Genomic DNA, 68,219 nt, shown 5'->3' on the forward strand with positions numbered 1-68,219 from the left:
TAAAGCAGGTAGGGAGGGGGGGTTTCCCGTGACACCCAACGGGAACTCGCTTCCAATCCTCCTCATCTTTTAGGTCACTTACCTCTGCGCGACAGCGACAGGGCAGGGGCTGTCTTGGGTCTTCCGCCTCTGCCCGACAGATAGGGGGTCCGTCACCTTTTGGGGGGTATCCCCCTGGGGCCTTTCTGAGTGGCACACCAGGGAGTTACTCCACCAGTTTATCTCCTTTCACACTCCCTGATGGTCCTTAGTGTCTCGACCTCCTCCTTGAGTTTTGCAACCTTGCTGAGCAGATCTTGCACCTGCTCACACCCCACACAGGCCAAATTCTGGCCTCCCTCCCCCACAGCAGCAGGCTCTGGCACTCCCCACAGCCGGTGACCTGAACAGCCACGGTTCAGGGTAAGGTCTCTGTTCCAGTCGCCACAGTCTTTTTCAGGCAAGCTCCTCGGCCCGCGCGCTTCTGCAGCGTGGCCCCGCCCATCCCGCGCAGGAGCCAATCCCGTCCGCGCCCGCCACCGGGCCCCGCCCCCCCTCCCGGCCCGGAGCCGCCGGCGGCCGCAGAGCGGCGCTGTCCGCCCGCAGCGCGGCCCCGGCCCCGGCGGGTCAGATATACCACCGACCACAGCTTTCTGAGCTTTCAGGTTAAATTCCTGTAGATAGCCGTGTTTCAATCAAACAGACACCACCAGCAGAGCTGCTGCCTCTGCCGTCTTTGCTCAGAAAGCAGTGACAACACCAGAAAACACATTGGCAGCCGGTGCTTTGAGCGGTGAAGTTGGGATCTACAAAAGTCTGATTAAACCAAGCAGCCTGAGGTCTTTATCAAGCTGCAGATCTGCCAGGAATGCTGAAATGCAAGAGTTTACTCCTGCACTACTCCACAATGGAACAGCCGCTTCATATCAAAAATCATCTCGAAGTTCCAAACCAGTACATTAAAAAGCTGTCACTAGGTATTAGAAGACCACTGCAAGATCTTATTGCTTTTGAGTTAAATAACAATTTTTCAATAAACCAAAGCCCAATCAGTTTCTTCAGTCTGTTGCTCATCCTCCTGTTCATTCATTAGCACTGCAGCAATCAGTTTTTATACAATGTCTCAACAGAGGCAATTGAAAAACCCCAAACAAAACTTATTGAAGCCCACGGACCCCCCGCCCTCCCTGCCCCCCCCACCCTGAGCCCCACGATCAGCACCTGGTGCGGGAGAGGAGCACAACTCGACAGTGTTCAAAGACTTCTTTCTTTTGAATGGAATATGCTCATCTTTTCCTTTCATTCTATCTTCACAAATTATTTAGCAGGGAAAAAAACAGGTTAAAAGTTGCTGCTATCTAAACGATGTTGTCATAACTATACAGACTGAACCTGAGCATGCAGTGATTATTTTACAGGTGGACATATATCAGTTCAGCAATATTCGTTGAGTTTGATTGAATCACACGTCTCTTGTGATAAAGATCAAGGCTACATGATCCAGCTTCAGGTGCACTGACTCACACTCTGCTGGTGTGTTTTGTTGAGTTTGCCTGGACCACTATGAAGCAACAGGAAAAAATATCCACACACAACAAGTATAACATCAGCGATGCCTTTAATTGTTTTTAATGTATACATTATGTACACTCAAATACTTCCAACTAGTCACAGAGGTGGAGACAAACTCACATTCTTTGAAAAAGGTATTGGCTGCCTTCTACCCATTTAATCTGAGAAATTCACTTTTCTTGGCAAAATACTTGAGAAAAACATCACTGTCATAATAAAGATTATTTCCACTACGTGTCACCTGACAAATCATTTCAATTCAAACATATTGAGTCACATTGCATATTTTACAGATTAGAAAAAAGCGGTTTAAAATAAATTTAATACGATGCATTAAAAATAAACTACTACCTAGTTGAACACACTCAGAAACCAAAGAGTAAATGTCCAATGAGGTTTCCAGGTAAGAGTATCCTACAGATTTGAGGCGTGCTTTGGGACACTCAGCGCCTCCCTGTTCACCGTACGTTATATGAACTGCAGCAGTCGAGACCCTGGGATGTGTAACATGTAAAAGCCATGAACATTAAAATAATGTTTATAAATCACAAGCATGTTATTTGGCTCCTTTATTGACTGAAAGTGACAGGAGTGAAGCATCCAAACGTGATTTGTCCCACATTCATTCTTCACCACTCTGCAGCTGTTCTAGCAGGAGCTTCACAGATGTTTTCCCCATTTAAGAGTTTAGATGCCAAAAGATCCCAATAAGAACCATAATGCTTGTTTACGTCTAGAATTGTCTTAAATATACGTCCTTCTATGCATGTTTCAGAGACCGCAACGCTGCTTTGTGTGTTAGCACGTAACATACGCCACTAAAGCTGTTTCAATTAACCGACTAGACGAAGTTTTCCTCTGGAATTCAATACACGTGCATTAAAACCTTAAACCTTAAAACCATTAAAACACACTGAACCTATGGAATTATACGGAGAAAGCACAGTCCTGACATGCACAAGTGTTCAGATGCTTCTATGGCAAGGGTGTTTTTCGCAGGTTGTATTCACCTCATGTGAACAAGTGACAATGACTCACCAGCTTTGCTTTGGAGATACATCTCAGTGCACATCAGTTCCAGATGAGAACAGGTCTGTCCAGTAAAAAAGATTCTTACAAACGCCAGTTCTGCCTCAAACCGTTCAGATAAAAGCCACGGGCCTATGTGGGCTGTACGTGTGTGTGCACGAGGAGTCAAAGGGAAACAAGACACCCCAGGAGCCACCCTGCAGCACTGGCCTTGGCAACCGCGAGTCTCTGGTCGCTTCCCATGTGCTCTTCACCCTTTCCATTGCACAGAGAAGCTGTCAGGTACTCAGCGAGGAAACACGGACATCACTGGCAGTGAGTCACTGTGACGAGAGCCTCTGTTTGCAGCAGTGTTTAAAAAAGCAGGAAGGACACAGGACTGGAGTCTTCACAAGCAGAAAGTGCAACTGAGCATCAGCTGCTGCATCCTCCTGAACTTCTCAATGTGCCACCAAACTGGCAATTACACAGACAGTTCAATTACGACAGTGCCAGAAATTATCAAAACAATGCCAATAGTGTGATCAGAAAGGTCCAGGCAACTGGTTCCAACCTTTTCCCTGTAATTGCCCAGCAAAATGTCAAAACAATCTGGATCTGTCCTTCAGCTTCCTCAACAGGACCCGATTGCTGGAGCGGAGAGGTCTGTGGTGCTGTGCTGGTTCCACAGGAGACCCTGTCTTGATCTGTGTTTGTAGACAAGGACGCCACAGAAATGGGTTGGAACAAACTGGTGTCGGGCTGGAGGAGACAGTCGGGCTCTGTGTAGTGCCCGTAAGTGTGAGATCCTGTGTGTGGATAAGTGACTTGAGGATGCTGACAAGAAAGCAGAGCCACTTTTTGAAATGCAATTCACCTTGTTCTTGTCAGGAGCAGAAGAGGGCTGCAATTCCATGCCATGGCTCTGGCCTAGAAATGGGCATGGACTTTCTTCACTGCCTTCATTCGAGATGGTAAGAAATGAGGCTGGAGATACTGACTGGAAGCGGCTGCTCTTGTTACTACTCGTATCTGCTCCGCCAGGCGTTCGGGTACCGATGCTGTGGGTACCGATGCTGTGGGTATGGCTGCTACGCTGAGCCAGTGGAGCTGCTCGGTGCCCAGCCGGAATATCTTGACACTGTTAAAAATAAAAGGTTATCAGATGGCTGCTCTTGTCTAGTTTGCAATTTCTTTAAATGCAGTAATGCTGAGGGGGTTTAGGGTTTCACAAAACTATTTAAAGAAGACAATTTTACTCATTACACAACTGCCTGCTCTCCTCACCTTGCATTTGGTCCAGGTAGCTGATGCAGAGCCATGCCCTGTGGCGGGACGAGTCCAGGCAGTCACTGGTCAGAGAGACCAGCAGTGCCACCAGGGAGCCCAGCTGCCGGCAAGGGCGTCCTCTCTGCAGGGAGAGCAGCAGGACAAGGGTCACAGCTGCCCCAGCACCCGCTCGCCTTGGTCGCCCGTCCCGCTCCCTGAGCAGCAGCCGGGCAGAGGGGCCGGCAGGAGCTGCCCAGGAACCCAGACCCAGCACCCAGCCGGGCAGGGCTGCCTTGCGGGGCCAGGAACGGTGCGGGGGGACACCAGGGTGTGCGGGGGTCCCTACTCACCGTGAGCTCAGCTCGCTCCTTGCAAGCCCTCAGCACACGGGCACAAACCCGCAGGGCTCTCTCCCGCTCCCAGTCTCTGTCGGAGCCCAGCCAGTGCTGCAGGACCTGGGGCAGGGTGCATTTCTCTCACAACAGGGATCTTCCTCTCCTGGAGATTCCTCTCCGTCCTTCTCTGGCTCCTTCCGGGCACGGCCCCCAGCCCCACAGCGCCCTGGCCCTGCAGCCTCCGCTGCCTCACTCTCTCCAGCCAACCCTGCCCTGGGCCAGGTGCTGCTTCCCTGCCAGCGTGTCCCCGCTCCAGCCTTCCCCGGGCTGCTGTCACCCAGCCCATGGCCGGCTCTCGGCTTCCCCTCGGCCTGCGACCACTTCTCTGCCCGGCCTGAGGCCACAGTGGCCGGCGCTGCTGTGCCCCAGCTCAGCCCCTGACTGGACACACGGCCTCAGGGCTAGGGGCCACAGCCCTACGTTCCCGTAGGAAAGGGGTGTCCACCTACTGCCACCCGCTAAATCCGTGATTCCCTGCCCCTGCAACACTTTCCCCATGGCTACTCACAAGGAACACATCATCAAAGCCAGCCGAGGGCTCCTCTGCCGCCAGGAGAGTCTCGATGAGGTGGCCCAGATCTTCAACACTTCTCCTGTGCAGAAGCTGGAAGCAGGAGAGGAGAGCTGAGGTTCTGCGTCACGGGGGCTGCCAGGGCACACCGAGGGGATCCTGACCCGGGGTGGCAGGCACTGCCCCGTGGTACCTGCATGTTCAGAGCTGCCCGCACCGTCCTGCCCCTCTTCATCCCCTCCTGGGAAGGAGAGGACAGGACAGCCTGGCAGCACACTGCCAGCAGGCTGCGGTTCTCCTCCCTGCTCAGCGCTGGCCTCAGCTTGCTGGCCAGGGGAAAAAGGAAGAGAAAAGAGAAAGGGGATTTACCAGCCCTCTCCAGAGTGGCTCAAACCATGCCTGGGTTCCTCCTAATCGAGGGCCCTGAACCCACCAGCCCCAGCCCCTGCCAGCAAGCGCTGCCCTCAGCTCCAGCAGCTCCTGCCTCCCCCCGGGCAGCAGCAAACCCCCAGCCCAGGGTAAGGAACCCCGGGGGCTCAGGAGACACCCAAAGTGGGGAGCACCCTCCCACTCCACAGCCCCAGCAGCTCAACACCACTGGGGCTGCCCTGGCCAGCTGGGATGGGGCACACGGGGAGTCCCCAGAGTCGGGAACAGCCCTCACCTCAACTCCTCCGGGGCCTGGAACACTCCGTACACCAGGGAGTCCGCAGGCTCCTCCTTGATCCAGTCCTGCAAGTCACAGAGACACAGGCGCAGAGTTGTCAGGAGACATGGACACGGGACGGCCCTCCTGCCTCCCCCGGGACCGGCTCTGCTGCCAGGCCTGGGCAGACACTGCCCCGTCACCCCACGGGTCCCCAAAGGCACCGAGGGAGGGACCTTGCTCCACAGCCACCCTGCACCCCAGGGCCCCCCAGCTCAGGACACAGCTCCAGGAGCTCGCGAGAAGCCCAGAGACCATCGCCCATCTGGGGAAAGTGCAGCCCAAAGCTCCCCCGTGTGACTGTCCCTGCTGCAGGCACTCACCAGCAGGGTCTGTGTCACCTCCTGCTTCGAGGACAGCTCAAAGCTGCCAGCATCACCCACAGTCTGGATGGCAGAGCTGACCTCAGTGACACTCTGCACCAGGGCGAGCTTGAGCTGCATCTCCTGAGGGCAAAGAGAGCAAAGCACCCCTTGAACTCTCTGCAGGGCTGAGAGTATCAGCAGGGTGACACACAGGGGTTTGCATCTGGATGTTGAGGACAAACCCTTCCTTGAGGGATCTTTAGAAAGAGTTTGTCCATCTTGGTACACCCCGGCCCCAAGGGGCTGGAATGAGGGCACCCAGGTGTCCCTGTCCCTGCACGGCTCGTGCTCCTACCCTCTGTGTGACTCTGGAGAGCTGCAGGATGGTGCCCATGATCTCCCTATCCACACGGGCGAGCAGCTGCTCCCTGGGGGCACGCAGAGCGATGCCGCTGTACACGCACATCAGAGCAGCACGAGTGGCCTGAGGTCTCTCTGTGCCCTGCGGCAGCTGTGCCTGTGACAACAGAGATGCCCCCAGACGTCAGCCCCGGTCCTGCCCCGCACCCTCACCAGCTCCTTCCTTCCCTGGGCACCTCCCGGCAGCTCCTCGAGCTGCGAGCTCCGGGGCCGGGAGCTCTTCCCGTCCTGCAGCCGGGGCTCTGGCACGGGATGGGGAGCAGGGAGCAGCCAGCATCGCACACACTGCTGGCGGACTTACCGCTGTCCTTCCCAACACAGCTCAGGGGCCCCAATGCCGGGACATCCCCTCTGAAACACAGGTCTTGGGCAGCTCTTACAAGAGGGCTGATATAAACACAGCTGCCACAGTTTGGCTACAGAAGGTGTAGAAGTGGAAACAAGGTCAAAAAAAGGAAAGCCAAAGAGTGAAACCCTGGATCCTTTACCTTCCAGCCCGTGGAAGTCTCATAAAACCTGTCTCTGGTAAAAGCGGTCACTGTGTCCAAGACCAGGTTGAAGTGGGTCTCAGCAGCATGGGACACCACAGAAATCATCCCCTGCAACCACAGGGAAATGGGGAGTGGGCTCCAGCCCGAGCACTCAGCCATGGCCAGTGACAACGGCCAGGCAGGACGCTGCAATAAGGGGGAAACAGCAGCGATGGGCACATCAGGGAGGTCTGGAGCAGGGCCAGGAGCAGCTCTCCCTCTGCCCCAGCAACAGGCAGAGGATGCTCAGGACATGAGCATCACCTCACCTGGGTCTCAGAGAGCTCCGCAGAGTCTGTGTCCTGGAGGAACCTCAGCACCTGCCCTTGGACGTGGCTGAGGTCCCGACAACCTGCCAGCGCTGTCCCGAGAGCCTTGTAGAGGAAAAGCTGAACGAGAAGAGGCTGAGCCCGAGATGCGGTCACAGCCTGACCTGTCAGGAGAGGGCTGGCCCCAGACTGACCCGACTCCCCCAGGAGCAGGCGGGACTGCCCGCAGTGCCAGGCCGGGGCAGCACGGGGGGAAGCGCAGTTTGGGGGTGAAGCAGTGAAAACTGCCTGCGTGGGCAGAGTCCCGGTGTGGGGCAGGAGACAAACCTTCTGCCAGGAGCCGGGGGCAGAGCTGCCCAGCTGCCGGCTCAGCTGCTGGCTCAGGCCCACGCTCCAGGTCTCATCCTCAATGAGCTTCAGGGATGCTCGCAAGAACTGGGGGGAAGAGGAGAGGAAGCGGGTGTCCCCCTGCCCTTGGCCAGGGCCCTTCCCACACCCCTGTGTCCTGGGATGCTGCTGGGGAGAGCTGCTGGAATGGCAGTGTCTCCCCTGCCAAGCCCAGCCCTCTTTTCACCAGCTCTCCACAACTCTGTCTGCTCCCTCTTCTCCCCGTCCGTTTGTGACACCCCGAGGATGCTGTACCTTAAGCACATGCTGCTCCCACTCTGCAGAGTCCAGGGAGCTCTCGGCTCTTCCTAGAAAGCAAGAGGAAGCAAAAGCTCTGCTGCTGCTCAAGCTCACACCAAAGAAGAGCCCGGTGGTCTCCTCTGCGGTCAGACCTCCCAGAAATCCCAGGCCATCAGGCTGGAAAGGGCCCACAAGCGCCTGTGCCAAAGCCCTTGCAAGGCCACAGACACAGGAGGGAGCCCAGGGGTGTTTGTCAGAGCCACTGCATTCATGATGGGGAAGGTCGCACTGACCGTGGCTGATCCCCACTGTGTGACTGCTGGGAAGCTGCCCCTCCCTCCTCTCCAGCCTCTCCTCCCACCCACACTTTACCTGCCAGGTGCTGCAGCAGGAGGGGGATCTCGGTGGCCCACGCTGTCCCCAAGGCCCCGCAGATCCAGCCCTGCAGGGCCTGCAGCAGCTGCAAGGCAGCGACTGCGCGGCCGCTGGTGGTGTGAGGAGCCGCCGCCAGCACCTGGGCGAGGGCAGCAGAGACGGGTCACCCCTGCCACCAGAGCCACCCCCGCCAGCCCCGAGACAGGACTGGGATCCCCGCGGGGCTCGGGCAGGCTCGGGAGTGCTGCCAGAAAAGCTCTTTCTTTCCCCAGGGCCCCGCTACTCACCAGCGTTCGAGCCAGCAGCGCCTGCGGAGCCGGCAGCCGGGCTGCGGGGAGGGGGAAAGGCTGGTGAGATGAAGAGGCCCCGCCGTGGCCTGACCCTCGTACCTCCTGTGGCCCACACAGGGCTGAGAGCAGCTGCACGGCCACAGTGCTGGCCCGGGGGCTCCCCAGGCTGCCCCGCATGGGGTGAAGGCAGATCCAGCACGGCCAGGAAGGAGCCCCCGGCTCCCCAGGAGCCAGAGCCTGACTCTGCCCTTTGCTTTTCCTGGGCTCCTGCTCAGGGTTCATGGGGCCCAGGGAGACACAGACTGGCCTGAGCCCCTTCCAAACCCAGCAGCACTCCCTGGGGCTCCTACCTTGCTCCTGCAAGTCCACAGCATCGGGCTCCTCCTCTTCCTCACATCCCGCTCTCTCCCGTCTCTCCAGCAGGGCTCGCAGGCCGCGGGACAGCGGGATCAGCACGCCGCTGTACTGGGCTGGCACCACGTACTGCAGCAGCCTGGGCCACAGGAGCTGCAGAGAAGAACCGGGTAATTCAGCACATCAGCATTTCCACTCAGTTCCAAGATGTAAAGGATGGTCTGCATTTCCCTGAGCCTCGTGTGCTTCAGCACACGTGAGGGGAGAGGTTCAGGCCATGAGGAAGAGCAATTAAAAACACTCTGAAGGCAAGAAGTGGCCACAGCAGCAGGACAGAGGGCAACTTACCTGGGACATCCCTCTCCGAGTGACATCCAGCGAGCCCAGGATGTCCACGCACAGGGACTGAAGAGCTCTGTCCTCCTGGGGCTCCCAGGCAAAAAGGCCTCCTGCCGCCTGTAAGACAGAGTTGGCAAAACCCCGGTTCCTCTCAGCTCCCGACCGACCAGGCTCAGGCACGGCCCCACCACCGCTGCTGTGCCAGCATCCCGGGAGCAGCCACCTCCCGAAGGAGAATCCAGAAGCCCTTTCCTTTGCCCTGCTCCCAAAACAGCCTCCTGGAGCCCTGGAGGAGAGTGGCACACACACATCTCCCAGCCAGCCAGATGCTCCAGCCAGAGAGGGAAGATCCTTGGCAAGCCAGCAGGAGGCTGGGCCATCCCTGGCCTTCATCTCCTGGGTGCCCGGCTGGAAACACTCACCCAAGGGGCTGCCACACAGCCTGTCCCCTTGCCAGAAGGGATGTGGGCCCCAGGCTGCTATGGGATGGGCAGGGCATGCTTTGGAGAGCCAGGGCACGAAAACACCACAGAAAGCTCCTCTAGCCAGGCCCACCTGTGTGCACGGGCTGAGCTGGGCTGACGGCCCATCAGCATTTCGGGACGGATGGTGTCGTGTCCCCACAAGTCTGTCCCTCCCTTCACAAGGCAGCTTTGCTGGAGGTGTGTGTGGGCACAGCTCAGCGCGAGGGGCGTGCAGGCAGCCCTGGGTGGCGTGTCCAGGTGCAAACCCACGTCACCCCGACATCTCCACCACCATGGCACAGCCCTGTGGAGGCCGCTGCGATGGCCGAGCTGGCGCCAACGGCCCTGCCGCGTGGAGCTCTCCATGGGCAAGGGCGCCTGCAGGAGCTCTCAGCACGGCCCCGGCACCAGCCGAAGCCCCGGTGTCCTGCCCTGTCCTTACCAGTCTGCCCGAGCTCCGGCTGTACTCGCTGAAGATGTGCCCCACCACATCCCGTGGCCAGCAGCTCTGGGAGCCGGAGCTGAGCAATTCCCAGATGAACTCCAGAACTGCCCTCCGCACCTGCCGGGGAGAGCGTGGTTATCAACCCCTGTTCCAAACCACAGGGAAGCCGCCTGCGCTTGGGGAAGCCTTTGTGGCTCACGGGGAGGTGACGAGGGCACGGCAGAAGCTTCTGCTGCTGCCATGGCCTGGTCAGGCTGTCCTGAGGGAAAGGGTTTCTCTGCCCTCCCTGGCAGCACTGTCTCTTCCCAAACCAGCTCACCTGGGCGCTGGGGTCGTTGCACACCAGCTGCACAGCTGCCACCACCTGGGGCAGCTTCTTCCTTGCTACAGGAGCTGGAAGAGACACAGAGAGGTGTGCTGAGGCAGAGCCCTGATGGCAGAAGGATCCCTTGAAGCTTCCAAGCTTCACATACACTGGTGGGACAGAGAAGCAGGGCCTGACTCTGAATTCACAGCAGGCAGGGGTGTGCACAGAGTGACTCTCTTTCTAGAGGCATGGCTGTTCTATAGGCACCGAAAGCTCTGGTAACGCAGAGAATGAGAGAAATGGCACTGGTAGGAGCATCTCCTCTGCAAACCATCCACTCGTGTCACTGAGCCTGGAGCATCGTCCCTGCTGTGCCCCCATTTCTAACTGCTGGGGACAGCTTGAGCATCATCACAGGGTGTCAGCTCGGCTGGGGGACCCGCTCTTTGCAGCTCCTCTCGGGTGCAGCTGCACCACTTCCAGCCCATTCCAGCATTCAGCCCAGCAGCTCCAGCCCCTGCCGTGTGTCCCCAGCCCTGGCACTGACCGTCAGAGCGGGCCAGCTCTCCCAGCAGGCTCAGGGATGCCACACGCTGGGCCTCGCTCCCGTGCCTCAGCTGGGACCGCAGAACAGCTGCGGGGCAGGTTCGGGCTGCAGGGAAGAAATCGCATTCTGCATTAGCAGGCGGCTGCCCCTGGCTGCCGAGGACAGGCACAGAGCTGCCACGGCACAGTGACATCGCCCCGTCCCCTCTCCTTACCCTGCAGCGTCATGGGGCGGGATGGCTTCGCCTTATGGGCTGGCCCAGGCTCCTCAGTCACATCAGGGACCTGTGGGAACAAGGGTCGTTTGAGAGAAATGTGCATCGGCCTTGAGAGGGACTGAAAAGATTTGGTGCTCTCTGCCTTCCTCCCCTCCCTTGCTCTTCCTGCAGCTTGGCCGAGAGGGAAATCGCTGTGGGAACCAGGCTGCCCCCCAGCCCCTTCCAAGCACAGAACTACAGAATGTCCCGAATTGGAAGGAACCCACAAGGATCTTGAGTCAAATTCCTATCCCTGCACAGGACACCCCACAGTTCACACCGTGGGTCTGAGGACGTTGTCCAGTCTCTTCTTGAACACTGTCAGGTTGGGGCCGTGACACCTCCTTGGGGAGCCTCTTCCAGTGTCCAGCACCTCTGGGTGAAGAACCTTTTCCTCATGTCCAACTGACCCTCCCCAGCACATCTTCTGCCATTCCCTGGGATCCCAGCACTGCAGCCTTAAGGCACCTCCGTGGCACCTGGCTCACACCCTGGCGTGCTGGTCTGCAGGTGGTCCTGGCGGAGGGACACCCTGCCCTGCCCCGCAGGCTCCCCTTACCTGGTGGTGCCCAGCGGTGTGGGGGGCGAGAGCTGAGCCCCGTGGGGTTGGGGTCTGACCTCCCCCCAGCATCTGCAGTACGTGGCCGAGGTTCTACAAGAGAACGGGGAGGGGAGGAAGAGGAGGTTAAAGCCACCGCAATGCCCTGGGGAAAGGAGAAGCCTAGCAGGGCTGGGATGAGGGGAGCCCCTGATGTCAGCTCCCAGGGACATCCCCAAACCCTCCCACCCGGGGTCCTTGTTTGCCCCCTCAGAGCAGCACCAGAGGGTCTCTGCCCTCTGCACAGGGACACTGCTGACAACTCCAATTTGTAGAATCATAGAATCATTTTGGTTGGAAAAGACCCTCAGGATCACTGAGTCCAATGTTACCCCATCCCTGGCACTACCCCATGTCCCTGAGAACCTCATCTCCATCTGTTCAACCCCTCCAGGGATGATGACTCCACCACTGCCCTAGGAAGCCTGTTCCAATGCCCCACAGCCCTTTCCAGGAAGAAATGTCTCCTCCTGGCACTTCCCACTTGGACCTTGTCCCGCACTGGATGGCACTGGACGTTACGGCAAAGCTCTGCCCATGCACAGGGCCTCAGGGAGGTGCCAATGCCCTCCTTCCCAAGAAGATGAATGCCAGGGACTCTTGGTTCCCCCCATGTCCCCCATTGCTCTTTTCTTGCCCAAAGAGCCCAGGAAGCCTCAGGCCTCCTCTGCTCTCCCTGCTCCTTCTCTAAGAGCTTCCCAGTTCCCCTGGCACCCCACAGCTCCCCAGCACCGTGTGGCACCGGCACAGACTCGCCGATCAGCCACGCCGGGCCCTGCGCGAGTCCTCACCTCGGTGACCCGGGAGGTGTCCTGGACCCGCTGGTGCTGGCGCAGGAGCCGGAGGAGCTGCTCCCGGGCACGCTGGCAGTGCCGCTCCTCACACACAAGGACACCAACCATGGCAGCCACCGCACCCAGGACCGCCCGATTATCCTGGGGAGGGAAGGGAGAGGCTCCGCTTGGGCGGCTGAAGCTCTGCCTGGTGCTCTGCACGCCCTGGACACCAGTCTGCCCTTCCCACTGGGAGGGGTTCCCTTTCCCTTCTGCCCCATGGGAGAGGGACTCCAGAGCAGAGCCAGCGTTTCCCCAGGCTGGTAGCCCAGCCCCTCCTGCAGAAAGGCCACAGGACTCGGCTGCTTCTCTCCAGGGAGGCCCCAGCCCCAGGCACAGTGCCAGCAGGCTCCCCGCTCGGGGGCTTTCCCCCCAGACCCCTTCCCTTCCCCGCTTCCCTCTGCTTGACCCCAAGGGGCACAGACGGACCCACTGACATGGACACCCCCGCTGTGGCCCCAGCTGTGGCAAGCAGCACTTCTCACCTGTTCCTCCTTGCAGCCCAGCCAATTTACCACTGCGTGATGGAAGAGCGGGTAAAGGTCTCCACAGAGCTGTGCTGCCCTGCTCTGAGGAAAGGGGTGTCGTTTCTGGCTGCACAAGTACATGGTGATGCCCTTGGACCATCGCTCCAGAACTGCACCAGGAAAGAGAAAGGACAAGGTAGCACATGGGAGTCTGCAGCAGGGAAAGGTCCTTGTACCCTCGCCCAAGCCTGCTTTACATACAGCCCCAGGCTCAGCAGGGCCCAGTCCAGGACCAGATCTGGATACGAGGACAAGCTGTGCTCTGGAGATGTCTGGATTCTAAGACCCCACTGATTCTCTCCTCCCCACTGCACCTCTTCCTCCTCAGTGGTCCCTTTGCCTCCAGCATTTGCCACCACAGCCCCTTCCCTTCTCGCATACTCCGCTTTCAGTGCAGGGACTTCAAACCTCAGGGGAGAGAAGGGGAATCACAAAACCACAGACTGGCTGGGTTTCAGGACCTCTGTAGATCCCCAGCCCCGCCTGCTCATGCAGGGTCATGGAGCAGATCACACAGGTGGGTCCAGGCAGGTTTGAATGTCTCAGAGCAGGAGACTCCACACCCGCTCTGGGCAGCCTGGGCCAGGCTCTGGCACCTCCCAGCAGACAAGTTTCTCCTCACATTCAGATGGACCCTCCTGTGTTTCAGTCTGTGCCCGTTGCCCCTCACCCTGGCGTTGGGCACCACTGAACAGAGTCTGGTCCATCCTCTGACACCCACCCTTCAGATATTTACCAGAATAAATAAGGTCCCCTCTCAGCCTCCTCCAGGCTGAATAGCCCCAGCTCTCTCAGCCTTTCCTCAGAAGAAAGATGCTCCAGACCCCTCAGCATCTTCGTAGCTCCTCTTTGTAAGGAACAGAAGCCATGGGAAGGGACCCGGGAGTTCCTGACGTGTCCTGCCCCAGAAAACTCCCAGGCTTCCCCCGCTCCTCCGCACACTCAGCAGTTCGGGGTCCCGGGGCGGGCTGACACCCACCACCTCTCCTCTAGGATCACATGGAGCCACCAAAGGCCACCCCAGCCCCTGCGCGGGCCCTGGCCGAGCTGACACTCACCCCCGCAGATGATGCGCAGGGTCCGGCCGCTCCCTGCCCGGCTCAGCGTCCTGCGCAGGGCCAGCAGCGTCGCTCCCACGAAGGGGACACAGCGCAGGGCTGCAGAGGAGGGACAGAGGGACCCAGAGGGTCAGAGACACACAGGGGACACCAGGGTCCATCTCTCGCAAGGCTGCAGCTGCTGGGCCGTGTAGGACACACCAGAGGGCGTGGGGAGGGTGGCCTTCCCGAGGGGCACACGGGGAAGCCCTGTGGGGCAATAGGGGGGACAGTGGGGGACAGAGACCCTGCGGGTTTGTCTCCAGTGGGTTCCTACTGTCCGAGCACCAGGACTGGGCTGGTGAGGCAGAGCTGCTGGCCGGTCCTGGCACCAAGCGAGGAGGCACGGAAACTCCAGAGTCCCCCCCAGCTCAAGACAGGGCATTTAGGGAGGGGGGATCCCTTCCACCTGTTATCACAGACCCCTGCCAAAACCAGGAGGCTGCATGTGCCGTACCATAGCTGCCAGCCATCTTGCCCAAGGTGACGAGCACAGCCTCATCAGGGACCTTCCCCACCACCTTCAGGTGGCTCTGCAGCTCAGCCATGACGAAGTAAAAGTGGGTGCGGGCCAGAGCCACCAAGAAGTCACTGGCGGCCATCTTCACATCATCCATCACACCCTGAAAAAGCGCCACATGGAATTACAGAATCATTTTGGTTGGAAAAGCCCCTCAAGATCATCGTAGTCCAACTGTTAACCCGACCGTGGCACTAACCCATGTCCTGAGAACCTCATGTCCATCTGTCCAGCCCTCCAGGGATGGCGACTCCAGCACTGCCCTGGGCAGACTGTTCCAATGCCCCACAGCCCTTTGGGGAAGAAATTGTTCCCCAGATCCAACCTCAACCTCCCCTGGGCAACCTGAGGCCGTTTCCTCTGCTCTTGGCGCTTGTTCCTGGGGAGCAGAGCCCGACCCCCCTGGCTCCAAGCTCCTCTCAGGCAGTTCAGAGATCAGAAGGTCTCCCCTCAGCTCCTGTTCTCCAGCTGAACCCCCCAGGTCCCTCAGCCGCTCCATCACCCTTGTGCTCCAGCCCCTCACCAGCTCCCTTCCCTTCTCTCCACTCGCTCCAGCACCTCAAGGGATGTCCTGTAGCGATGGGCCCAAAACTGATCCCAGGATTCGAGGTATAACACAGTATTCAAGAAGTAACGTTGAGCCTGACGCCAGCTCTTGCTCAGTTAGAAACAAGCCCAAGTCCACTTCTCTGCACAGCTCTGTGTCCCCTCTTCAAATTCTGTCATGAAGAGTCCCCAGAGCTTCTCTCTGAGGACCTTCTTGGGTCTGAACAACCGAGGAACATCTCTGTATCTCCCCAGAACCCAGGGATGGAGGCACGCTGCTTTGCTGGCCCTGTTGGAGAACAAGCTCACCTGGGCTGCTCGCAGGTCACCCGAGGCCTCTGCTATGAGGCGGTTCACAACACCACCGGGCAAGCAGCCATCCTCTCCCTGCAAGGCATGCTCCAGCTCCCGGTATGTGTCCACCCGGTTGCCCTGGGGACAGACCACAAAGGGCAGTGATGGGACTCGCTTCACCCTTGTTCCCAGAGAGCCACCAGAGAGACCCACTGTCCTCCAAACCATCTGTGGGACACGGGCATGAGGTACAAGCTGCAGGCATCGCGTCAGGAGAGCCACGGGCAACGGCAAGATCTTCCACGGCAGCTCTGAGACAAGCAGTCAAGCCAGAGGGGGACACGGACCCCACCAGGGGAAGAGGCCGTGGGGGTCACTCCTGAGGACGGGGAAGGTGGCAGTCACAGGGAAGGTGCCAGGTGGGCAAGGCAAAGGCGTGGGGACCAGTCCCTGCACTGAGGGGGAGAAGCCATGAGCACCCTGCACCCGGTGTCGCTCCTCGCACAGGCAGGAGCCCCGGGCTGCTGGGACAGCTCCAAACCAAAGCTCAGGAGGGGCCTTGGGTACCTGGGGAAAGGCACTGGGGAGAAGCTGGGGCTGATGGCAGAGGCCATGCCCTGCCCAGGAGAAAGCCGAGAGCTCCTGGGGACAGGAGGGAGGCAGCAGAGACATTAGTCCCATCTGAGCAGCAGGATCAGTGCTTGGGGACACAGCTTGCAGGCCAGAGATGCCATCAGACAAGATCCCTCTCTGCCATGGCCCCGGGGAAGCCCGGGGCATGGAGGGGAGCCCTCACCCCCCGCCTCACCTCATGGTCTTGCAGCTGTTTCAGCCCAGATGTCCCAATGGCCACAAAGGTGTCGACAGCCTCAGGGACAGTCCCCGTCACCCTGTCTCTGTCCTCAGGACTGGAGGCTCTGGACGGGGGACACACACATGGACAGAGAGCTGGAAGGAAAGAAGGAACTGGTATTGCTGGCCGCAGAGCTTCCAGCAGGGGGGTGAAGGTCTCTCAGCCTCCCCAGCACCACCAGCCTGGGCTGGGCTGGGCTGGCAGGAGCAGTCGGTGGGATGAGAGGAGGGAGTGTGCCCCTCGCTGCAGCACTGGGCAGACCCCCTGGGGGACTGGGCCCAGTCGGGGGTCCCCAGTGCCAGGACAGCAGCGACGTGCTGGAGGGAGCCCAGCGTGGGGCTGAGCTGGGCAGGGATGGACACGGGGCTCTGCCAGGGGGCCGGGAGGTCTGCGGCTGCACAGCACCACAAGAGCTGCTGGGCCAGGCTGTCTCAGAGCCATCCCAGGCTGCTCGATGGAGGGCAGGGACAGGACGGAGCCCTCAGGGAGGTGCCTGGCAGCAGGACGGGAGGGGAGGTGACGGGGACACGGCCCCCAGCACCTGGAGGGACAGACGCTGCCTCGGCCTCCCGCCAGCCCCTCACCTCGAAGCGCCCTCATCCTCCTTGTGGCTGCAGATCTCCCAGATCAACACTCTCCTCTTAACAGGTTCTCCTCCCTCAAACTCCACAAGAAACCAAGGCAACACCAGCCCCAGGAGGAGGAGATAGAACCCAGACGTTGTGACCTCACCGCAGGGCACGGTGCCTGGCCCAGGGCTGCGGTGGCACAGGGACATGTGCTGGGGACACACTGTGGGGCAGGGACCAGACAGGACCAGAGCAGGAGGAGTCTCTGGTAGATCCCAGATGCAGCAGTTTTCTCCAAAAGGGAAAAATCATGTCAGGTGGCTTCACTGGAGGAGTCTGGGGCTTCCACCTGGGGCCTCAGCTTCCTATAGGAAGTGAGGTGACTGTGCGAGTACCTGGGAGGAGTCTTGGGTGGATCCTGCAGGACAGAGTTTCCACTCAGAAAGAAAAATCACCTCGGGTACATTCATTGGAAGAGTCTGAGGCTGCCACCCAGCATCTTCTGTCCCTAAAGCAGAGGTCAAAATACTCCAGGAAGTTCCTGGGAGGAGGTTTGGGTTCTTCCCAGAGAAGCGAGCTTCTAGCATGAGAAAAGTCATCTTGGGTAGCTTCCTTGGAGGAGTCTGGGGCAGCCAGCTGGGATCTCAGACAGTGAAAGCAGAGCTCAAACAGCTGCAGCAGAGTCTGGGAAGAGTCTCGGTGCGTTCTAGAGGTCAAAGCTTCCTGCAGAAGAAAAAAGTCTTCTCCGGTAGCTTCTGTGCAAGAGTCTGGGGCTGGTACCAGGATCTTGGGGCACTGTCAGAGGAGCTCTTGAGAATCCAGGAGATGCCTGGGTGGAGACTTGGGTGGATCCTGCAGGAGAGAGATTCCTACAAATAACAAAAACCATCCCAGGCAGCTTCCTTGGAGGAGTCTGAGGCTGCTGCCCTGCATCTCAGATGCCTAAAGCATCTACCAGCACACAGGCACACAAGACAGGGATCAGGGTGTCAGCATGATTTTAGCAACTGGACTAATAATTCTGATCCGAGACAAAAATCAATAAACCAATGAGTAACTCTGAATGTTATTTATTCTGTAGAAAAGATCAACTCACAAGCTTTCCTCAAAGACTTTCACCTTTTCACAGCCCTCTGGCGGCTCACGCTTGAACTTGTAGCTGTTGTTGGGTTTTGGTGAGGCAGCATATTTTGGCAAGGGAGAATTATTCCCATTCTCTGCAGGAAGAGAGCATCTCATTCCTCCAGTGTGCCACACTATTAAAAAACACAATAGCTATCTTTACATGTCCCCCAAATTGAAACCCACGTCATTACCAATGCTAAAAAATTAAGGAACGTTTTCAGTCACCTTGAAGTTTTCATTTGCAAACAGGTTTTCTTATCTCAATCCCTTTCCTCCTTTCCTTTTCTCCTCATAGCATTTTCCAGGCTCCTCTGCAATCTCTGTCCATTCCTGGCCACTTCCTGTTTGTAACCGCAAACCTGAATCTGCGCTCCTGTGCCATCACCACCTGGGCAAGGAAAACAGACAGAAATCATATTCTTAAAAACAGAAAAAGCTTACGTGGAATCATGAAATTCTCCCAGTGTATCTCAGAAGATTTCTGGTGACAAAGCATGATTTGAAAAAGACAGTTAAACTTTTATGGGTGCATGCATGAAATGCTGGAAAGCTGCCCATTTTGCCTGAAATAAAAACAATACCTGACGCAAGCAACAGGACTGGCCTATTTCTGCTGTTCCACCTGTCGCTGTGCACTCTCGATTCTTCAACTTGTTCACGGTACTTGAAGAATCTATTATTTAAAACCAAAAACTTGTCTGGGAAGCACATTCCTCAGTCATATCTATGCAGCTCCAATTACAGAGCACCACAGATGTGTGCACACGGAGTCTTTGGAACAATCCAGAAAAAAAAAGATCACTTACAAAGAAAAAAGCATTGCACCATTTCTCCAATGATGTGGGAAACAAAGTCCCTCTTTTACTACATGGTCATGCACGTAGCAACGAGTTAAAGTAAAGCACTCTTAAACTTTTAGAGTAACACAGTACCTTTATCTCTGGAATCAACAAGAAGTTCATCTGTAGAACATGGACTTTCTTCACTGCCTTTGTTCCAGATGGTAAGAAACGAGGCTGGAGATCCTGGCTGGGAGCGGCTGCTGCTGTTACTGCTCCTGTCTGCTCTGCCGGGCGTTCGGGTACCAATGCTGTGGGTACCGATGCTGTGGGTACCGATGGTGTGGGTACCAATGCTGTGGGTACCGATGGTGTGGGTACCAATGCTGTGGGTACCAATGCTGTGGGTACCAATGCTGTGGGTACCAATGCTGTGGGTACTTGTTGGAACGATAAAGGACTCAGCATTCCGATTCAATGTGAATCACGCAAAGCCATTTATTACAGAAACAAGCCTCCTTATATATGCAACTATTCTCTGATTACACATCCACACTCCAAGCAGGCATTCGCTAATTGGATATCATCTATGTTCACGAGCTGTCCACGCGCTGAAGTCTCACTTCTGATAGGTCCATTGATTTACACCACGTTGGGGCCTGGTTATTTCGGAGCTGCTTCTCTCCCATGGCAGGTTGTGTTCCCAGCCTTGAAATTCCTGGCTGGTTCAATAACAAATCTCCATCTAACAGCAACCCCTCCACAGGTACTGATGGTGTGGGTACCGCTGCTGTGGGTACAGATGCTGTGGGTACCGCTGCTGTGGGTACCAATGCTGTGGGTACCGATGCTGTGGGTACCGATGGTGTGGGTACCGCTGCTGTGGGTACTGATGCTGTGGGTACCGCTGCTGTGGGTATTGATGCTGTGGATACGGCTGCTACACTGAGAGAACGGAGGCGCTCGGTGCCCAGCTGGAGTATCTCGAGGCTGTTAAAATAACAGGGGTCACATGGCTGCTCTCGTCTAGTTTGCAATTTCTTTAAATCCAGTCATGCTGAGGGGTTTTTTGAGTTTCACAAAATGTGTTGAAGTGGAAATTTTTATCCATTACACAAGATTCCAACATAAAATAAGTCAGGTTTGGAAAATAAGGACAACGGTTTCCAGGATTTCACGGATCACAGGCTTGCTCGGCGGGAAGGGACCCTCCTGAGCTCGGCTGGTCCAAGCCCGGGCTCAGGCCGAGCCTGTCCTGTCCTGAGAGCCCGTCCTGGCTGCGTCAGGGTTCAACATCTGCACAGACAGCGATTCCACAGCCTCTCTGGGCAACTTGCTCCGGTTTTGAGCAGCCTCACACAATTAAAAAAAACAGATTTAAAAGGTGTTTTTCTTGAGTTCGCATTGTTTTTAAATTTATGCCCATTGGTTCTTGCCCTATCATGGCACCCCAAGAGTCCAGCTCCCTCCTGTTCATTCTGCACATCAGATATTGACACACATTGATAAGATCCCCCCGAGCTTTCTCTTCTCAAGGCTGAACAGTCCCAGCTCCCTCAGCCTCTCTTCATAGGAAAGATGTTCCAGGCCCTTAATCATCTTTGTGGCCTGTATTTCTGATACTTCATTACTCAATTTACCTCCAAAAATACCTAACAAGAAAATTAAAGTTAAAAATTGGCAAGTTGTGCTTCAACTGGGATGGGGCAGTTCAGCATGGGCAAAGGGAAGAAAAAGTTCCTACAGGACGTCCCAAAACAGACCTTTTGTCTTTTCCCGTTTTACTGACATGTCCTAATTTATCGGAAAATAAATTACATCACATTAATCACAGAGGAAAAGGTTCAGGTTCAAGATGTACCTCTTTCCTGCATTTTGCTTTCCAAGGGATTTTTCGACTACCTTTATTAAAGAATTACTTAGACTTCAGCAAAGCCTTTGACACTGTGTCCCCAGCATTTTCCTGGAGAAGCTGCAGCTCACGGCCTGGATGGGTGTCTGAGGGTCACCAAGGGCAAGTGCCGGGTCCTGCACGTGGGTCACAACAACCCCATGGACGCTGCAGCTGGGGAGGAGCGGCTGGAAAAGGCGCCGGGGGTGTTGGTGCCAGCGGCTGAACATGAGCCAGCGTGTGCCCAGGTGGCCAAGAGGCCACAGGATCCTGGCTGGGACCAGCACTGGTGTGGCCAGCAGGCCCAGGGCAGCGACCGTCCCTGTGCTGGGACCTGGGGAGGCCAAACCGCCAATCCTGGGGCAGTTCTGGGCCCCTCACGCCAAGAAAACCCTTGAGGTGCTGGAGCGAGTGGAGAGAAGGGAACGGAGCTGGTGAGGGGCTGGAGCACAAGGGTGATGGAGCGGCTGAGGGACCTGGGGGGTTCAGCTGGAGAACAGGAGCTGAGGGGAGACCTTCTGATCTCTGAACTGCCTGAGAGCAGCTTGGAGCCAGGGGGGTCGGGCTCTGCTCCCCAGGAACAAGCGCCAGGAGAGAGGAAACGGCCTCAGGTTGCCCAGGGGAGGTTGAGGTTGGATGCCAGGTTTTGGGGTGCAGGGTTTGGGGAAGGAGGATATGGGGGTGCAGGGTTTAGGGCAGAAGGATCTTAGGCTGCAGGGGTTTGGGGTGGAAGGCCTGGTAGGGCAGGATTTGGGGGTAGAAAGTTTAGGCGGTAGGGTTTGGGGTGCAGGATTTGGGGGTGAATGGGTTTGGGGGGTGCAGGGTTCTGGGGTGCAGGGTTTGGGAGTTCGGGACGTGGGGCTGGAGGATTTGGGAGTGCAGAGTTGGGGGTGCAGGTTTCACACGTTAAGGAACTGGGGCTGCAGAATTTGGGGGTGCAGGGTTTGGGGTGCAGGGTTTGAAGGGTGCAGGATGTGGGGGTACGTGTTTTGGGAGGGAAGGGTCTGGGGGTGCAGGGTGTAGGGATCACAATATGGGGGTGCAGGGTTCTGGGGTGCAGGATCTGGGGTGCAGGATATGGGTGAGTAGGGTTTGGAGTGCAGAACCTTGTTGTTCAGGGTTTAGAGGCAGGATTTGGGGGTGCAACGCTTTGGGGTGAGGGCTTGGGGGTGCAGGGTTCAGGTGTTTAGGCCTTGGGGGTGCAGGACATGCGGGTTGGAGGATTTGGGGGTGCACGGTCGGGTAAGGAAGGATCTGAGGGTGCAGGGTATGAAGTTTCAGGACTTGGGGGTGCAGGATTTGCGGTACAGGATTAAGGGGTGCAGGGTGTTTGGGGGAAGGATTTGGGGGTGCATATTTTGTGGGGGTGCAAGATTTGAGAGTGCAGGGATTTGGGGTGAGCGATTTCAGGGTGCCAGGTTTGGGGGGGAAGGATCTGCGGGTGCAGGGTTTGTAAGTGCATTGATTGGGGGTCAGAATTTGTGGGTGCAGGGTTTTGGGGAGCAGGATCTGGGGGTGAGGGATTTGGTTGACAAGGTTTTGCAGTGCGGGGTTTGGGGGAGCAGAGTTCAGGGGTGCAGGGTTTTGGGGGGTGGGTCTGGACGAACAAGATTCGGGGGCAAATGCTTTGGGGAAAGGATTTGGGGGTGCAGGTTTTGGAGTGCACTGCATGGAGTATGGGCAGTGGGGAGTCAGGATTGTGGGGCACAGGATTTGGGGGTGCAGGGTGTTGGGGTTCAGGAGAGCGGGGTGCACGGTTCAGGTTTAGGAGCTGGGGGTGCAGAGTTTTGGGGGTGTACGGTTTTGGGGTGCAGTGTTTCAGGTGAAGGCTTTTCCAGAGCAGGACTTGTGGGTGCAGAGTTTGGGGGAGCAGGTTTTGGGGTGCAGGGTTCAGATGTTCAGGACCTGGGGGTGCAGGATCTGGGGGTTGACGGTTTGGGGGTGCATTGTTTGGGCGGCTGGATGAGGAGGTGCACGATTTAGGGCTGCAGAGCTTGGGGGGCAGGGGTTTGTTGGCAGAATTTGGGGGACCAGGGTTCTGGGGTGCAGAGTTTGGGAGATCAGGGTTTGGGGGTGCAGGGGTTTGGGGGGAAATTTAATGTTGTGGAGAGTGGGTTGTGTTGGTTTGGGGGTGAAGGATTTGGGGGTGCGGGGTTTGGAAGCACAGGGTTTTGGGGTGCAGGGTTTGGGAAATCAAGGTTTGGGGTTCAAGGATTTGGGGGTGCAGTGTTAGGGGGTGAATGTTTCGGGGGTGCAGGGTTTGGGATTGCAGGGTGTTCGGGGAAGGATCTGGGGTACAAGATTTGGGGTAGCAGCGTTTTGGGGAGCAGGGTTTAGGGGTCAGGCTTTAGGGGGACAGGGTTTGGGAAGCAGGGTTGGGAGGCACGATTTGGGGGTGCAGGGTTTAGGGCAGAAGGATCTTGGGGTGAAGGGGTCTGGGGTGAAGGGTTGGGTAGGACAGGATTTGGGGGTGCAGGTTTTTAGGGTGCCACTTGTGGGGGGCAGGATTTGGGCTTCAGGGGCTTGGGGGTGCAGGGTTTGGGGGTGCAGGATTTAGTGGAGCAGGGTTTAGGGGTGCAGGTCTTGTGGAGGCAGAATTGGGGGTGCAGGTTTTGGGAGTTCAGTATTTGGGGGTGCAGATTTTGGGTATTCAGGACCTGGAGGTGCAGGACTTGGGGATGTAGGTTTTGGTGGGACAGGGTGTTGGGGGAAGGATTTGGGGGACAGAGTCTGGGGGTGCAGGGTTTGCGGTGAAGGTTTTGGGGTGCAGGGTCTGGGGGTGAAGGATTTGGGGTTCAGGGTTTGGAGGTTCAGGGTTTTAGGGTGCAGGATTTGGGCATGAATGCTTTCGGGGTGCAGGGTTTGGGGGTGCAAGATTTGAGGGTGCAAGGTCTGGGTGTTCAAGATTTAGGGAAGCAGGATCTTGGGGTGCAGGGTTTGAGGGGTGCAGGGGTTTTGGGTTCAGGGTTAGGGGGTTCAGGGTTTGGGGGTGCAGGGTGCTGGGGGAAGGATTTGGGGGTTTCTGAGGGCAGGATTTCGGGTGAACTGTTTTGGGGTGCAGGACTTGGGGGTGCAGGTTTCACACGTTAAGGAACCGGGGCTGCAGAAGTTGGGGCTGCAGAAGTTGGGGGTGGACGGTTGAAGGGTGCAGGGTTATGGGGGTACAGGTTTTGGGAAGGAAGGATCTGGGGGTGCAAGTTGTAGGGATCACAATATGGGGGTGCAGGGTTCTGGGCTGCAGGATTTGGGGTGCAGGATATGAGGGAGAAGGGTTTGGGGTGCAGAACCTTGTTGTTCAGGGTTTAGAGGCAGGATTTGGGGGTGCAGGGCTTTGGGGTGAGGGCTTGGGGGTGCAGGGTTCAGGTGTTTAGGACCTGAGGGTGCAGGACGTGGGGGTTGGAGGATTTAGGGGTGCAGGGATTTGGGGTGAGGGATTTCAGAGTGCAATTTTTGGGGGGGAAGGATCTGGGGGTACAGGTTTTGGGGGTGCAGGTTTTTAGGGTGCAACTTGTGGGGTGCACGGTTTTGGGTATAGGGTTTTGGGGTGCAGAATTTTGGGGGGGAGGATTGGGGAAGCAGGGTTTCGGGGTGAAAGGTTCAGTGGTGCAGGGTTTGGGGGTGCAGGGATTGGGGAGCCAGAACTGGGGGTGCAGGGTTTGGGACTGTAGGGTGTTGGGGGAAGGATCTGGGGGTACAAGATTTGGGGTAGCAGAGTTTTGGGGAGCAGGGTTTAGGGGTCAGGCTTTAGGGGGACAGGGTTTGGGGCGCAGGGTTGGGAGGGATGATGTGGGGGTGCAGGGTTTAGGGCAGCAGGATCTTGGGGTGAAGGGGTTTGGGGTGAAGGGTTGGGTAGGACAGGATTTGAGGGTGCAGGTTTGCAAGGTGCAATGGGGTACAGAGGTTCGGGGGTCCAGGGTTTCTGTGTGCAGCGTTTGGGATTGCAGGATTTGGGGTGCAGGTTTTGGAAGTGCAGGATCTGGAGAGTCAGGATTTGGGGGTGCAGTGTTTGGGGGTGAATGGTTTGGGGGTGCACAGTTTGAGGGTGCACATGTTTTGGGGGTGCATGATTTGAGAGTGCAGGGTTTGGGGTGCAGGATCTGGGGGTGCAGGGTTTGGGATGGCAGGATTTGAGGATGCAGGATTTGGTGATGCAGGATTTGGGCTCTGCAGGGTTGGAGGGTTCGGGACACCGGGCTGGAGGATTTGGGGGTGCAGGACCCGGGGATGCAGAGTTTGGGAGGGAAGGATCTTGGGGTGTAGGGTTTGGTCGTGCAGGACATGGGGGTTCAGGGTTCAGGGCAGCAGGATCCTGGGATGCAGGGATTTGGGGAGAAGAGTTTGCTAGGGCACCACCTGGGGGTGCAGGTTTTGGGGTGCAGGGTTTCAGGGTCAGGATCTGGGGGTGCAGGGTGTTGAGGGGAAGAATTTGGAGGTGCAGTGTTTGGGGGGGCAGGTGGTGCAGGGTTCTGGGGTGCGAGTTTTCTACTGAAGGATGTGGGGTGGCAGGATTTGGGGGTGCAGGGTTTGGGGGTGCAGGGTTTTGGGGTGAAGGTTTGGTAGGGCAGGATTTGGGGTGTGGGGTTTGCGTGTTCAGGAACTGGGGAACCAGGGGTTGGGAATGACGATCCTAGTGGGCAGGCTTTGGGGTGCAGGCTTTGGGGTGCAGGCTTTGGGGGTGCAGAAGCTGGGAGTGCAAGATTTAGGGAAGCAGAATTTGGGGGTGAAGGGTTTGGGATTCAGGATCTGGGGTGCAGGATTTGGGGGTGCAGGGTTGGGGCCAGAATCTTGGGGTGCAGCTTTTGGAGTTGTAGGTTTTCAACGTGCAGGGTTTGAGGGTGCAGAGTTTTGAGGTGCACGATTTAGGGGGCAGGACTGGGCGGGGGGGCAGGGTTATGGGGGTACAGGATTTGGGGCTGCAGGATTTTGGGTGCCAGAATTGGGGGTTCAGGGTTTAGGGTAGCAGGATCTTGGGGCAAAGGGATTGGTAGGGCAGGATTTGGGGGTGCAAGATTTGGGGTGAGGGTTTGGGGGTGCAGGCTTTGGGGGTGCTGGGTTTGGAGGGGTGGGCTGGGGGGCAGAATTTGGGGTGCAGGATTCGAGGGTGCATGCTTTTGGGGTGCAAGTTTTGGGGCTGCAGGATTTGGGTGTTTAGAAGCTGGGGGTGCAGGATTTGGGCACGCAGGGTTTGGGGGTGCAGGGGTTTGGGTGCAGAGTTTGGGGGTGCAGGTTTCATGCGTTCAGGACCTGTGGGTGAAGGACTTGGGGGCTCAGGGTTTCGGGGCACAGGGTTTGCTGCTGCATTGTTTGATGTGGCAGCATTTGGGGGTGCAGGGTTTAGAGGTGTAGGGTTTCTGGGTGCAGGATTTCGGGGTGCAGGGTTTGGGGGTGCAAGATGTTGGGGTCTGCAGTTTTAGGGTGCAGGATTTGAAGGAAAATGATTTGGGGGTGCAGAGATTTGGGTTGCAGCGTTATGGGGGTGCAGGATTTGGGAGTGCCAGATTTGGGACTGAAGGACGTGGGGCTGCAGGATTTTGGGGTGCAGGGTGTGGGATTGAAAGATCTGAGGATGCAGGGTTTGGGGGTTCAGGGTTTAGGGCAGCAGGATCTTGGGGTGCAGGGGTTTGCTGTGAAGGTTTGGGAGACAGATTTTGGGTGCAGGGATTTGGGGCGTGAAGAGTTCAGGGGTGCAGGATTTGGGTTTGCAGGATTTGGGTTTGCAGGGTTCTGCAGTTCTGAGTTTTGGGGTGCAGAATTTTGGGGTAAAAGGTTTGGGGGAAGGATCTGGGGTGGAGGATTTTGGGGGGCAGGATGTGGAGGTTCAGGAAGTAGGGTTGAAGGATTTGGGGGTGCGGGGTTAGGGGAGAAGGGTTTGGGGTGCAGGTTTCGCATGTTCACGATCTGTGGGGGCGCAGGGTTTAGGGTACAGGGTTTGGGGGTGCAGTGCTCAGGTGTTCAGGCCCAGGGGATGCAGGATTTGGGGGGTCAAGGATTGGGGGTGCATTGTTTGGCAGGGAAGGATTTGGGGGTGCAGCGTTTTGGGGTTGTAGGAGGCAGGATCTGGGGGTGCTGCTTTTGAAGTTGCAGGTTCTGGGGGTGCAGGCTTTGGAGATCAGGATTTGGGGGTGCAGGATTCATCATTGCAGGGTGTTACGCATTTAGAGTGGGAGGATCTTGGGGGGCAGGGATTGTTAGGGCAGGGTTTGGGGGTGCAGGTTCCACAGTTTTAAGAACTCGGGTTCAGGATTGGGGTGCAGGGTTGGTGTGTGCAGGATTTGGGGGTGCAGGGTGTGGGGCTGCAGGGTTCTGGGGTGGAGGATTTTGGGGGGTCAGAACTTGGGGATGCAGGGTATGGGCATGAAGGTTTTGCAGCTGCAGGATTTTGGGGTACAGAACCTGAAGTGCAGAGCTTGGGGGTGCAGGGTTTGGGGGTGCAATGTTTGGTGTGGCAAAATGTGGGGGTGCAGGGTTTAGAGGTGCAGGATTTGGGGGAGCAGGGTTTTGGGGTGCAGGGATTTGGGGGTGCAAGTTTCATGCATTCAGGAACTGGGGTTGCAGGAATTAAGGGCGCAGGGTTTGGGGGAAGAATTTGGGGGTGCAGGGTTCTGGGGTGCAGGGTTTGGGAGTTCAGGATTTGGGGGTGCATGGGCTTGAGGGGAAATTTAAAGTTGCAGAGTGTGGGGTGCATAGGACTGGGGCACAGGATTTGGGGGTGCAGGGTTTCAGGGTTCAGGATTTGGAGGTGTGGAGTTTTGGGGTGCAGGGTTTGGGGTTGAAGGATTTGAGAGTGCAGGGTGGTGGGGGAAGGATTTGAGGGTGACAGATTTGGGGCGCAGGATTGGGGGTGCAGAGTTTTGGGAGGCAAGGACCTGGGGGTGCAGGATTTGGGGGTTCAGTGTTTAGGGTAGCACAATCTTGGGGTGCAGGGCTTTGCAGTGAAAGGTTTGGTAGGGCAGGATTTGGGGTGCAGGATTTTGGGGTGCTGGGTTTTGGGGTGCAGGATTTGGTGTTGCAGGGATGGGGTTGAAGGGCTTGGGCTTTCAGGCCTTTGAGGTGCAGGATTTGGAGGTGCAAGGTTTGGGAGTGAATTCTTTGGGGTGCAGGCTTTGGGGTTTCAGGAGGTGGGGGAAGGATCTTGGGGTGTAGGGTTTGGGGGGGCAGGGCTTCAGGGCTCAGGATGTGCGAGGGCAGGATTAGGGGGGCCAAGATTTTGGCTTTAGGGTTTAGGGGTGCAGAGTTTGGTAGGGCCGAAATTGGGGTTGTGGGATATTGTGTTGCATTGTTTTGGGGTGAAGGGTTAATAGGGATGCAGAATCTAGGGTGCAAGATTTGGGTTTCAAGGTTTGGGGGTGCAGGATTTTAGGGTGCAGGATTTGGGCCTGAATGCTTTCAGGCTGCTGGGTTTGGGGGTGCAAGAATCGAGGGTGCAAGGTTTGGGTGTCCAAGATTTAGGGGAGCAGGATTTTGGGGCACAGGGTTTGAGGGGTGCAGGGGCTTTGGGTGAGGGATTTGGGGTTCAGGGTTAGGGGGTGCAGGGTTTTGGAGTGTAGGGCTTTGAGTATGGCGTGTGGGGAGGCAGGACTGGGGGGGCTGCCTTTGGGGTACAGGATTTGAGGGTTCACTGTTTACAGTATCTGGATCTTGGGGTGCAGGTTTTGGAGGTGCAGAGTTTGGGAGGGAAGGATCTGGGGATGCAGGATCTGGGGTGCAGGGTTTGGGGTGCAGAGTTTGGGGGTGCAAGGTGTGAGGGGCAGGACTAAGGATTGCAAAGTTTTGGCGGTAGGATTTGGGGTGTAGGGTATGGGGTGCAGGAACTGGGGGTGCCTGATTTGGGGGTTCAGGGTTTGCGGGTGCAGTGTTTTGAAGTGCAGGGTTTGGAGGGGGGAGGTTTTGGGGGTGCCTGATTTGGGGGTTCAGGGTTTGCGGGTGCAGTGTCAAGGGGGTGGAGGATTAAAGGTGCAGGGTTTGGGGTGCAGTATTTTGGGGTGCAGGGGTTTGGGTTGCAGGACCTGGGCGTGAAGGGTCTTAGGGAACAGGATTTCAGGGGTGCAGGGTTTGAGGGGTGACGGCCTTGGGGGCCTTGGGGATGAAGGATTTGGGAGCGCTGGGTTTTGGGGTGCAGGATATGGGGGTGCAGGGTTTGATGGGGAAGGGTTTGGGGGTGCCTGGTTTAGGATTGTAGGATTCGGGGGTCAAGGGTTTGGTTGTGCAGGGGTTTGGGGGGGGCAGAATAAAGGGGTGCAAGATTTGGGGGTGCGGTGTTAGGGAGCGAATGCTTTTGGGGTGCAGGGTTTGGGGGTGTATGATGTGGGGCTGAAGGGTTTCAGGGTGCAGGGTTGGGGGAAGGATTTGGGGGGGCAGGGTGTTGGGGATATGGGGTGGCAGGGTTTAAGCGTGCAAGATTTTGGGGTGTAGGGGTTTGTAGTGCAAGGTTTGGGAGGGCAGGATTTTGGGGTGCAGGGCTTTGGGGTGAGGGTTTGGGGGTGCACGACTCACGTGTTTAGGAACTGAGGCTGCAGGATTTGGGGGTTCAGGGTTTGAGAGTGCAAGGGTTTGGAGTGTATGGTTATGGGGTTCAAGGTTTGGAGATGCAGGAGTTTGGGGTGCAGGGTCTAATGGTGCAGGGTATGGGGGAGCAGGATTGGGGGTGCACATTATGGGGCATGATTTGGGGGTGCAGGATTTTGGGGTGTTTAAGTTTTGGGGTTCAGGGCTTTGGGGACGAGGATCTGAGGGTGCAGGATTTGGGAGTACAAGGTTTGTGTGTTCAGAACCGGGCCTGCAGGATTTAGGGACGAGGATTTGGGACACAGGGTTTGGGGGTGCAGGATCTACGGTGCAGGCCTTTGGGGTGCAGGATTTAGGGACAAGGATTTGGGACACAGGGTTTGGGGGTGCAGGATCTACGGTGCAGGCCTTTGGGGTGCAGGATTTAGGAGCCAGGATTTGGGATGCAGGGTTTGGGGGTGCAGGATCTACGGTGCAGGCCTTTGGGGTGCAGAGCTTTAGGGTACAGGGCTTCATGAGGCAGGATTTGGGGGTGCAGAACTTTGGGGTGAAGGATTTGTGGGTGAAGGATTTCGGGGTGCAGGATTCAGGGATGCAGAGTTTGGTATTACAGGTTTGGGGGGGTTCATGGCTTGGGAGGAAGGATTTGGGGGCGCACAATTTAGGGGTGCATGTTTTGTGGGTGCAGAGTTTAGGGGGGAAGAATTGGAGATGTAGGAGTTTTGGGGGCATTATCTGGGGGGTCAGGATACGGGGTGCAGGGTTTTGAGGTGCAGGTTTCAGGTGTTCAGCACATTGGGGTGCAGGGTTTGAGGGAAGGATCTGGAGGTGCAGGGTTTCAGGGTGCAGGGTTTTGGAGTGGAGGATTTGGGGGGGCAGGATTAGTTGGGATTTGGGGTTGCAGGGATTTGGGGTGCAGGGTTTGGTGGTGCATTGGTTTTGGGGGTGGAGGATTTGGGGACACAGGGTTTCAGGGTGCAGGATTTGGGGGTGCAGGATCTGGTGGTGCAGGTTTTCGGGTGGGGAATTTGGGGGTGCAGGGTGTTGAGGAAGGATCTGGGGGTGCAATATTTGGGCTTTCAGGGTTTAGGGGTGCAGGATCTGCCAGTGCAGAGTTTGGGGACAGGAGCTGGGGGTGCAGCATTTGGGGTTACAGGTTTTGGGGGTGCAGGGTTGAGGGAAATATTTGAGGTGCAGGGTTAGGAGAGTGCAGGATTTCTGGGTGCAGAGTTTGGGGTGCTGGGTATGGAGCAGCAGGATCTGGGGGTGCAGGTTTTGGGGGTGCATTCGTTTGGGGGGAGGATCTGGGGGTGCAGGGTTTAAGGGTTCAGGATTTGGAGGTGTAGCGTTTTGGGGTGCAGGGTTCTGCACCCCAGGTTGAGGTTTTGGGGGTGAAAGATTTGGGGGTGCAGGCTTTGGGGGGTCTGATTTGGGGGTGCAGGGTCTGGGGGTGCAAGATCCTGGAGTTCAGGATCTGGGGTTCAGGATTTGGGGCTGCAGAGTATGGGAGGGAAGGATCTGGGGCTTCAGGATCTGGGGGTGCACCGTTCGGGGGTGCAGGGTTTCGAAGTCAGGTCTAAGAGTGCAGGGTTTGGGGGTGCAGGGTTTGGGGAGAAATTTAAGGTTGCAGAGTATGGGGTGCATAGGACTGGGGCACAGGATTTGGGGGTGTGGGGTTTCAGGGTTCAGGATTTGGAGGTGTGGAGTTTTGGGGTGCAGGATTTGGGGGTTCAGTGTTTAGGGTAGCACAACCTTGGGGTGCAGGGGTTTACACTGAAAGGTTTGGTAGGGCAGAAATTGAGGTGCAGGATTCTGGGGTGCAGGATTTTGGGGTGCAGGATTTGGTGGTGCAGGGATGGGGTCGAAGGGCTTGGGCTTTCAGGCCTTTGAGGTGCAGGATTTGGAGGTGCAAGGTTTGGGAGTGAATTCTTTGGGGTGTAGGGTTTGGGGGAGCAGGGTGTTGGCAAGGATTTGGGGGTGCAGGGTTTTAGGAGGGCAGGATTTAAAGACACAGGATTTGGGGGTGCAGGGTTTGGGGATTCAGGACCTGGGGTGCAGGTTTCAGGGTGTGAGGTTTAGGGGTGCATTATTAGAGGGTGGAAGATTAGGGGGTGCAGGGTTGGGTGGTGAGGATCTGGGGTGCACACTTTGGGCGTTAAGGACGTGGGGGCGGAGGACTTGGGCGTTCAGGGGTTGGCAGTGCACGGTTTGGGGGTGTAGAGTGCAAGTTGGGGGGGCAGAATTTTGGGTGGAGGATTTGGGGTGCAGGGTTTAGCGGTGCAGAATTTAGGATGGAAGGATTTGGGTATGCAGGGTTTGGGGGTGCAGGGTGTTCGGGGAAGGATCGGAGGGTACAAGATTTGGAGTAGCAGGGTTTTGGGGAGCAGGGTATAGGGGTCAGGCTTTAGGGGGACAGGGTTTGGGGGCAGGGTTGGGAGGGATGATTTGGGGGTGCAGGGTTTAGGGCAGCAGGATCTTGGGGTGAGGGGGTTTGGGGTGAAGGGCTGGGTAACAAAGGATTTGGGGGTGCAGGTTTTTAGGGTGCCATTTGTGGGGGGCAGGATTTGGGGTACAGGGGCTTGGGGGTGCAGGGTTTGGGGGTGCAGGATTTGGGAGTTAAGGGATTTAGGGATGCAGAATTTAGTGGTGCAGGGTTTGGGGGTGCAGGTCTTGGAGAGGCAGAATTGGGGGTGCACGTTTTGGGAGTTAAGGGATTTGGGGGTGCAGATTTTGGGTGTCCAGGACCTGGGGTTGCAGGATTTGGGGATGTAGGTTTTGGGGGGGCAGGGTTGGGATGCTGGGTTCGGGACATGCGTCTGGATGATTTGGGGGTGCAGGGTTAAGGGGGTGGAGGATTAGAGGTGCAGGATTTGGGGGTTCAGGATTTGGGGCTGCAGGGTATGGGAGGGAAGGATCTGGGGCTTCAGGATTTAGGGGTGCACCAGTTTGGGGGTGCAGCATTTAGAAGTCAGGTCTAAGAGTGCAGGATTTTGGGGGGCAGGATCTGCGGGTGCGGAATTTAGGGGTGTAGGGTTGGTGGGTGAAGGGTTTGGGGGACAGAATTTGGAGGTGAAGGTTTTGGGGTGCAGGGTCTGGGGGTGCAGGATTTGGGTTTCAGGATTTGGGGGTGCAGGAGCTGGGGGTGCAAGATTTGAGGGTGCAAGGTTTGGGTGTTCAAGATTTAGGGGAGCAGGATCTTGGGGTGCAGGGTTTGAGGGGTGCAGGGGTTTTGGGTGAGGGATTTGGGGTACAGGGTTCTGGGGTGCAGGGTTTGGGGGTGCAGGGTGTTGGGGAAGGATTTAGGGGTACAGGGTTTGGAGGTGGAGTGTTTCAGGGATCAGGGTTTCGGGGGCAGTATTTTGGGTGCAGGGTTTGGGATTGCAGGATTTGGGGGAGCAAGACTGTGGGGTGCAGGGGTTTGGGGTGCAGGGTGTTTGTAGAAGGATCTGGGCATACAAGATTTGGGGTTGCTGGGTTTGGGGGTTAAAGGCTTTGGGGGTGTTCAGGTGTTCAGGACCTGGGCGTGCAGGATTTGGGGGTTCATGGTTTGGGGGTGTAGGGTTGGGGAGTGCAATGTTTGTGGGTGCAGAGATTGGGGGTCAGGATCTGGGGGTGCATGATTTAGCAGTTCAGGGTTTGAGGATGCAGGATTTTGGGGTGCAGGGGTTGGGGGTACAAAGTTTAGTGGGCAGGGTTTTGGGGTGCAAGATCTTGGGGTGTATGAGCTTTGGGTGTGGGATTTGAAGGAAAATGATTTGGGGGTGCAAGGTTTTGAGGTGCAGGATTTGGGGGGCAGGTTTAGCGTGTTCAGGCACTGGGGGTGCAGGACTTTGCGTTGAAGTGCTCTGCAGTGCCGGGGTTGGCCTGCAGGGTTTGGGGTGCAGTATTTTGGGGTGCAGGGGTTTGGGTTGCAGGACCTGGGGGTGAAGGGTCTTAGGGAACAGGATTTCAGGGGTGCAGGGTTTGAGGGGTGACGGCCTTGGGGGCCTTGGGGATGAAGGATTTGGGAGCGCAGGGTCTTGGGGTGCAGGATATGGGGGTGCAGGGTTTGGTGGGGAAGGGTTTGGGGGTGCCTGGTTTAGGGTGGCAGGATTTGGGGGTCAAGGGTTTGGTTGTGCAGGGGTTTGGGGGTACAGGATTTACGGTGCAGGCCTTTGGGGTGCAGAGCTTTAGGGTACAGGGCTTGATGAGGCAGGATTTGGGGGTGCAGAACTTTGGGGTGAAGGATTTGTGGGTGAAGGATTTCGGGGTGCAGAATTCAGGGATGCAGAGTTTGGTATTACAGGTTTGGGGGGTTTCAGGGCTTGGGAGGAAGGATTTGTGGGCGCACAATTTAGGGGTGCCCGTTTTGTGGGTGCAGAGTTTAGGGGGGCAGAACTGGAGATGTAGGAGTTTTGGGGGCATTATCTGGGGGGTCAGGATACGGGGTGCAGGGTTTTGAGGTGCAGGTTTCAGGTGTTCAGCACATTGGGGTGCAGGGTTTGAGGGAAGGATCTGGAGGTGCAGGGTTTCAGGGTGCAGGGTTTTGGAGTGGAGGATTTGGGGGGCAGGGTTAGTTGGTATTTGGGGTTGCAGGGATTTGGGGTGCAGGGTTTGGTGGTGCATTGGTTTTGGGGGTGGAGGATTTGGGGACACAGGGTTTCAGGGTGCAGGATTTGGGGGTGCAGGATCTGGTGGTGCAGGTTTTCGGGTGGGGAATTTGGGGGTGCATGGTGTTGAGGAAGGATCTGGGGGTGCAATATTTGGGCTTTCAGGGTTTAGGGGTGCAGGATCTGGAAGCGCAGAGTTTGGGGACAGGATCTGGGGGGGCAGCGTTTGGGGTTTCAGGGTTTGGGGGTGCAGGATTTTAGGGTGCAGGATTTGGGCCTGAATGCTTTCAGGGTGCAGGGTTTGGGGGTGCAAGAATCGAGGGTGCAAGGTTTGGGTGTCCAAGATTTAGGGGAGCAGGATTTTGGGGCGCAGGGTTTGAGGGGTGCAGGGGCTTTGGGTGAGGGATTTGGGGTTCAGGGTTAGGGGGTGCAGGGTTTTGGAGTGTAGGGCTTTGAGTATGGCGTGTGGGGAGGCAGGACTGGGGGGGCTGCCTTTGGGGTACAGGATTTGAGGGTTCACTGTTTACAGTATCTGGATCTTGGGGTGCAGGTTTTGGAGGTGCAGAGTTTGGGAGGGAAGGATCTGGGGATGCAGGATCTGGGGTGCAGGGTTTGGGGTGCAGAGTTTGGGGGTGCAAGGTGTGAGGGGCAGGACTAAGGATTGCAAAGTTTTGGCGGTAGGATTTGGGGTGTAGGGTATGGGGTGCAGGAACTGGGGGTGCCTGATTTGGGGGTTCAGGGTTTGCGGGTGCAGTGTTTTGAAGTGCAGGGTTTGGAAGGGGGAGGTTTTGGGGGTGCAAGATTTGGTGGTGCAGGTTTTGGGGGTGCAGTGTCAAGGGGGTGGAGGATTAAAGGTGCAGGATTTGGGGGGCAGGTTTTGCGTGTTCAGGAACTGGGGGTGCAGGATTTTGCGTTGAAGGGCTCTGTAGTGCCGGGGTTGGCCTGCAGGGCTTGGGGTGCAGTATTTTGGGGTGCAGGGGTTTGGGTTTCAGGACCTGGGAGTGAAGGGTCTTAGGGAACAGGATTTCAGGGGTGCAGGGTTTGAGGGGTGATGGCCTTGGGGGCCTTGGGGATGAAGGATTTGGGAGCGCAGGGTCTTGGGGTGCAGGATATGGGGGTGCAGGGTTTGATGGGGAAGGGTTTGGGGGTGCCTGGTTTAGGATTGTAGGATTTGGGGGTCAAGGGTTTGGTTGTGCTGGGGTTTGGGGGGGGGCAGAATAAAGGGGTGCAAGATTTGGGGGTGCGGTGTTAGGGAGCAAATGCTTTTGGGGTGCGGGGTTTGGGGGTGTATGATGTGGGGCTGAAGGGTTTCAGGGTGCAGGGTTGGGGGAAGGATTTGGGGGGCAGGGTGTTGGGGATATGGGGTGGCAGGGTTTAAGCGTGCAAGATTTTGGGGTGTAGGGGTTTGTAGTGCAAGGTTTGGGAGGGCAGGATTTTGGGGTGCAGGGCTTTGGGGTGAGGGTTTGGGGGTGCACGACTCACGTGTTTAGGAACTGAGGCTGCAGGATTTGGGGGTTCAGGGTTTGAGAGTGCAAGGGTTTGGAGTGTATGGTTATGGGGTTCAAGGTTTGGAGATGCAGGAGTTTGGGGTGCAGGGTCTAATGGTGCAGGGTATGGGGGAGCAGGATTGGGAGTGCACATTATGGGGCATGATATGGGGGTGCAGGATTTTGGGGTGTTTAAGTTTTGGGGTTCAGGGCTTTGGGGACGAGGATCTGAGGGTGCAGGATTTGGGAGTACAAGGTTTGTGTGCTCAGAACCGGGCGTGCAGGATTTAGGGACGAGGATTTGGGACACAGGGTTTGGGGGTGCAGGATCTACGGTGCAGGCCTTTGGGGTGCAGGATTTAGGAGCCAGGATTTGGGATGCAGGGTTTGGGGGTGAAGGATCTACGGTGCAGGCCTTTGGGGTGCAGAGCTTTAGGGTACAGGGCTTCATGTGGCAGGATTTGGGGGTGCAGAACTTTGGGGTGAAGGATTTGTGTGTGAAGGATTTCGGGGTGCAGGATTCAGGGATGCAGAGTTTGGTATTACAGGTTTGGGGGGGTTCATGGCTTGGGAGGAAGGATTTGGGGGCGCACAATTTAGGGGTGCATGTTTTGTGGGTGCAGAGTTTAGGGGGGAAGAATTGGAGATGTAGGAGTTTTGGGGGCATTATCTGGGGCATCAGGATACGGGGTGCAGGGTTTTGAGGTGCAGGTTTCAGGTGTTCAGCACATTGGGGTGCAGGGTTTGAGGGAAGGATCTGGAGGTGCAGGGTTTCAGGGTGCAGGGTTTTGGAGTGGAGGATTTGGGGGGCAGGGTTAGTTGGTATTTGGGGTTGCAGGGATTTGGGGTGCAGGGTTTGGTGGTGCATTGGTTTTGGGGGTGGAGGATTTGGGGACACAGGGTTCCAGGGTGCAGGATTTGGGGGTGCAGGATCTGGTGGTGCAGGTTTTCGGGTGGGGAATTTGGGGGTGCAGGGTGTTGAGGAAGGATCTGGGGGTGCAATATTTGGGCTTTCAGGGTTTAGGGGTGCAGGATCTGGAAGTGCAGAGTTTGGGGACAGGAGCTGGGGGGGCAGCGTTTGGGGTTACAGGTTTTGGGGGTGCAGGGTTGAGGGAAATATTTGAGGTGCAGGGTTAGGAGAGTGCAGGATTTCTGGGTGCAGAGTTTGGGGTGCTGGGTATGGAGCAGCAGGATCTGGGGGTGAAGGTTTTGGGGGTGCATTTGTTTGGGGGGAGGATCTGGGGGTGCAGGGTTTAAGGGTTCAGGATTTGGAGGTGTAGCGTTTTGGGGTGTAGGGTTCTGGGTTGAGGTTTTGGGGGTGAAAGATTTGGGGGTTCAGGGTTTGGGGGGTCTGATTTGGGGGTGCAGGGTCTGGGGGTGCAAGATCCTGGAGTTCAGGATCTGGGGTTCAGGATTTGGGGCTGCAGAGTATGGGAGGGAAGGATCTGGGGCTTCAGGATTTGGGGGTACACCGTTCGGGGGTGCAGGGTTTCGAAGTCAGGTCTAAGAGTGCAGGGTTTGGGGGTGCAGGGGTTTGGGGAGAAATTTAAAGTTGCAGAGTGTGGGGTGCATAGGACTGGGGCACAGGATTTGGGGGTGTGGGGTTTCAGGGTTCAGGATTTGAAGGTGTGGAGTTTTGGGGCGCAGGGGTTGGGGGTGAAGGATTTGAGGGTGCAGGGTGGTGGGGGAAGGATTTGGGGGTGAGAGATTTGGGGTGCAGAGTTTTGGGAGGCAAGGATCTGGGGGTGCAGGATTTGGGGGTTCAGTGTTTAGGGTAGCACAACCTTGGGGTACAGGGGTTTACAGTGAAAGGTTTGGTAGGGCAGAATTTGGGGTGCAGGATTCTGGGGTGCAGGCTTTTGGGGTGCAGGATTTGGTGGTGCAGGGATGGGGTCGAAGGGCTTGGGCTTTCAGGCCTTTGAGGTGCAGGATTTGGAGGTGCAAGGTTTGGGAGTGAATCCTTTGGGGTGCAGGGTTTGGGGTTTCAGGAGGTGGGGGAAGGATCTTGGGGTGTAGGGTTTGGGGGGGCAGGGTGTTTGTGGCAGGATTTGGGGGTGCAGGGTTTGAAGTGCAGTGTTTCAGGAGGGCATGGTTTGGGGATGCACATGTGGGGGTCCAGGTTTTTGGGGTGCAGACTTTGGGAGTGGAGGATTTTGGGGTGCAGGGTTTGGGGCTGTCTTATTTGGGGGTGCAGTGTTTGGGTGTTCAGGAGCTGGGGGTGCTGCATTTGGGAATGCAGGGTTTGGGGTGCAGGGTTTCGGGATTCAGGATTTGGGAGGGCAGGATTAGGGGGTTCAAGGTTTCAATTGTAGGCTTTAGGGGTGCAGAGTTTGGGGTGCAGGGTTTGGTGCTGCAGGATTTGGGGTGCAGGGTTTGGGAAGACAGGATCTGGGGGTGGAGGATTTGGGGGTGCGGATTGCAGGGCAGGGTTTTTGGTGCAGGGTTTGGGGGGAAGGAGCTGGGCGTGCAGGGTTTGGGAAGAGTATTTTGGGGTGCAGGAGTTTTGGGTGCCGTGTTTGTGGGGCAGGTTGGGGTGATCACTGCTGACCTGCACACACTTGCTCTCTCTGGTATTCACCTTCACTCTTGCTCCTCCATCTCCCCACTGTTCTCTCCACCTTCTCTCTTTTCGTTTCCACCACACTCTTGACACAGACCTGACCCACTGAGAATGTTCCAGAACACGCTGATCCAAACCCCGCTGGGACCTTCGGGCTCTATGACAGTGTGAAAATTGAGTGTGCAACAGAACCCTTTTGGTTGTCAAACACCTTGAAGATGCTGGAGTCCAAGCATAACCCCCCCGGCACTGCCCCATGTCCCTCGGGAGCTCATGTGGAAACCCCTCCAGGGATGGCGACTCCAGCACTGCCCTGGGCAGCCTGTTCAGTGCCCGACAGCCCTTGCTGGGAGGAACACTTTCCAGTCTCCAGTCAGAACGTCACCTGGTACCATCGGGGCCGTTCCCTCTCCTCCTGTCGCTCGTTCCCGGGGCAGAGTCCCAGAACCCCGCTCTCTGGGCACTCTGTGGGGCGGCCCCGTCCCGGCCGCTCCCCGCACTCCCGCTCTGTCTCTCGCCCGAAGGCTCGGGCGGGAACGGCCGCTGCGTCCCGGCCGGCCAATCGCAGCTCGCCGCCTCAGCCCCGCGCGCCGCCGGCCCTTGGCCCCGCCCCCTCCTCCCCTCATCCCCTCAGGGAGGAACTTCACCCCGCCAGCGCTGAGCTCGGAGTTCAGCACCCGAATATCTTCACAGTGCGAGAAATGCAGCTGCGATTCGTGCTGAGATGTTCAGTGTTTACAGGTGTAACCAAATGAGGCTCGGGCTCTGAAGCTGGAAAAAGGAAAGGTGGTTAAGTTCTAGGTAAAAAGTTATGAGACTTGTTTATGAAGTCTCATCCAAAGACCCCAAAGACCCTCCTCAAAACCACCAAGTGACACAGCGCAGGCGAACAGGGCGGCTCAAAGAGGAGACTGGAAATGCTTCTCCGAGACTCCTTGTAATGAGAAGCGGGAAAGGTTATGAATATGTACAGGCGTTCCTGGGGTCATTGTGAATATGGAACACCTCACTGTATTTAAGCACAGCTCTTGTTGTTAAAAGGTGTGCGTGTTGGGCGGAGCGAATCCCCCGCGCACCCTGCGCTGTTTTGCTTTTGCTCTAATGAACACGTGTTTAAGGAATACAGTTAAGGAATTGGATTAAACATTGTTTATCCATAGAAAAAGCCAAAGTTATTTATTTCAATTTCCAATATTCCTACATGGTTTTGAAAACTATAAATCTAGGGCTTAGGATTTTCAAAAGGAAATAATCCATCGGCCAAAGTCCTATTATGGCTTATTTTATTGATACTGTAGCAGAATATTCAGCGTCACAGCGCTCACGAATGGGAAGGAGACATTTCCACATACCATTTCTTCCTTGCCGGGCTTCAGTGCAATGAGTCAGTGATGACGGAGTCAGTGATGAACAAGCTGTAGAGGTTTACTCAACCACATTTCAAGAAGGACACTTGTCACTCCTCTCCATGTTCCTCCGAATCCTTATCCTCAGAACTTACTGGTGTGCAAAGCAGCTTGTGCCCGTGGTCTTTCTCAGACTCTCTTTCACCTCCTTGTTCCTCAGACAATAGATCAGAGGGTTCAGTGCTGGAGTGAACACAGCACAAAAGACAGACACTGTTTTGTTGAGTTTGGACGGATGGATCCTCCTGGGCCTGGCGTACATGAAGAGAGTGGCCGAGAAAACGATCATGACTACAGCCAAATGGGAGGTACCAGTGGAAAGGGCGTTTCTCCTTCCCTGCACTGAAGCACACACAAGATAGTTGACAGGATACAGCAGTAGGAGAAAACAATGATCAGGAGAGGTATCAGCAGGACCACCAAGGCTCACACAAAGTGCACTGTCTCTGCAAGGGACGTGTCAGTGCAGGAAAGGCTCAGGACGGGAGAGATGTCACAAAAGAAGTGGTTCGTGACGTGAGTTGTGAAACTAAAGACACCTTGACCAAGGACTTTCTACAAAGTAGAACAACATTTCTTACAGGAAAGAAAGTGAGAGGGACGCATGTCTTTATTCCAGTGGTTTGTTACTGTACTATCAATAGCAACACTAGAAAATCAACCCAAAATGTAGCAAAACCCCTCTGTAGCGCACACTGTTTTCATGTAGGATGGAATGTGAAGAACACAGACTGGCTGCTGACATTCCCGCTACTGAGAGCAGCACCACAGAGGTTCAGGTGGTACAGGGATAAAAATTACTAAAAACACAGGTGTAATGCTAATGGAACACGGAGTTTTGAAAATGTCAGACTTTCTTCATTTCCTAATAGGAAATTATCCACCTTTGTGTTTCCAGGGGCAGCAGTGATGGTCATAGGAGAGACTGCTACAGAGATTACAAATCCCTTAGTTACAGATTTTAGGAATTTATGTTTAAGCAAGAGCTTTGAACTGAATCTAAAGACCAGATCCTGCAGTGGGTGGTTCCTCTGGCTTGTACTAAACACCTGTCTTTGACAGAGAAGAAGAGTTCTTTCTTGTTTCAGTTTGCTCTCAGCTCTGATTTAGACAGCTGTCCAGCCAGTAACTTAGAGCAGACCTTGCATGTTCCCATTGACTGTTTTGCTCTAGATTCCTTTTATACTCAGTGGATATCTGCTTGAGACATCGACTGAGCATTTGTAGTCTAGACTGTAATACTGTATATGGATCTATCTCCTTGCTAAACACATCTCTTATTTGTGCTCTAGAAATGCCAATTTCTCCTCATGGACATTTTAGTGATCCTTTACTAACCTTTAAGTAGTTGTCCATACCATAAATGATTTAAGGTGGAGAAGGTGAGGTTTCTTCTTCCTGCTTTTAAGGGCAATGAGAGCAAATAATGAACACATAAACACGCTTCTTTCCAATCTCTTAGATTTTACAGCTCGTTAATATATGCATGTTTGTGTATGCGTGAGAGAAAAACGTGTTGTACAAAAGAGGCATTAATCTATCCAGAACAGTAATATACTCTTCAGCTATTTCCTTTCCTCCCCTGAACATGTGTGGTCTTTTTATTAGTGAGGGGGTGACAAATCCGACTGGAATCCAGGAACGAAGCTTTGGCAGTTTCTGTCTCTAAACATGAAACAGAAGAATCCAGGAAATGGCGAGCAGGACAGAGAATTTAACTGAAAAACTGGATGTGTTTTGCCATTATTCTTGACTTACAAGTGTATTCCCTCACTATACATCTGGCAGTTTACATGATGAAAATGTATTGGATGGGATAATCAAGAAGACTTGCTTGTTGAAGGATTCAGCGCAATCTTTTACACTGTAACTGATCTATGATTTCTTGATCTATTCATCTGTTACTGTAAGAAAACATGAAGACTGACTTACCAGTTCAGGATTTCCAGCCGTGCGTGTGGCCTTTAAACTGCAGGAACGAGCAGTGGATCAGATGGATCTTCTCTGACCCACCTGAGAGGTTTTCCTTCCAAGGACTCGCTGTCTTTGCTGGGAAAGCTTCCCTTATACCATAAGCACTGAGCTGATAAAGTCGTCTGCCAATCAAAGAAATGAAAGGGAAGAGGAAGGTTGTTATCTCCAATGATCTCCAATAATTACCCCCAGAGGCTAATTTCTATGTATAATTACATGTAGGAGAAACAGAGTCTGGCATGAGATCTGGGGAATAAAGACCATGACAGAAAACACGTCATGCCTAGTACAGAATGAGTGTTCTTCTGCTAAAATGCATTAGGAAGAAAAGACTAAGCAGAAATTGTATTTACTGAAATGTTTGGGAATTCTGTAGTTTTATTTTGAATAAAAAGGGACATTCGGAGAATGTTTTTTTTTTTCTTTTTTAAAAAGTCTCCTTCAGTTTCCACATTTAAACAGTAAAGATGCAAGAACTGGTCCGTGTTTAAGAAACCCAGAAACAGACACCTATGTAGATGTGTCTGCCATACGTACTGAGAATGCAGATTTTATTTTCTAGACAGGCATGCAATGCCATATTCAATGTCGTTGGACCTATCTGGTCACAAAATTGCCTCCAGACATAGTGAAATACCATATACATATATATACACTGTCAATCATATGTGAGGATAAATACCAATGCCATGTGCAGCACAGCTTCCTTTGGAAGGAAAACCAGGAAAACATGCAGAGCAGTAACTCTGTGTTCTAATGCAGCTCCCGCTGTCACCAGCTGAAGCACCAGAGTGTGGACGCATCACCCAGAGAAGACGACTCACAACTGAGACACCCTCAGATCTATTGGATTTGTCACCACAAACCCGACACCGTTTAGTTTCCTCAGTTTGCTTGTCGTGTTTGTTCTCCCTCTGGAGAGGCTGGTGCACTCTGATGGATTCTCCTGGATAAGCCCCAGGTAGAAACACAAGGAGCCAAAGCACTCGGCAACATGAAATTGCATTGAAACAAACAGGCAAACGAAAACCAAACCAAGACGTTCTTCACTGCACCACTTACTCTGCTCACACAAAGAGACAGTGGGAGATGGAAAGCTGACACCAATGCTTTTAGTTTTCACTCGAAACAATCTAAATTGCAAAGGTTTGAGTATAATTACTAAGTAAATGATCAACTGCAAATTTTTGCCAACTGATTTTTTTAATATAAAGTTGGTGGGGGGTTCCTAAAGAAAATGGAGATGGCATTGTTTAACAGTTCTGGTGAGCATCTCTCAAAGGTGTTGCTCTTGTGCAATTCTTTCTCTCCTGTAAGCTTTGTTTTCCATTAAAACAATAACAACAGGAACTCAAAATGTAAAGTTTCATCGACCAGCCTGTAGTTCCTGAGATTTTCCTCCTCGTCCATTTTTAGGGTGGGTGCAATGTCCGTATTTTGGAGAGTTTGCACCTTCCCTTCGTTCCCGTGACCTTTCAAAGAGAGCAGAGTCAATGACATGAAGCTGTTTGGAACCAAGTTCAACGCCAGTGAAGTGAAGCAGTTGATTTATGGAAGTTTGTCTGTTGGAATGAGTCAGGTCTAGTTAACACAACTGACAGCATTGGCACGTGAAGTGTAAGTGGATATTACCTGAGTAGAATTAGGCAAAAGATTGTTATCCACCAAATAAATGGTAAAATGGCTTAGCGTGCTCAAGAAAAGGCATAAACTATTCCAACAAGATGTTATCCACAAGGAAATGCAAAACGCTTGGGAAATGTCTGGGACAAAAGCCGTGAAAGCCAATAACGGTGACAGCACCCCAGAGACCACCTGAATGGATCCGTCACAAATGTGATATTCCCTACCCAGTCCTGTTACTGGTGACACTCAGGAATGTCTGAGTTACCCAGGAGTACCTGATAGACAAGATCACTACTTTATCCCTAAAACTGCAGAAATGTGATGAACTGCACTTGGACTGCAATAGAACCTCATACAAGGATTTTTATTAGTATTAATTGCACTTTACATTAACCTGTTTCTTTGTAGAGATCTGTTTCTACAATCAGGTGGTCATTGCCTGTTAGATGGTTCACGGGGTTACATGGTGAGTTCACAGATGATTAAATCAGGAGAATCATGGGCCCAAAATGTCCATTTCATGCTGACCCAGCAGACCATGCAGACGGGTGACAAGACCCGCTGCTGGGAATGCACACAGGTCCTGAAAATTCAAATGAAGGGTGCCTGTATTAGGAATATCCCTTCCTGTTTATATGTCTTGGGACACTTTTGGGAAAACACCGTGTTTGAATTTTGATCAATCTGGAAGAATCAAGACTGAGTTAGAGGAGATCAGAAACATGTTGCCGTCTTGCGTGAGGCACAGAAAGACAACAGCTCGTACGGATTTCAAGAGGTTTGGACAGGATTTTTGCCCTGGATTCCTGATTCACAGTCGTGGATTAAGAGGTGGATTGGAACGATCGTATTAGCAGTTGTTATATTTGTATGTTATGCTGCAATGTGTGGTGAGGCGTTCTGTTGCACTCACAAAGACAGTTTGAAGCCTGCACAATTACTTGAGTTTTGTTTAAAACGCATCTTGAGATGGTTGGATGAAGTGTCCTTTAGCTGAACGTTGGTCACTAAATGCTGAAATGATCATGTAACCAGTATGCAAATGTGTGACCAATTAGGTCTGCAGGACTCCCTGGGGACGGTAACATTTTGTACATAGTGGCTGCTACTTTTCTTCCTGTTGTGCTGGCTTTATTCCAGCACCCAGACCTGCACAACTCTGTGACAAATAACATCTCATCTCTGTGTACTACAACTGGGCAAATTGTGAACTGGGCAGCAAACCTTGTTTTGGAGACAACAGTTGCCCTTGACCCCCAGGCCCCACATCCCTTGGGCAGGGGGCGTTTCTGGCTGCTCGGCCTCCGCACAGGTCTGCCCTGCAGAACCCGCTTTGTCACACAGCTGTAGAGGGTTTGTGTGTCTGGAGCGTGAGGGGAGGCCCTGGGAGCCGGGATTGTCCCCATACGAACGGCAGGGAATGAAGAGGCAGCCAGACTCTCACCGGTAGCGCCGACTGGCAGTGCAGGATGTCGTGGGCACAAATTAAAACATATGGAATTCCATCTCAAAGGCAGCAAACACTTTCTTACCGGGAGGCATGTGGGTGTCGTACAGTGGAGCAGATTGCCCAGAGAGGTTGTGCATCTCCAGCCTTGGAGATGCTCAAAACCCAAGTAGACTGTGTCCTACACAACCGGCTCAAGGTGACCCTGCTGGAGCAGTTGGCTTGGACTAAAGGATATCAGCAGGTCCCTTGCAACCCCAGTGATTCTGAGATTCTGAGAACAGAGAAGACCAATGCCTCCCATTCAAAAAAAAATAAAAAACCTTATTTGAAATGTGTTCTGTGACAGAAAGTGTCTTACGTGTATTTTCTTTCTCGTTTCCGTGGCTGGTTGAGCCTCACTGATGGCGAGGTGAACAGCATTGACTGCTCTTCTCTGCTCCACCACGCCGGTCACCTCACTGCAGACGGCTACCAGCGGTTCAGCATGACTGCAGCTTTATGCTTTACTACTCCAGCCACCTTCCTGTGCTGCCTGTGTTTGGAAAGTCCTTGCAGGATGTTTCAGTGTCTCTCTTCCCAGGGGCTGAGGAGAGGCTGACAGTCCTGTGAGTTCCCTGGATTGGATCTTCCTTTTCCATTCCTATTCCTCTTGCTCGTGCGGAGGTGAGTCCTGAGCCACCTGCAAGGTCTTTTCAGGCCACTCTCGTCTTAAAACAAAGGCTCACTGGGGGCACACATCAGGCTGCTCACACCCAGGAACTCTGACCACTGCCAAGTGCCCGATGAGGATGGGATTTGAACCCACGCGTGCAGAGCACAATGGATTAGCAGTCCATCGCCTTCACCACTCGGCCACCTCACCAGCACACTGCTGCTGCTCCTGAGGCTGCTGGCACTGCCGCTGCTCCTGATCTCGCGCTGCCTGCTCCTGCTGCTCTGGCTCCGGCTCCAGCTGCAGCTCCAGCTGCTCCGGCGGTGGCGGCTCCTGATGCCTGCACCTTCTTATCCTGCTGGACATGGGAGGGGAGGAAACAGCCTCCAGCTTTTGCCTTCTGGGGACTGGCCCACTCCCACAGTAGCTGGGCTGCGCTCTGAGGACCTTTGGGAAACAGGTCTCAGCATTCACATCAGGAAATGACTGAACAGCACAGCCCCACACACCTTCCCAGGAAGGAACACGGGAGAGTGACCCTGGGGCGGTTCAGTGCCTCCAAGGGAATTTACAGCCTCTCCAGGGAGGTGCCAGAGTCCCCATGACTTCGGCTTTTCAAGATGCGATTGGACAGGCGCTAGATAATCTCATCTAGGTTCCCTTCCCCACAAAGCCTTGGAACAGATCATCCTCCAGGGAACCCTTCCACTCAGGGAGGTTCTGTGAGTTTTCAGACTTACATCATACTTTGTTTCGTGGCTTTTGAGCTGTGCCAAGTAGTAATGGGGCTCCTTCCACAAGAGCTCTCACTCCACCTGGCCTTGCCTCCAGCGCTATGAGATGTCAGGGGCAAAAGATGAGGCTCTCTCAAGGCCAGGAACCATGGGTAAACCTGTCATTTACCAAGGAACTGTTTTGGGTTCTCAGCTGGCTGGCACTGGAGAAGAGGGGAGGATGAAATACGAGTGTCCTGCAGAGCTGATGCCAACTGTCTTTAATGAGAAAAACTGCTTAAGCAACGCAGTTTGGAGGCTGAGGAAAGCTCAGAGAAATGCTGCCGTCTGAAGGAAAACCTCCCTGACAGGCATGCTGCTTTTCCAGCTCCCCTGCAAGGCTCTGGCAATCATGTATTACCCACTGGGAAGGGCGGAGGGAGGGAGGAGGGAAGGGAGGAGGGAAGGGAGGAGGAAAGGGAGGAGGGAAGGGAGGGAGGGAGGAAGGAAGGAAGGAAGGAAGGAAGGAAGGGAGGAAGGGAGGATTTCATGGGAAGCATAAAGTCAAGCAGAGCAAGACGGGGAAAGAGAGAGGCTTCCTTGGGAAGAGGCAGAAGGCCCGTGCAGGCCCCTTCCTGCATGGGGAGCGGTGGGAGCCCAACTCCTCTGCAGACCATGGCCGTGCTCTCAGGGCTGGCTGCAGGGTTTGTTCCGGGCTCCCAGTGCTTGACCGTGGGCAGGCAATCCACTGGCTTCAGCGTCCCAGAGGCCCGCAGAGCCCATGGCCCAGACCACCCAAACACCCATCCCCAGGTAGCCCCCAGAAGCAACATGCACAATGGCAATGCTGAGCGAGCTCCCCACAGCAGCCGATGTGGTGGATCCCACAGTTGTGCTCTGAGGGAAGGAGCTGAGGATTGGGCCTGGCAACATCACCAGGACCAGCGGGGGCTGGATGGCAGCGATGGAGTCGGCGCACTGGATGTCGCACAGCTCGTTGCAGCTGTTGGCAAGCGGGACTGGGCCGCAGGCAGCTGGCAGGCGTGGGCTGTAGCAGGACATGTCTTGTGGAGGGAGACAACCCTGCAAAAGTGGGAGGGAGAAGAGGACATCAGCTGTCGGGCCCTTTCAGACCCCCTGACTCATCGAGTCCAACCGTAACCTAACGCAACTCTCGCACTAAAGCATGTCGCTAAGAGCCTCGTCTAAACGCCTTTTAAACCCCTCCAGGGATGGTGACTCCACCACTGCCCTGGGCAGCCTGTTCCAGTGCCCGACAGCCCTTTCTGTGAAGAATTTTTTCCTAATATCCAATCTAGACCTCCCCTGGTGCAAACTGAGGTCATTTCCTCTCGTCCTATCACTTGCTACTTGGGAGAACAGACCAACACCGTCCATGTTACAACCTCCTTTCAGGCAGTTGTAGACAGTGATAAGGTCTCCCCTCAGCTCCTGTTCTCCAGGCCGAACAGCCCCAGTTCCCTCAACAGCCCCTCATCACACTTGTGCTCCAGACCCTTCACCAGCTTTGTCGCCTCCTCTGCGCTCTCTCTGGTGTTTCAATGTCCTTCGTACGACGAGGGGCCCAAAACTGGAAAGAAGATTCAGGGTTTGACCTCACCAGTGCCGAGTACAGCGGAACAATCACCTCTCTAGTCCTGCTGGCCACACTATTCCTGATAGAAGCCAGGATTCTGTTGGCCTTTTTGGCCACTTGGGCACACACTGGTTCATATTCAAGCAGCTGTCAGTCAGCACCCCCAGATCCTTCTCTGCCAGCCGACCCCATCAGCCCATCAGGGCCACCACGTCCTGGCCACCAGCCCCCTGCGGGCACCGGCGTCTGGGCCAGCACCACCGCTCCTGAGCCGGGAGCCCCAGGAGGTGACGGGGCCCCAGGGTTTGGCACTTGGGACTTTGAGGTGCGGGGAGGAAAACTGGCAGCTCTGTTTTCAGTTTAAATAACCAAAGTGTCTCGTGATGTCCAGAGCCGGTCTGGTCCAAAGGACTGAAAAAGCCTCTGAAAAGAACTGCAGCACGTTCCCAGGAGACACCATTAGATGCCCCACGATGGCTTCCTTGGCCAATTGCGCTGTGTGAGAAGGCCCATCAGCAAACCCCCAGTTTTCCAGTCAAGATGTATTTCAGTCACATCCTGCAGCTCCTCACGTGCAGAACCATTGAGGGCTGAGAGGGAAACGAAGCCCCATCCAGCAGGAAGCCGGTGTTGCCAAGCGCTGAGCAATGGTGCCTGCTCGGGGCCAGGACACACCTCACAAGCCATGCGGCCCCACCCGCTTTGTGTGCCGGGGCCAGGACCCGGGGCTGAGGCCACGCTCGCCCAGCCCGGCCGGCTGCAGACGCTGTGTCCGCTCTGCGCGGTCAAGGGCGGCAGCAGCTGCTGGGAGGGAGCGACGCGCAGCCTCGGCGGCTGTTGGTGGCGGCGTGTGGTTGGCATGGCCGCAGCCAGGAGCCAGCAGGGCGTGGGCCGGGGGCCCGGGGTGCTCAGCCGCCCCTCGCCCCGCCGGGGCCTGATGCTGAAGGACGAGCGGCAGCGGCAGCTGGAGAGGGTGCGGGCTGAGCTGGAGGCCGAGCGACTCCGCGCCCGAGAGCTGCGCTGCCACTTCACCGCTGCAACGCGGGAGCTGAAGGAGGCGACCGAGCGGGACCGGCGGCTCCTGGCCACACGGCTGCACTCCGCATGGGCGCAGTGGCAGGCGCGGGAGCTGCAGCGGCTGCGGGAGCTCATCCGGTGGCAGCGGGAGGTGCACATCCGCCAGCTGCTGCGCTCCAAGGAGGCCGAGCTGCGCCAGGTGCAGGGGACGCTGCAGCAGCAGCGCGGCAACGCCATCCGTGAGGCACGGGACCTGCAGCGGCAGCTGGCCAAGGAGCTGGTGAGAGGAGCGGGGAGCAGCAGCCGGGCCCGCGCTGAGCTGCAGGACGTCCTCAGCAAGCTGCGCTGGGAGAGCCATGGCGAGCAGGCCGCCCGCATCCTCCGCCTGGAAGACCAACTGCTGCAGCAGAGGAGACTCTTCCTGAAGTACATCTCGGAGCGGTTCGAGGGCGAGCAGCCCGCTTCCTGCACCCAGGCCAGGGCCTGGCGCCGCCTGCACACCGGGGCCACCAGGCCCGGCTCTTGGAGAGCCTCATGGCATCTTACTCCGGCCATGGAGAAGGGCAGCGGAAAACTGGCAAGACCTTCACAGAGGCTCGTCTGCGGGAGGAAGGGAACAGCGCGCAGGTTTGGCCAGAGACTGCGGGGCAAGACTCGGCGCTGCGCTGCGCTGCTTGGAGTCCCCGCCGCAAGGAAGGAGCGGCCGCGGGCGCTCGGCGGCACAGGTGGCTGTTGCGGCCGTAGAGCAGCAGCAGGACGGGCTGCCTGGGAGCACTTACGTCAGGCTGCTGGAGCAGAACGCCCACCTCCAGAGCGCCCTGAAGGACCTCGAGCGGCGATGCAGTGTCCTTCAAGGGAACTGTCTGCTGGGGAAGGCAAGCTGTCCTCCAGTGCGGGAGGAAGCGGACCGGCTCAAGCACAAGGCTGCTAAGCTGGCTCTCATTAGCAAGCAGCTGGAAGAAAGAGCCAGGCAGCTTAGAGAAGCCATTGCACACCTGAGAACACCAGGTTGCAGACAGCCCTGACCGCCAGCGCGCCTCCGGAGCTCAGGGATTGCTGGCAGCAGGCAGGTGACCAAATGAGTTCCTGCAGCAGCACTGACAGCACACGCGCTTGACAAAGGACTCTGTGGCCGTGTGTTGGCTGACAGACTCAGGTCAGCCAGAAGTCTTGGCTCGATGCGTTCAAAACAACAATAAAGGCACAATCTTTAGCCTCTTTACCTCTTCTTTGGGACAACGAGCCTCTTGGCTTTGGTATGATGCTCATGTCCTGAGACATGCAGGTTTTAATCCATTGCAGAGAGAAGGGGACCATAGCCCCAGAGGCCCCAGGAGAGTCCAGCAGGTCTTCTGGGGCCTTTGTGGTGACACTGATGTGCTGGCCAGGACCTCTGCTCACCACTGCTCTGTGTGTCCGAACCAGAGCTGTCAGCACCTTGATGCTGCGGACTACCTGGGTACAGCCTGCTGGTTTTTCTTCACCCCAGTGGGTGTCTCCAAGTCTTTCTGAGCCCTGGATCCAGTACAGAGGGCCAGACACAAGGGGTGGACATTGCCATGTGCAGAGGGAGGCGGCTGCAGGCTCAGCCCGTGTCCGGAAGGGCCATGTTTGTGGAAGGCCTTTGTTCGGCTGACAGGGACCAGGCTCTAAGTCCCTCGCCTGGCTGTGATGTGACTCGTGCCCGCAGCCGCCTGCCTCTTGCGCGGCCCAAGTCCCTGCTGCATTCTCAGCACCACAGTCACAAAGCCCACGCAAGTCAGTAAGAGCACAGGCGTTGCTGGACCCATCTCCATGGAAGGCCCAGTTCTTTCCCCTCAGAAGGCTGCTTCCCCTCCAAAAAGTGAGACGTCGTGGGTCAGTCTCCTCCTCACTCAGACAGAGAGGAAGCAAAGACTAAAATCTGTCCAGGCCCAAGAAGTGCATGCCTGGAGATCCTGCCCTGCCCATAGGAGTGCACAGGTCTGCTTTCCCTTCTGAGTGAAGAAGTTGCCTACGGCAAGTTGGGCTCTGCCGTGGGGAGCTGCAGTGAGGACACGGCAGCCACAGCAACTCAGAGGTGACATCGCAGAAGTGCCCTGTGCTGCACAGAGAGCATCCCAACCACAGGACCCGTGTTCTCTTCATAGTGGACATCCTGCCAGGCTTGAACCTCTTTGGCCATGGCCTTCCTGGGTCTTCCTGCTTTCCTGGAACTCAGCAGAGCTCCTGGTCACGCCCAGGGCAGCCTGGTTCAATGGGCAGGCCCGAACTCCTGACTTCTCTGAGTGGCTCAGAATCATAGAGTCATTTTGATTGGAAGAGACTCTCAAGATCGAGTCCAATAATTAACCGCAAACTGGCACTAAACCATGTCCCTAAGGACATAATCTGCACATCTTTTAAACACCTCAAGAGACTCCACCACTGCCCGGGTGGCCTGTTTCAGTGCCTGACAACCCTTTCTGGGAATACATTTTTCCTGATATCCAATCTGACCCTTTTGACCCTCAATGTCTTTTTCAGCGTGAGGTACCCAAAACTGACCCAAGGTTTCGAGTGCCCAGGTCCCAGCACAGGGACGGTCACTGCCCTGGGCCTGCTGGCCACACCAGTGCTGGTACCAGCCAGGATCCTGTGGCCTCTTGGCCACCTGGGCACACGCTGGCTCATGTTCAGCCGCTGGCACCAACACCCCAGGTCCTTTTGTGCCGGGCACTTTCCAGCCGCTCTTCTCCGAGCCTGTAACGTCCATGGGGTTGTTGTGACCCAAGGGCGGGAGCCGGCACTTGATCTTGTTGGATCTCAGACAACTGGCCTCAGCCCATCGATCCAGCCTGCAGAGCCTTCCCACCCTCCAGCAGATCAACACTCCACCCAACTGGGTGCCATCTCTAAACTTATTGAGGGTGCCCTCAACCCCTCATCCACATAATTGATAAAGATGTTAAACAGAACTGGCCCCAATACTGGGCCCTGTGGAACAGCATCATGACCAGCCAACCACTGGATTCAACTCCATTCTGTGAGAAATATGATAATGATTCGTGCCAGGAAGATGGTTAAGTGGAAAATTCTGTTAAGCTGCAGAAACAACCCTTATTGACCAAAAGTCGAGCGTTTAGATTACGGGGTGACAATAAAACATTGGCAAATGTATTGTTAACCTCCCTCTTCCCTCCTCCTTCCCCTTTTGCCCCTCCCTCTCCCCCTTCCCACTCAGCACAGGCGATCGGGAGGGAAAGAAGGACAGAGAGAAGAGAGTTGGAAAATTAACAATGTTTTACTAAAGCTACTAATAAGAATAGAGAAAATAATACAAAATATACAAAACCAATCTTGAAAGTCTCAGCAGCTGCAGAACTGGCACCCAAAGTCCTGGACTGGACTCTGCAGCCAATCGGAGCTGGATTCAGTCTGTCACTAGGCCACAGTCTGCAGGGACGACTCACCAGGTCCTCTCCTAATGTCGGCCATAAGGAAAAGGGATGAGACCCTGGTGATCTCCCACTTTTATATGAAGTATTCATGTGAATGGGATGTTATACTCCGTTGGTCAGTTTCTTGGTCACCTCTTTCTCATTGCCCCTCTCACGAGATGTCCATCCGTGCTTATCAATAACCTCGCATTCCATTGCTGTGTTTACCAAAACATGGATCTGGTTCTCCAGGAAAATGCAGCTGATATGAAGCAAATTCACTGAAAGAGAAACTTGTTTTTTGACAAAACCAGGACACCAAATAAGGCATGGGACCTGTTTAATTTAGAAAGATTGTTACAGTTGGTGGTTGGGCAAACTGTTGTGAGGGGGGACACTGGGGAAGAAGGAACTCTTCAACCACCAATGAGGAAGAGAGAAGACCCCTGGTGACAACCAGCCATGGGGTCTGAGCGCAAGAAGGACTGGCCGAGGCAATAAATGGGGTTCATCAGAAACCTCAGGTGTGCTTGTTGGCAGAGCGCAGACTCCCCGTGCGCCCAGCACTGTTTTGCTTATGCTTCTGTTAATCCATTGGATATAATAAAAGATTTGTTCACTTAAACCGTGAGTGATTGGAAATATGTAACAAATTGGTGACCCCGATGTGATACTCTTTGGACTTCTTGGGGGTTTCCTTAGTTCAGGGGAGGCGCCCTACTTTTCATAAGTGGTCTCTGGTCTGGATAATACCCGAGTTGCCTAAGAATATGGAGAACTGAAGCATAGGCAAAAGAATAAGAGCTCCCTCAGAATTGATAGAGCAATTTCAAGAGAGCCTAACGCCACCACCCTCTGGACCGGACTCCTGGCAGCTATGAGGGTGAGATTTCCCTACAAGGAAGATTGTATATGCACGTTAGGGAAATGGAACACTATGGAGACAGGTATCCAGTTCCTGAGAGATTTAGCTGTGTGAGAGATCATCTGTTTTGGACCGAACAGCCGAGAGGGGACAGACCCAGGTAGAATCAATTGTACACGACCTCTGTGGTGCAGATGTGTACAAAGTGCAGCACCTCCATATGCGAAGTCATTGGCAGGAATGGTCTGGTCATCTGGAGGTGTACAAAATATTACTGAAGGGACTGAGCAGTTCTGGGACTTTGAGGACAGCCTTGCTGGTTCTCTACGGGCTTGTGTCTCTGCTGTGGAGAAACTGTGTGAAAAATCTGATGACCGGTTTGAAAAGCTGTTGCAAGAAATCCAAGAACTCAAAGACACGTACCATTCATGACCTGTACGAACCCCTGTTTCAGCTGTTAGGAGAAGGCGTTTCCAATCTCCAGAGAGAGGACAGAGGCAGCCCACACAAAGAGGTTCACTGTGGTTCTTCCTGCGTGAGCAGGGACAAAACATGAACAGGTGGCATGGAAGACTGAGAACTTCAGGAACGAGTACGTGAGATAAAAGGAAAAACTCCTAGGAAGGTGGCTGCTCCAGTTTACAAAAGCAGCAGAAGAGATTCTGATGCTCTTGAAGGAACCTCCAATTCACACCCAGAGACTGTGCAAAACAGAAATTAGAGGTGCCCTGCCCCCAACCAGGTGGAGGAAAGGGATAACAGAGTTTATTGGACTGTACAAATGCGATGGCCTGGTACAACACACCCCCAGGAGTACAAAGCTTTAGTGGACACTGGTGCTCAGTGCACGATAATTCCTTCTAATTATAAAGGAACGCAATCCATCAATATTGTTGGAGTGACTGGGGGATCCCAGGAACTGACTGTTGTAGAGGCTGAAATGAGCCTAACTGGAAAGAACTGGCAAAAGCAACCCATTGTGACTGGTCCAGATGCTCCGTGCATCCTGGGCATAGACTGCCTTAGGAGAGGGTATTTTAAGGACTCAAAAGGGTACAGGTGGGCATTTGGTATAGCAGCTGTGGACACTGAGGACAGTGAGCAGCTGTCTGATTTGCCTGGTCTCTCAGATGACCCTTCTGAATGGCTGACCCTGGCTGACGATCAGCAGGTGCCAATTTCTACCACGATGGTGCATCGCCGGCAATATCGCACCAATCGAGACACTTTGATTCCTATCCAGAAGCTGATCTGTCAATTGGAAAGCCAGGGTGTGATCAGTAAGACTCGCTCACCTTTTAACAGCCCAATTTGACCAGTGCATCATTCTAGAGACAAGTGGAGACTAACTGTGGACTATCGTGGCCTGAATGAAGTTACACCACCACTGAGTGCTGCTCTGCCTGACATGCTAGAACTGCAATTTGAACTGGAGTCAAAGGCAGTGAAGTGCGATGCTACAATTGACATTGCTAATGCATTTTTCTCTGTTCCTGTAGCAGCAGAGTGCAGGCCGCAGTTTGCTTTCACCTGGAGAGGCATCCAGTACACGTGGAATCGCTTGCCCCAGGGGTGGAAACACAGTCCTACCATCTGCCATGGGCTGATCCAGACCACGCTGGAGCAAGGTAAAGCTCCAGAACACTTGCAGTATATTGATGACATCATCGTATGGGGCGACACAGCCAAAGAAGTCTTTGAGAAAGGTGAGAGAACAATTCAGATTCTTTTGGATGCTGGTTTTGCCGTAAAACGAAGCAAGGTCAAGGGACCTGCATGAGAGATCCAGTTTTAGGAATAAAATGGCAAGATGGCCGTTGTCAGATCCCAATGGATGTGATCAACAAAACTGCAGCAGTGTCTCCACCTACTAATAAAAAGGAGACACAGACTTTCTTGGGCATTGTAGGTTTTTGGAGAATGCATATTCCTGACTACAGCCACAATGTGAGCCCTCTCTATTGAGTGACTCGTAAATAGAGCCAGTCTGAGTGGCGCCCTGAACAACGACAAGCCTTTGAACAAATGAAACGTGAGGTAACTCATGCGGTGGCCCTTGGACCAGTTCGGACTGGACTAGATGTTAAAAATGTGCTCTACACCGCAGCCGGAGATAATGGACTTACCTGGAGCCTCAGAAAGCACCAGGAGAAACCCGAGGTCGACCCTTAGGTTTTTGGAGTCGAGGATACAAAGGATCTGAGGCCAACTGTACTCCAACTGAAAAAGAGATACTAGCAGCATACGAAGGAGTTCGAGCTGCTTCAGCAGTGATCGGTACTGAAGCACAGCTCCTCCTGGCACCTCGACTGCCGGTGCTGAGCTGGATGTTCAAAGGGACGGTGCCCTCTCCACATCATGCAACCGAAGTTACGTGGAGTAAATGGATTGCACTGATCACACAACGAGCTCGAACTGGAAATCCCAATCGCCCAGGGATCTTAGAAGTGATTACAGACTGGCCAGAAAGCAAAGACTTTGGGATGTCTCCAGATGAGGAGGAGGTAACACGTGCTGAAGAAGCACCACCGTATAATACCCTTTCAGAGACTGATAAGCAGTATGCACTGTTCACAGATGGATCCTGTCGTCTTGTAGGAAAACACTGAAGGTGGAAAGCTGCTGTGTGGAGTCCCACACGACAAGTTACAGAAGCCACTGAAGGACAAGGTGAATCTAGTCAATTTGCAGAAGTGAAAGCCATCCAGCTGGCTTTGGACATTGCTGAACGAGAGAAGCGGCCAATACTTTATCTCTATACTGACTCATGGGTGGCAGCAAATGCCTTGTGGGGGTGGCTACAGCAATGGAAGAAAAGCAACTGGCAGCGCAGAGGTAAACCCATTTGGGCTGCCACACTGTGGCAAGACATTGCTGCTCGGCTAGAGAGCCTGCCTGTGAAAGTTCGGCACGTAGATGCTCATGTGCCTAAAGGTCGAGCCACCGAGGAACATCGAAACAACCAACTAGCAGATCAAGCTGCTAAGATTAAAGTAGCTGAGGTGCACTTGGACTGGCAACATAAAGGTGAACTTTTCCTAGCTCGGTGGGCCCATGATGCTTCAGGGCATCAAGGTGGAGATGCAACATATGAATGGGCTCACGATCGAGGGGTGGATTTAACTATGGACACTATTTCACAGGTTATTCATGAATGTGAAACTTGCGCCAAAATCAAACAAGCTAGACGGTTAAAGCCTGTATGGTATGGGGGGCGATGGTTGAAGTATAAGTATGGGGCAGCTTGGCAGATTGATTATATTACACTTCCACAAACACGTCAAGGTAAGCGTTATGTACTTACAATGGTGGAAGCAATCACTGGATGGTTGGAAACATATGCCGTACCTCATGCTACAGCCCGAAATACCACCTTGGGCCTTGAAAAGCAAGACCTTTGGTGACAGGGTACGCCAGAAAGAATTGAATCAGACAATGGTACTCATTTCAAAAACAGTATTATAGACTATTGGGGCAAAGAACACGGTATTGAGTGGGTATATCATATTCCATGTCATGCACCAGCCTCTGGGAAAACTGAAAGGTACAACGGTTTGTTAAATACTACACTAAAGGAACTTGGTGATGGAACCTTTAAACACTGGGATTCACATTTAGCAAAAGCCACTTGGTTGGTCACTTGGGGGATCAACCAGTCGAGCCGGGCCTGCTCAATCGGGAATTCTTCGTACTGTGGAAGGAGATAAAGTCCCTGTAGTACACATGACAAACATGTCAGGAAAGGCAGTCTGGGTTCCTCCTGCCTCAGGCAAAGCAAGCCCATTTCAGGGGATTGGTTTTGCCCAGGGACCTGGCAGCACCTGGTGGGTGATGCTTAAGGATGGAGAAGTTCGGTGTGTGCCTCAAGGGGATTTGATTCTAGGTGAAAATATTCAATACTGAACTGCAGGATGTGAATTGCCGCACTAACAGTGTTTAATAAGTGTCTTTCAGATCAAGACAGGGATGATGAAACCAGCGCTCGCTTCTTCGAGTGGCACCTGACAGCTCCTTCCAAGTCGATGTCTTTAACCCACAAACAGTGGTCATGAGATGCACTTGTACCATTTTTCCTGCCCTGGGAGAGTGTTGTGACAAAATGAACTTAAGGAACTTTGTCAAAGGATGATCCACTGATTAAGATGAATTACTCCTGTGTATATATGTACATACGTATATATATATATATATAGTAGTAGTGATTAATTAGATTGTATTGATAGATTGCATAGATAAGGTTTAAGTCATATTATAAGGGGTGGAATGTCCTGGTTTTGTTAAAAAACAAGTTTCTCTTTCAGTGAATTTGCCTGTCAGCTAAAGCTTCATATCAGCTGCATTTTCCCGGAGAACCAGATCCATGTTTTGGTAAACACAGCAATGGAATGCGAAGTTATTGATAAGCATGGATGGACATCTCGCGAGAGGGGCAACGAGAAAGAGGTGACCAAGAAACTGACCAACGGAGTATAACATCCCATTCATGTGAATACTTCATCTAAAAGTGGGAGATCACGAGGATCTTGTCCCTTTCCCTTTTTCATCCCTTTTCCTTATGGCTGAAATTAGGAGAGGACCTTGCTAGTCGTCCCTGCGAACTGAGGCCAGTGACGGACTGAATCCAGCTCCGGTTGGCTGCAGAGTCCAGTCCAGGACTTTGGGGGCCAGTGCTGCAGCTGCTGGGGTTGGTTTTGTATATTTTGTATTATTTTCTCTATTCTTATTAGCAGCATTAGTAAAACATTGTTAATTTTCCAACTCTCTTCTCTCTGTCCTTCTTTCCCTCCCGATCGCCTGTGCTGAGTGGGAAGGGGGAGAGGGAGGGACAAAAGGGGGAAGTGAGGGAGTAGAGGAGGTTAGCAATACATCTGCCAGGGTTTTATTGTCACCCCGCAATCTAAACTCTCGACACTGCGCCACAAAACCCTGCCCCCCCAGTTCCTAAAGACATGAAACCTGCACCCCCAAAGCCTCACCCTAAAGCCCTGCACCCCCAAATCCTGCCCTACCAAACCCTTCAGCCTGGCACCCCAACATCCTCCTACCCTAAACCCCCAACACCCTGCACCCATAAATCCTGGAATCCCAGATCCTGCACCCAACACCCTGCACCCCAAAACTCTGCACCTCCAGATCCTGCTGCCCCAAACCCTGCACCCCAGAGCCCTGTACCCCCTAATCCTGAACCCCAACCCCTACCGCCTGAACTTTCCACCCCCAAATCCTGCCCTACCAAGCCCTCCACCCCAAACCCCTGCAGCCCAAGATCATTCTATCCTAAACCCTGCACCCCCATATCCTCCTTCCCCAAACCCTGCACCCCAAAACACTGCACCACAAAACACTGCACCACAAAACACTGCACCCCAAATCCTGGCCCCCAAACCATGCAACCCCAAATCCTGCACCCAAAGATCCTACTGCCCTAAACCCTGAACCACCAAATCCTGAACCCCCAGAACCTGCACCCTCCCGCACTGGAGGACAGCTTGCCTTCCCCAGCAGACAGTTCCCTTGAAGGACACTGCATCGCCGCTCGAGGTCCTTCAGGGCGCTCTGGAGGTGGGCGTTCTGCTCCAGCAGCCTGACGTAAGTGCTCCCAGGCAGCCCGTCCTGCTGCTGCTCTACGGCCGCAACAGCCACCTGTGCTGCCGAGCGCCCGCGGCCGCTCCTTCCTTGCGGCGGGGACTCCAAGCAGCGCAGCACCGAGTCTTGCCCCGCAGTCTCTGGCCAAACCTGCGCGCTGTTCCCTTCCTCCCGCAGACGAGCCTCTGTGAAGGTCTTGCCAGTTTTCCGCTGCCCTTCTCCATGGCCGGAGTAAGATGCCATGAGGCTCTCCAAAGAGCAGGGCCCGGTGGCCCCGGTGTGCAGGCGGAGCCAGGCCCTGGCCTGGGTGCAGGAAGCGGGCTGCTCGCCCTCGAACCGCTCCGAGATGTACTTCAGGAAGAGTCTCCTCTGCTGCAGCAGTTGGTCTTCCAGGCGGAGGATGCGGGCGGCCTGCTCGCCATGGCTCTCCCAGCGCAGCTTGCTGAGGACGTCCTGCAGCTCAGCGCGGGCCCGGCTGCTGCTCCCGGCTCCTCTCACCAGCTCCTTGGCCAGCTGCCGCTGCAGGTCCCGTGCCTCACGGACGGCGTTGCCGCGCTGCTGCTGCAGCGTCCCCCTGCACCTGGCGCAGCTCGGCCTCCTTGGAGCGCAGCAGCTGGCGGATCTGCATCGCCCGCTGCCACCGGATGAGCTCCCGCAGCCGCTGCAGCTCCCGCGCCTGCCGCTGCGCCCATGCGGAGTGCAGCCGTGTGGCCAGGAGCCGCCGGTCCCGCTCGGCCGCCTCCTTCAGCTCTCGGGTGTGCAGCGGTGAAGTTGCAGCGCAGCTCTCGGGCGCGGAGTCGCTCGGCCTCCAGCTCAGCCCGCACCCTCTCCAGCTGCCGCTGCCGCTCGTCATTCAACATCAGGCCCCGGCGGGGCGAGGGGCGGCTGAGCACCCCGGGCCCCCGGCCCACGCCCTGCTGGCTCCTGGCTGCGGCCATGCCAACCACACGCCGCCACCAACAGCCGCCGAGGCTGCGCGTCGCTCCCTCCCAGCAGCTGCTGCCGCCCTTGACCGCGCAGAGCGGACACAGCGTCTGCAGCCGGCCGGGCTGGGCGAGCGTGGCCTCAGCCCCGGGTCCTGGCCCCGGCACACAAAGCGGGTGGGGCCGCATGGCTTGTGAGGTGTGTCCTGGCCCCGAGCAGGCACCATTGCTCAGCGCTTGGCAACACCGGCTTCCTGCTGGATGGGGCTTCGTTTCCCTCTCAGCCCTCAGTGGTTCTGCACGTGAGGAGCTGCAGGATGTGACTGAAATACATCTTGACTGGAAAACTGGGGTTTGCTGATGGGCCTTCTCACACAGCGCAATTGGCCAAGGAAGCCATCGTGGGGCATCTAATGGCGTCTCCTGGGAACGTGCTGCAGTTCTTTTCAGAGGCCTTTTGAGTCCTTTGGACCAGACCGGCTCTGGACATCACGAGACACTTTGGTTATTTAAACCGAAAACAGAGCTGCCAGTTTTCCTCCCCGCACCTCAAAGTCCCAAGTGCCAAACCCTGGGGCCCCGTCACCTCCTGGGGCTCCCGGCTCAGGAGCGGTGGTGCTGGCCCAGACGCCGGTGCCCGCAGGGGGCTGGTGGCCAGGACGTGGTGGCCCTGATGGGCTGATGGGGTCGGCTGGCAGAGAAGGATCTGGGGGTGCTGACTGACAGCTGGTTGAATATGAACCAGTGTGTGCCCAAGTGGCCAAAAAGGCCAACAGCATCCTGGCTTCTATCAGGAATAGTGTGGCCAGCAGGACTAGAGAAGTGATTGTTCCGCTGTACTCGGCACTGGTGAGGTCAAACCTTGAATCTTGTTTCCAGTTTTGGGCCCCTCGTCGTACAAAGGACATTGAAACACCAGAGAGAGCGCAGAGGAGGTGACAAAGCTGGTGAAGGGTCTGGAGCACAAGTGTGACGAGGGGCTGTTGAGGGAACTGGGGCTGTTCGGCCTGGAGAACAGGAGCTGAGGGGAGACCTTATCACTGTCTACAACTGCCTGAAAGGAGGTTGTAACATGGACGGCGTTGGTCTGTTCTCCCAAGTAGCAAGTGATAGGACAAGAGGAAATGACCTCAGTTTGCATTGGATATTAGGAAAAAATTCTTCACAGAAAGGGCTGTCGGGCACTGGAACAGGCTGCCCAGGGCAGTGGTGGAGTCACCATCCCTGGAGGGGTTTAAAAGGCGTTTAGACGAGGCTCTTAGGGAAATGATTTAGTGCGAGAGTTCCGTTAGGTTACGGTTGGACTCGATGAGTCAGGGGGTCTGAAAGGGCCCGACAGCTGATGTCCTCTTCTCCCTCCCACTTTTGCAGGGTTCTCTCCCTCCGCAAGACATGTCCTGCTACAGCCCACGCCTGCCAGCTGCCTGTCCTTCTTTCCCTCCTTCCTTCCTTCCTCCCTTCCTCCCTTCCTCCCTTCCCTCCTCCCTTCTCTCCTAACTCCCTCCCTCCCTCCCTTCCCAGTGGGTAATACGTGATTGCCAGAGCCTTGCAGGGGCGCTGGAAAAGCAGCATGCCTGTCAGGGAGGTTTTCCTTCAGATGGCAGCATTTCTCTGAGCTTTCCTCAGCCTCCAAACTGCGTTGCTTAAGCTCTCGTCTTTTCCATTTCCCTTTGTTTTTCTCATTAAAGACAGTTGGCATCAGCTCTGCAGGACACTCCTATTTCATCCTCCCCTCTTCTCCAATGCCAGCCAGCTGAGAACCCAAAACAGTTCCTTGGTAAATGACAGGTTTACCCATGGTTCCTGGCCTTGAGAGAGCCTCATCTTTTGCCCCTGACATCTCATAGCGCTGGAGGCAAGGCCAGGTGGAGTGAGAGCTCTTGTGGAAGGAGCCCCATTACTACTTGGCACAGCTCAAAAGCCACAAAACAAAGTATGATGTGAGTCTGAAAACTCACAGAACCTCCCTGAGTGGAAGGGTTCCCTGGAGGATGATCTGTTCCAAGGCGTTGTGGGGAAGGGAGCCTAGATGAGATTATCTAGCGCCTGTCCAATCGCATCTTGAAAAGCCGAAGTCATGGGGACTCTGGCACCTCCCTGGAGAGGCTGTAAATTCCCTTGGAGGCACTGAACCGCCCCAGGGTCACTCTCCCGTGTTCCTTCCTGGGAAGGTGTGTGGGGCTGTGCTGTTCAGTCATTTCCTGATGTGAATGCTGAGACCTGTTTCCCAAAGGTCCTCAGAGCGCAGCCAGCTACTGTGGGAGTGGGCCAGGCCCCAAAAGGCAAAAGCTGGAGGCTGTTTCCTCCCCTCCCATGTCCAGCAGGATAAGAAGGTGCAGGCATCAGGAGCCGCCACCGCCGGAGCAGCTGGAGCTGCAGCTGGAGCCGGAGCCAGAGCAGCAGGAGCAGGCAGCGCGAGATCAGGAGCAGCGGCAGTGCCAGCAGCCTCAGGAGCAGCAGCAGTGTGCTGGTGAGGTGGCCGAGTGGTGAAGGCGATGGACTGCTAATCCATTGTGCTCTGCACGCGTGGGTTCGAATCCCATCCTCATCGGGCACTTGGCAGTGGTCAGAGTTCCTGGGTGAGAGCAGCCTGATGTGTGCCCCCAGTGAGCCTTTGTTTTAAGACGAGAGTTGCCTGAAAAGACCTTGCAGGTGGCTCAGGACTCACCTCCGCACGAGCAAGAGGAATGGAAAAGGAAGATCCAGGGAACTCACAGGACTGTCAGCCTCTCCTCAGCCCCTGGGAAGAGAGACACTGAAACATCCTGCAAGGACTTTCCAAACACAGGCAGCACAGGAAGGTGGCTGGAGTAGTAAAGCATAAAGCTGCAGTCATGCTGAACCGCTGGTAGCCGTCTGCAGTGAGGTGACCGGCGTGGTGGAGCAGAGAAGAGCAGGCAATGCTGTTCACCTCGCCATCAGTGAGGCTCAACCAGCCACGGAAACGAGAAAGAAAGTACACGTAAGACACTTTCTGTCACAGAACACATTTCAAATAAGGTTTTTTATTTTTTTTGAATGGGAGGCATTGGTCTTCTCTGTTCTCAGAATCTCAGAATCACTGGGGTTGCAAGGGACCTGCTGATATCCTTTAGTCCAAGCCAACTGCTCCAGCAGGGTCACCTTGAGCCGGTTGTGTAGGACACAGTCTACTTGGGTTTTGAGCATCTCCAAGGCTGGAGATGCACAACCTCTCTGGGCAATCTGCTCCACTGTACGACACCCACATGCCTCCGGGTAAGAAAGTGTTTGCTGCCTTTGAGATGGAATTCCATATGTTTTAATTTGTGCCCACGACATCCTGCACTGCCAGTCGGCGCTACCGGTGAGAGTCTGGCTGCCTCTTCATTCCCTGCCGTTCGTATGGGGACAATCCCGGCTCCCACGGCCTCCCCTCACGCTCCAGACACACAAACCCTCTACAGCTGTGTGACAAAGCGGGTTCTGCAGGGCAGACCTGTGTGGAGGCCGAGCAGCCAGAAACGCCCCCTGCCCAAGGGATGTGGGGCCTGGGGGTCAAGGGCAACTGTTGTCTCCAAAACAAGGTTTGCTGCCCAGTTCACAATTTGCCCAATTGTAGCACACAGAGATGAGATGTTATTTGTTACAGAGTTGTGCAGGTCTGGGTCTGGAATAAAGCCAGCACACCAGAAAGAAAAGTAGCAGCCACTATGTACAAAATGTTACCGTCTCCAGGGAGTCCTGCAGACCTAATTGGTCACACATTTGCATATTGGTTACATGATCATTTCAGCATTTAGTGACCAACGTTCAGCTAAAGGACACTTCATCCAGCCATCTCAAGATGCGTTTTAAACAAAACTCAAGTAATTGTGCAGGCTTCAAACTGTCTTTGTGAGTGCAACAGAACGCCTCACCACACATTGCAGCATAACATACAAATATAACAACTGCTAATACGATCGTTCCAATCCACCTCTTAATCCACGACTGTGAATCAGGAATCCAGGGCAAAAATCCTGTCCAAACCTCTTGAAATCCGTACGAGCTGTTGTCTTTCTGTGCCTCACGCAAGACGGCAACATGTTTCTGATCTCCTCTAACTCAGTCTTGATTCTTCCAGATTGATCAAAATTCAAACACGGTGTTTTCCCAAAAGTGTCCCAAGACATATAAACAGGAAGGGATATTCCTAATACAGGCACCCTTCATTTGAATTTTCAGGACCTGTGTGCATTCCCAGCAGCGGGTCTTGTCACCCGTCTGCATGGTCTGCTGGGTCAGCATGAAATGGACATTTTGGGCCCATGATTCTCCTGATTTAATCATCTGTGAACTCACCATGTAACCCCGTGAACCATCTAACAGGCAATGACCACCTGATTGTAGAAACAGATCTCTACAAAGAAACAGGTTAATGTAAAGTGCAATTAATACTAATAAAAATCCTTGTATGAGGTTCTATTGCAGTCCAAGTGCAGTTCATCACATTTCTGCAGTTTTAGGGATAAAGTAGTGATCTTGTCTATCAGGTACTCCTGGGTAACTCAGACATTCCTGAGTGTCACCAGTAACAGGACTGGGTAGGGAATATCACATTTGTGATGGATACATTCAGGTGGTCTCTGGGGTGCTGTCACCGTTATTGGCTTTCACGGCTTTTGTCCCAGACATTTCCCAAGCGTTTTGCATTTCCTTGTGGATAACATCTTGTTGGAATAGTTTATGTATTTTCTTGAGCACGCTAAGCCATTTTACCATTTATTTGGTGGATTGCAATCTTTTGCCTAATTCTACTCAGGTAATATCCATTTACACTTCACGTGCCAATGCTGTCAGTTGTGTTAACTAGACCTGACTCATTCCAACAGACAAACTTCCGTAAATCAACTGCTTCACTTCACTGGCGTTGAACTTGGTTCCAAACAGCTTCATGTCATTGACTCTGCTCTCTTTGAAAGGTCACGGGAACGAAGGGAAGGTGCAAACTCTCCAAAATACGGACATTGCACCCACCCTAAAAATGGACGAGGAGGAAAATCTCAGGAACTACAGGCTGGTCGATGAAACTTTACATTTTGAGTTCCTGTTGTTATTGTTTTAATGGAGAACAATGCTTACAGGAGAGAAAGAATTGCACAAGAGCAACACCTTTGACAGATGCTCACCAGAACTGTTAAACAATGCCATCTCCATTTTCTTTAGGAACCCCCCAGCAACTTTATATTAAAAAAATCAGTTGGAAAAATTTGCAGTTGATCATTTACTTATTAATTATAGTCAAACCTTTGCAATTTAGATTGTTTCGAGTGAAAACTAAAAGCATTGGTGTCAGCTTTCCATCTCCCACTGTCTCTTTGTGTGAGCAGAGTAATTGGTGCAGTGAAGAACGTCTTGGTTTGGTTTTCGTTTGCCTGTTTGTTTCAATGCAATTTCATGTTGCCGAGTGCTTTGGCTCCTTGTGTTTCTACCTGGGGCTTATCCAGGAGAATCCATCAGAGTGCACCAGCCTCTCCAGAGGGAGAACAAACATGACAAGCAAACTGAGGAAACTAAACGGTGTCGGGTTTGTGGTGACAAATCCAATAGATCTGAGGGTGTCTCAGTTGTGAGCCGTCTTCTCTGGGTGATGTGTCATCATGTAAACTGCCAGATGTATAGTGAGGGAATACACTTGTAAGTCAAGAATAATGGCAAAACACATCCAGTTTTTCAGTTAAATTCTCTGTCCTGCTCGCCATTTCCTGGATTCTTCTGTTTCATGTTTAGAGACAGAAACTGCCAAAGCTTCGTTCCTGGATTGCAGTCAGATTTGTCAGCCCCTCACTAATAAAAAGACCACACATGTTCAGGGGAGGAAAGGAAATAGCTGAAGAGTATATTACTGTTCTGGATAGATTAATGCCTCTTTTGTACAACACGTTTTTCTCTCATGCATACACAAACATGCATATATTAACGAGCTGTAAAATCTAAGAGATTGGAAAGAAGCGTGTTTATGTGTTCCTTATTTGCTCTCATTGCCCTTAAAAGCAGGAAGAAGAAACCTCACCTTCTCCACCTTAAATCACTTATGGTATGGACAACTACTTAAAGGTTAGTAAAGGATCACTAAAATGTCCATGAGGAGAAATTGGCGTTTCTAGAGCACAAATAAGAGATGTGTTTTGCAAGGAGATAGATCCATATACAGTATTACAGTCTAGACTACAAATGCTCAGTCGATGTCTCAAGCAGATATCCACTGAGTATAAAAGGAATCTAGAGCAAAACAGTCAATGGGAACATGCAAGGTCTGCTCTAAGTTACTGGCTGGACAGCTGTCTAAATCAGAGCTGAGAGCAAACTGAAACAAGAAAGAACTCTTCTTCTCTGTCCAAGACAGGTGTTTAGTACAAGCCAGAGGAACCACCCACTGCAGGATCTGGTCTTTAGATTCAGTTCAAAGTTCTTGCTTAAACATAAATTCCTAAAATCTGTGACTAAGGGATTTGTAATCTCTGTAGCAGTCTCTCCTATGACCATCACTGCTGCCCCTGGAAACACAAAGGTGGATAATTTCCTATTAGGAAATGAAGAAAGTCTGACATTTTCAAAACTCCGTGTTCCATTAGCATTACACCTGTGTTTTTAGTAATTTTTATCCCTGTACCACCTGAACCTCTGTGGTGCTGCTCTCAGTAGCGGGAATGTCAGCAGCCAGTCTGTGTTCTTCACATTCCATCCTACATGAAAACAGTGTGCGCTACAGAGGGGTTTTGCTACATTTTGGGTTGATTTTCTAGTGTTGCTATTGATAGTACAGTAACAAATCACTGGAATAAAGACATGCGTCCCTCTCACTTTCTTTCCTGTAAGAAATGTTGTTCTACTTTGTAGAAAGTTTCCACAGGAAACAGTTTACTAAATGCCCCAATTCTTCACATGAACTCGCTGTTGTGGAACTGTTCTGTTTGTTTTTCTCCACTGACACCTGCAGGGATCGCTGTGGGCACCCAGCATGGAATGAAGAACCAAACTGCTGTCAGAGAGTTCATTCTCCTGGGATTTTCCTATGGGCTGCAGGTTCAGACGTCACTTTACCTGATCTTTCTGGCCACCTACATGGTAACAATCACTGAGAATGCCATTATTATCTTTGTGGTGAAAAGGAACCGTCACCTCCAAAATCCCATGTGTTATTTCCTGGGGAACTTGTCCTTCCTGCAGATTTGTTATGTCTCAGTAACACTGCCCAGGCTTTTGCTTGGGTTCCGGTCCCAGGGCATGACCATCTCATTCTCCGGCTGCATGACCCAGTTATACTTCTTCATCTCCCTTATGTGCACTGAATGTGTCATCTGTGACCGCTATTTGGCTGTGTGCCATCCCCTGCGCTATCCAGCCATCAGGACGCACAAGTTGTGCCTTCAGCTGTTGATTCTCCCATGGGCAGGAGGCTTTTCCATCTCCTTGGTCAAGGTGTCTTTAGTTTCACAACTCACGTCACGAACCACTTCTTTTGTGACATCTCTCCCGTCCTGAGCCTTTCCTGCACTGACACGTCCCTTGCAGAGACAGTGCACTTTGTGTGAGCCTTGGTGGTCCTGCTGATACCTCTCCTGATCATTGTTTTCTCCTACTGCTGTATCCTGTCAACTATCTTGTGTGTGCTTCAGTGCAGGGAAGGAGAAACGCCCTTTCCACTTGTACCTCCCATTTGGCTGTAGTCATGATCGTTTTCTCGGCCACTCTCTTCATGTACGCCAGGCCCAGGAGGATCCATCCGTCCAAACTCAACAAAACAGTGTCTGTCTTTTGTGCTGTGTTCTCTCCAGCACTGAACCCTCTGATCTATTGTCTGAGGAACAAGGAGGTGAAAGAGAGTCTGAGAAAGACCACGGGCACAAGCTGCTTTGCACACCAGTAAGTTCTGAGGATAAGGATACGGAGGAACATGGAGAGGAGTGACAAGTGTCCTTCTTGAAATGTGGTTGAGTAAACCTCTACAGCTTGTTCATCACTGACTCCGTCATCACTGACTCATTGCACTGAAGCCCGGCAAGGAAGAAATGGTATGTGGAAATGTCTCCTTCCCATTCGTGAGCGCTGTGGCGCTGAATATTCTGCTACAGTATCAATAAAATAAGCCATAATAGGACTTTGGCTGATGGATTATTTCCTTTTGAAAATCCTAAACCCTAGATTTATGGTTTTCAAAACCATGTAGGAATATTGGAAATTGAAATAAATAACTTTGGCTTTTTCTATGGATAAACAATGTTTAATCCAATTCCTTAACTGTATTCCTTAAACACGTGTTCATTAGAGCAAAAGCAAAACAGCGCAGGGTGCGCGGGGGATTCGCTCCGCCCAACACGCACACCTTTTAACAACAAGAGCTGTGCTTAAATACAGTGAGGTGTTCCATATTCACAATGACCCCAGGAACGCCTGTACATATTCATAACCTTTCCCGCTTCTCATTACAAGGAGTCTCGGAGAAGCATTTCCAGTCTCCTCTTTGAGCCGCCCTGTTCGCCTGCGCTGTGTCACTTGGTGGTTTTGAGGAGGGTCTTTGGGGTCTTTGGATGAGACTTCATAAACAAGTCTCATAACTTTTTACCTAGAACTTAACCACCTTTCCTTTTTCCAGCTTCAGAGCCCGAGCCTCATTTGGTTACACCTGTAAACACTGAACATCTCAGCACGAATCGCAGCTGCATTTCTCGCACTGTGAAGATATTCGGGTGCTGAACTCCGAGCTCAGCGCTGGCGGGGTGAAGTTCCTCCCTGAGGGGATGAGGGGAGGAGGGGGCGGGGCCAAGGGCCGGCGGCGCGCGGGGCTGAGGCGGCGAGCTGCGATTGGCCGGCCGGGACGCAGCGGCCGTTCCCGCCCGAGCCTTCGGGCGAGAGACAGAGCGGGAGTGCGGGGAGCGGCCGGGACGGGGCCGCCCCACAGAGTGCCCAGAGAGCGGGGTTCTGGGACTCTGCCCCGGGAACGAGCGACAGGAGGAGAGGGAACGGCCCCGATGGTACCAGGTGACGTTCTGACTGGAGACTGGAAACTGTTCCTCCCAGCAAGGGCTGTCGGGCACTGAACAGGCTGCCCAGGGCAGTGCTGGAGTCGCCATCCCTGGAGGGGATTCCACATGAGCTCCCGAGGGACATGGGGCAGTGCCGGGGGGGTTATGCTTGGACTCCAGCATCTTCAAGGTGTTTGACAACCAAAAGGGTTCTGTTGCACACTCAATTTTCACACTGTCATAGAGCCCGAAGGTCCCAGCGGGGTTTGGATCAGCGTGTTCTGGAACATTCTCAGTGGGTCAGG

General features: G+C 54.3%; 3 protein-coding genes, 1 long non-coding RNA gene, 2 other non-coding genes and 1 pseudogene across 6 annotated transcripts; 2 read left to right on the forward strand and 5 right to left on the reverse strand.

Annotated features, from left to right (window-relative positions):
* Positions 1–1,711: 1,711 nt before the first annotated feature.
* On the reverse strand, positions 1,712–5,116 carry LOC135576232 (maestro heat-like repeat-containing protein family member 2B). The gene is made up of 5 exons (XM_065039996.1): positions 4,928–5,116; positions 4,732–4,827; positions 4,179–4,283; positions 3,847–3,970; positions 1,712–3,700 (listed from the first exon to the last, which is right to left on the reverse strand). The coding sequence occupies exons 1-5, from the start codon at positions 4,967–4,969 to the stop codon at positions 3,651–3,653; spliced, it is 417 nt and encodes a 138-aa protein (XP_064896068.1). The 5' UTR covers positions 4,970–5,116; the 3' UTR covers positions 1,712–3,650.
* A 278-nt stretch (positions 5,117–5,394) lies between these two features.
* Positions 5,395–10,574, reverse strand: LOC135576118 (uncharacterized). Its single transcript, XM_065039487.1, has 12 exons — positions 10,554–10,574; positions 10,178–10,405; positions 9,856–9,975; positions 8,959–9,066; positions 8,162–8,763; positions 7,607–8,105; positions 7,292–7,399; positions 6,965–7,084; positions 6,654–6,764; positions 6,101–6,262; positions 5,764–5,886; positions 5,395–5,466 (listed from the first exon to the last, which is right to left on the reverse strand). The coding sequence occupies exons 1-12, from the start codon at positions 10,572–10,574 to the stop codon at positions 5,395–5,397; spliced, it is 2,274 nt and encodes a 757-aa protein (XP_064895559.1).
* A 3,583-nt stretch (positions 10,575–14,157) lies between these two features.
* Positions 14,158–16,912, reverse strand: LOC135576231 (maestro heat-like repeat-containing protein family member 2A). The gene is made up of 4 exons (XM_065039995.1): positions 16,821–16,912; positions 16,192–16,331; positions 15,399–15,521; positions 14,158–14,646 (listed from the first exon to the last, which is right to left on the reverse strand). Exons 1-4 carry the CDS (start codon positions 16,834–16,836, stop codon positions 14,395–14,397), a joined length of 531 nt encoding a protein of 176 aa, XP_064896067.1. The 5' UTR covers positions 16,837–16,912; the 3' UTR covers positions 14,158–14,394.
* Positions 16,913–17,906: 994 nt separating this feature from the next.
* On the reverse strand, positions 17,907–18,615 carry LOC135576133 (uncharacterized). The gene is made up of 3 exons (XR_010467731.1): positions 18,512–18,615; positions 18,156–18,318; positions 17,907–18,061 (listed from the first exon to the last, which is right to left on the reverse strand). It is a non-coding gene; the product is annotated as an uncharacterized LOC135576133 (long non-coding RNA).
* Positions 18,616–44,977: 26,362 nt separating this feature from the next.
* Positions 44,978–45,059, reverse strand: TRNAS-GCU (transfer RNA serine (anticodon GCU)). The gene has a single exon. It is a non-coding gene; the product is annotated as a tRNA-Ser (tRNA).
* Positions 45,060–61,417: 16,358 nt separating this feature from the next.
* TRNAS-GCU (transfer RNA serine (anticodon GCU)) lies at positions 61,418–61,499 on the forward strand. Its single transcript has one exon. It is a non-coding gene; the product is annotated as a tRNA-Ser (tRNA).
* A 3,968-nt stretch (positions 61,500–65,467) lies between these two features.
* Positions 65,468–67,127, forward strand: LOC135576134 (olfactory receptor 6B1-like; annotated as a pseudogene).
* Positions 67,128–68,219: the final 1,092 nt, after the last annotated feature.

Source organism: Columba livia, chromosome 23 (genome assembly GCF_036013475.1).
Source record: "Columba livia isolate bColLiv1 breed racing homer chromosome 23, bColLiv1.pat.W.v2, whole genome shotgun sequence".
NCBI classification, from domain to species: Eukaryota; Metazoa; Chordata; class Aves; order Columbiformes; family Columbidae; genus Columba; species Columba livia.

Bases quoted from the DNA above. Each gene is read 5' to 3' on its own strand.
- LOC135576232 (XM_065039996.1), bottom strand. From the start codon at position 4,969: ATGAAGAGGGGCAGGACGGTGCGGGCAGCTCTGAACATGCAG. The intron at 4,828-4,927 runs GTACCACGGGGC...TCCTGCTTCCAG, and splicing joins GGGCAGCTCTGAACATGCAG to CTTCTGCACAGGAGAAGTGT. The intron at 4,284-4,731 runs GTGAGTAGCCAT...ACCCTGCCCCAG, and splicing joins GCTTTGATGATGTGTTCCTT to GTCCTGCAGCACTGGCTGGG.
- LOC135576118 (XM_065039487.1), bottom strand. From the start codon at position 10,574: ATGCTCAAGCTGTCCCCAGCA. The intron at 9,067-9,855 runs GTAAGGACAGGG...TCTGTCTTACAG, and splicing joins GCCGGAGCTCGGGCAGACTG to GCGGCAGGAGGCCTTTTTGC. The intron at 7,400-7,606 runs GTACAGCATCCT...TCTTCCCCCCAG, and splicing joins GGGAGCAGCATGTGCTTAAG to TTCTTGCGAGCATCCCTGAA.
- LOC135576231 (XM_065039995.1), bottom strand. The intron at 15,522-16,191 runs GTGAGGCGGGGG...GTCTGTCCCCAG, and splicing joins AACAGCTGCAAGACCATGAG to GGCAACCGGGTGGACACATA. The intron at 14,647-15,398 runs GTGAGCTTGTTC...GCGCTTTTTCAG, and splicing joins GTGACCTGCGAGCAGCCCAG to GGTGTGATGGATGATGTGAA.